The sequence below is a fragment of the Cibotium barometz genome, chromosome 49 (genome assembly GCF_041138505.1).
Source record: "Cibotium barometz isolate CiBa-2024 chromosome 49, ASM4113850v1, whole genome shotgun sequence".
NCBI lineage: Eukaryota > Viridiplantae > Streptophyta > Polypodiopsida > Cyatheales > Cibotiaceae > Cibotium > Cibotium barometz.
The window spans coordinates 28,198,383-28,270,471 of NC_141094.1; the positions used below are offsets into that span (position 1 = coordinate 28,198,383).

The window sequence follows — 72,089 nt, forward strand, 5'->3', positions numbered from 1 at the left end:
TATACCCTCGGTATATACGAGTAGTCACGGTCCTTAGAATTATAAGGTAAATACCATCATGTCTAGGCCTCAAGCAAGTCATGGATTCCATGCAATTGCGGTACTTCCATCTGAAGACCCAATTACTAATTTATGAATTTCAGTCTGAATATCAATTTGTATGAATTTCATCACACATTTCTAACTTTTTACTGTTACTTCATAAATTTTTGACATTTTTGGCTTCTCGGGTTGATCCACTTTAGCCAATTGGCTAAAGATACCAGCTGAAAGATCCTTGTCCCCTCCGTGCAACGAATTTTGGGGTGCTAGTAGTAGCAGAAGTAGCACTTCTTGCACGGGGCAGGGTCCCTCACTCAGGGCCTTGCCCCCACGGATATCCGGACAAGAGACTAATCCCTCGTTTCTTTAAAAACCAAACCTGGAAAAACCTTCCCTCACCCGGAAAGCACGGGCGATCCCTCTAGGATATTTTTACTCTAATGTAGTCAAGGTCATCTCACTAACTAAACTGATCCGACCAAACCTGTAAAGACACTCGGTCAGATCAAGGAAGAAACTTGCACTTGGATCATAGAGACCAACGCTTCTTTCCTCATTGAGAGGCACAACCATTGATTCTTTTCCATAGAACAATTTTTATTCGAGATTTACTTCATCTATCGTACCATAACAAAATTGAGTCTCATTTTAGGGATCCATCAGTCCAGCCCCCATCTAGTCCCATGGGTTAGCCAACTGCCCATAGAATTGAGTCTCATTTTAGGGGTCCATCAGTCTAGCCTAGCCATCTAGACCCATGGGCTAGCCAACCACTATAGTGATGGGATCCAATTAGGAATTTGGTTAGGTTTTGTCCCGAGTACCAGGGAAAAGAGTTCCCAAGCCCTGTTGAGAGATATAATCGCGGTGTTGTGTGTATGTGGGAAAGCACTCTAGAAGTGCAAGATATTGTGGTGAGATGGAATGCCACATGTAATATTGTATGGTGTGTGAGTGTTGACCAAAAGAGTGGAAAAGGGAGTGCCACATGGATGATGACATGTAAAGTGGGATAAGGCTTGAGAGCCTATATCATTGTATGGTTCATTGTGATATGCAATACAAGGGAATAGTGTTGAGTGTGCAATCTCCCTCTCTCTCTAGTCATGGAGTTTTTAGTGTGGTTTAATCCACCTTAATCTTATGCTTAATCTATGTCCTTCACCATGATCAATCCCATTTCTAGAATCTTAACATGGTATCAGAGCCAAATGGGCTCTTGGTCATGGGTGATTATTATGTATATTAGCTTGTTTGTGTGTTTGTTTGATTAAGCATTATTTTCAGTTTATTATGAAAAAAAAATTATGCACACTCATATTATCATTTGGATTTGCATTTGTGATGAGAATTTGAGAGGAGATTTGTATTTGTGAGGATTTGAGAGGAGATTTGCAACAAGGAGGTTGCATAGAAGCTGCCCAAGAGAGGTGCAAATGGAGTTTTGCAACATAGAGAGCTTGATCATCATCAAGGAAGCTGAAAATGGAGATTTCAGCATTATGAAGGCTATGGAGTCTTCATCATCGTCAAGGAGAAGCTGCCAAGAGAAGATATGCTGCTGATTATGCCTCAAGAAGGTTGGTTTTGTGAAGTTTTGCCTCAAAGTTTTGTGTTTGAGCATGGAAAAATGCTCAATGTATAAGGGTTGCTTGATGGGATGGAAGAATCCCAAGGTTCTTTGCTTCCAAGCAAAGAGTGTAAGAGGTGCAATGCTTGTCTAAGAAGGGACAAGCGGTTATGGGCTTAGAAGAAGTCCATGGTTGAGCACATTGGAAAGAGTGATGCTCATGGTTTTGCTCATAGAAGATGGGCAATGTTTGGTGGAAGATTTTGGAGTTTTCACATTGGTTTGCACCTTGGTTTGAGAGAAACCAAAATGGAAAAGCACCCTTGAATGGATGCATGCATTGAAGGAAAAGCATGCTAATTTAGAAACCATGAAGGCCATGTTGATGGCTATGGGAGAAACCTCAATGAGAGAGGTTTAGAAGAGGCAAAGAGACTGAGAAAAGAAAGAGATGCATGTTAGAGCTCAAATTGGGGAACTCTGAGGGCCATATCAATGGCTTATGAAACCTCATAATAGTTTTTTTTTGAAGAGGAAAATGAAGAGGTTTCATAAGCCATATCAATGGCTTATGAAACCTCATAATAGTTTTTTTTTGAAGAGGAAAATGTAGACAAAGAATCCGGAAAGGAGGTAGCGCAAGGAGTTATGGCGAGCTCAAAGGAAAGGAGCTCAAAGAAGATGACCTACACGGTGGGTCCTATAGCTGCATATTTTGGCAGCGCAGATGTTTGGTCAAGGCCACCAAGGAATCCATAGAGAAAGAAAAGCATGAGTCATGGCATAGGAACTCCAAGCATCAAAGCTCCTCAAGCATTTGGCTATGGCGGACTACTGTGTGCAATAGAGAATAAGCAGCTTGAAGAAGAAGCTAGAGGAGCTGATCAAAGTACGCATGGCGAGCTCAGATTAGAAGAAACGGCTGTTGAAGCAGTGATGAGGACGGTGGAAGCAACAGAGAATAAGCGAGAAGATGGCGACATCAGACGGTGAGTCCCCTATCACCGTGCTCTACTACCGACTCAGATATTACAGAGCAGATGCTACAATAAAACAGTAGGCAGCAGGCAACCGCAGCAGCAGGAAGCAGGCAAGCAACAAACAAGGCAGCAGGCGAATAATAGCAAAGGTGGCACCAGCAAACACGAGCGAAGGAGATCGCCATAGCTTGCCGATGTGCAGAAGCAATCGAGAGGAAGGAGAAGAGAACTTGTGTGTGTCAGGAAATCTGACGGACTGTAGAAATGGGCTCATCGGCACACAGAAGCGTGCAGCCGTGCAGACTTTTCAATGTTTTTTTTAATAATAAAAATTAAAACAATAAGAGCCCTTGATCAAGATAAGGTTCAAAGATAAGGTTTTAAAAATTTGCCTTATTAAACCTCATTCACACATAACAAAAACCTTTTTTTTAGAAGACGTACACACACTTGGATCCGTTGTCGCCGGCTTCGGCCAAAAATGATTGTATTTTTTTCTCTCACCCATGAATGAGAAGGGTAATCGTACCCGAGCTTGAAGCTCAAAACAAAGTTTTTTTTGTAATCATCCATGGTATGAGGGTCGTCCTGCCTGAGCTCACCTAGAAGCTCGAAATGGTTGTTGTGTGATGTGTGCATGAGCGATGCACGTGTGAGGTGCATACGCATGGGTTGGTTCCCACCCGAACTTCCATGTTCAAATCGGACTCAGTGGTTCCGCTGTGAGCGAGTTGGCTCAAAATGGACTAGGTGTCTAAGATGGTAGACACGCGCACACATGATTGGTTGATGGACACTCCAATGTATCATTGAGGGGGAGTGTTGAGAGGTAGTGATTGTGTTTGTGCAATGCTACATTGATATGGGTGATGGATGATGAGTGAATTGTGGAACACCTCGATTAAGAGGGGGTGTTGAGAGATATAATCGCGGTGTTGTGTGTATGTGGGAAAGCACTCTAGAAGTGCAAGATATTGTGGTGAGATGGAATGCCACATGTAATATTGTATGGTGTGTGAGTGTTGACCAAAAGAGTGGAAAAGGGAGTGCCACATGGATGATGACATGTAAAGTGGGATAAGGCTTGAGAGCCTATATCATTGTATGGTTCATTGTGATATGCAATACAAGGGAATAGTGTTGAGTGTGCAATCTCCCTCTCTCTCTAGTCATGGAGTTTTTAGTGTGGTTTAATCCACCTTAATCTTATGCTTAATCTATGTCCTTCACCATGATCAATCCCATTTCTAGAATCTTAACACCCCCTACCCGGATATTCATCCAAACTTAAAACTAGTCACACCACTTACACAGCCAATATGAAATTGCCTTTTTCACAGATTTAGCTATCTTTAAAACAATCATTTAATGAAACCATAGTGTCACTGATCATAATCCTCCAATATATCCAGTTGAATCCTAATTTCCAATCATTCCTTCATCGGTGTACCTATGGCATCATTGGTAACCAGAACGCTCACCACCTGTCCACTCAAGGGCCTTTTCGATAGTTCCTAGCTCATAGTACCCAACAATATATTCACTTATAAAAATCAAGATGGAATCTCCATTGAAGATCAACAAGATCAACCAACAGATCCATATAAGAGAGCCTTGGACTCATCCGTTTAGGACGAGCAAGGTCTATCAACCAGATTCATGCCCGGTTTCAGAAAACAACATTTACTCCTTGTTCCAATATCTTCCCCGATGCACGTGTGGGTATCTTCAGTGACCTAGAGCCCGAGCATCGTATGGTCAGCACACCCTCTAGGATCCTTTGCAGGTCACCTAGCGCTTCACTCATATGCCGCTTCCTTGGTCCCTCATCCATCGTACCGGAAGCTCACCATCATTTAAATCAAGCGGAGGCTGGTCAAGACCTCGGCGACCTTGCTATACGAGACGTCCTCCGTTAGCTGTTGCAACTTTATCAGTTAGGTCTCCACCACGACGTCATTCACAAGACGGTCAAAATGCTTTCCCAGCATTTTTGACATAAAACAGTTAGTTAAAAACAGGTCATAAATATAGTTTTTATAAACGAACTCTCGTCTTTCCACATTGTTCCACATCAATACACATCCATATCCATTCTTTCACATACATCCACATCCATTCTTTCATATACATATCCACATCCATTTTCATCACATACACATCCACATACACATACACATCCACATCCATTTACTTCCCATCTCACCCTTTGAGCAGTCTTCAATCCATCTTCAATCATAGAAATGCGTGGCTCAGCATCCTTTAATGACTCCTCATAAGCTCTATACCAAATCCTCGCATCTCCCTTCAGACAGATGCTGCTCAGCAGCAGCCGCAATACCTGTGCTGGCTCATTGATGTGGTTGCTTATGCATGCAACCTCCATCCTTTCCAAAAAATCTGCCACATCTTCATTTGGACCACCAAAAAACTCTGGATACGACATCATTTTCATCCCCAAGCTTCACTTCAAATCCCAAGAAAAACCAGAAAACCTTCCTTCAATCTCCTACTTTGGGGCATACACCCTCGTAAGAGAAATACCTGAGCTATCCTCAGTGGGGGTACCAAAAGGATGTGAGGTGAAAAAAAGAAAGAAGAACCTTGTCTCTATAGCCCTTCACCTCCCAAACTTGGAATCACACACACGAATGGGGCACCACCAGCCCCACCGGCTGGAACACTCTCTCACTGTGCACCACCCACCCACACCATAAGGACAGCTCAAAACCCCAATAAACAGATGATTATCTAGCAAAAAACATACAAAGCACTGTTTGGGACATCATAGCATAGCGGAGGCTACACTCCAACCCACACACTTTGTCAATCCGTGAATGCAACCCGGTTAGAGGCTATCCCGAATGGGAGAAGATTAGTTAACCATACACTAATGACTTCTAGTCCTACTCAATCCTTCTTCAACAATCAAGCAATCAATCGTTGATTCCTTCTCAATCTAACATAATCAACGCATCAAGATTAGGCTACACTTAAGCACAAAAATGCAACTTATGCAAAGAGCTATCACACAAGCCTCAACTACACATCATTTCATGCACAAGCTTCATCACATGCACTCTACCATTCACAAATCAGATTTTAGCATCAAAACATCATTAAGAAATCTAGATTAGCAAGTGTGTAGACCGCAACCTCAAATCATTGAATACGTAGAGAATAGAGAGTACAAGATTGAAGCAAGAATGGAGATGGAGAGCCTTGGGAGAGCACATGAGAAGGAGCTATGGAGCAAGCTCTCTCTATGAGCCTCTCAACCAAATGACCAAAGAGTCCTTAGCTCTCAAATGAGCCACTTTTTATACAAAAACTCTAAAACTCTCAAAAGTTCCCATGTGGGATTATTGTCAAGCCCTCTCCCACATTCATCTACAACTTGGAACTCTTTACAAGAGCCCTAAGTGCCTTTTTAGTTGCATCCTTGTGCAACACTCCCCCCTTCCTATTTTGCGCACGTCCTCGAGCGCGGTAGTAGCAAGAGCTGCAAAAAACAATGGATACAAGTAAAGCCTTTTATTGAAAAAAAGAAAAGAAAAGAAGAAAAGAAAAATTCAGCAATGACAATTCCACATGTGAGCATACAAGTGAAAGGCTGATTAGAGTTTTAAAGAGTACTAAAATAGGTGAGTAAAGACTAGTCAAAGTGAGACTAAGTGGTAGATAGTGCTATGCAAAGGCAAGTGTGCTTGTACACCGCCGGTTATGACCGCAGTCTCAATGTCCTACAAGTATTTAAGTTATTCCTAAGTGGCAAACCTACTCCTAAATATGAGCCATGGTAATGGGACCTTTTTTTTTTCCTTTTTTTTTGATGTGTGTGTAGAGGGTGATAAAGATTAAGGTTCCATCCCAATGAGACCCAAGCAATGGCCAAGAGACCTCCGCCAAGAGAATCTAAAAGCCGCTAAGTATCTCAAGGGCGACAGACCCTTTTTCTTTCTTTTATGACATAAGGAGTACCCCATGAAGATGAGGGCATCGGTCTCGAGGGCCCATAGTGTACCCCAGAGTCCTACCAATATCTATCAAGGCGATAGATTCCTTGAAGGTCTTTTTCTGAAGTTTTTAGACGTCAGTGTTCACCCCATGGAAACCAAGGCATCGGCCCCAAGGTGCGAAGACAACCCCAGGTCCTACCAAGCATTTCACATGGCTGTAGACACGTCATGTCTTGATTCACTTGTATATATTTATTTTTTTGGGGTATATTTTCGTAAAATTTTCTTATTAATCCTAGCACCTAGCTCATACCTAAGAGGTAGCTACCACTAGGGATAACTAATATACCTTGAAAGCATAAGAACTTGGCATACTCCATTGGTATATATCCTACACTGTCTTTAAATAGAAATATCTTTTACTAAGTCCTCTAAGAATCTAGAATTCACTCACCATATTTTAACAACTAATCAAAAACTTAAACCAGCCAATATTGTGTAAACATGCAAACCATATATCCAAAAGATAAAAGCACATAAAGAACAAAAGATTAAGATTTGAATACACCTGTTGTAGTGCCCGTTGATGTTATTCGTTTGCATTGATGCATTGCTGATTTTGTGCAGATTGCTCCTCCTTGGTCTTTGTAGGCGTAGCATGTCTCCCCCCTTTCTAATTTGTGTGCACAGTAGGTGGACTAGTGGGGCGTGTTTGATGCTCTTGTTTAGCTGAGATCTCTGCAAAATGGTTATTAACAAACAAGAAAAGAAAAGAAAAGAATAAAATTTGCTATTGGTGCCAATCACTGAATATAGCCAAGGGGAAAAAACCCAATGGGAGAAAAGTGCCCTGGCTTGTCGATCTTATTGTGGAGTCACTGAGCTTACCCTTGCGCTGGTGGTGGATCCGTGTCCACTTCTGCCGAAAAGATGGTATCAATTTCCTCAGGATGCAGGGACAACCCTTCACAAAAACCGGCCTCTGGAGAAGGTGGTAGAGGAAGGAGTGCTTCCTCGCTAAAATATGGCACTGGTTCTATGGGACGTTTAAGCAAACATTGGTCTACCAAAGAGCTTCAATTGTAGTGTTAATGCTTTACCTTTGGTTTTGGGTATGTCCTTTTGAAGAGGTGGGAATTTCAGCAATTGTCTTGGAATTTGAGCAAGATAAGAGGATTTAGGCATTAAAATGCTAGAATCTATGCTCAAATGAAACTCATTTGGACTTGTCTTAGGTACACAAGTTGATGGTGGAATGGTGTAACAAGGAGAAATTGGGACAATCGGTGTTTCAATACATGTTTTAGGAAGATCAACACTAGTAGATTTGTAGGTGCTATCACAGCCACCTATCCTATCTTGAAGAGTTTGTGTTGATTTCTTTTGCACCCACTGATATGGAAAACCAAGGGTGGCTTTTGGAATCTTTCTAATACACTCTTTTACCCCTAGCAAACCATGGCATTTTGGAAGCCAAATTGCTGTTGCACCCTCATAATAGCCCTATGCTTTAAGAACATGTTTTGGGACCCAACGAGTAACAATCTGAGGTTTAGGCTTGGAAAAGATGTGCTTCTTAGGAGGCTTAGCAACTGGGCTAGATGGTACAAGTTTGTACGCATCTTTGGGTAGCCAAATTGATACTTTGTTCTTGCCTGGCCTTCTTTGAGCAGTGACTAAAGTAGTTGGAACATGCCAGCCATGGCCCTCACTTGAGTACTCATCAATTATCCACATCATTTGTGTTGGAGCTAGTGTCTCTTTCTTATCAGCATCATTAGCAGATTCGAGTGTTAAATCCTCAACTGAGACTTCCTCTACATGCAGTGCTATTGTGGATGCATCCCTATAGTACAAATCATCTAGAAGGTCACGTGGTTGTACCATTCGTATAGGAATAATGTCATATCCATCTGAGTCACAAAATTGAATTGGCTTAGATAAAGCACATGATGTCGATAATGTTGCAAGGACATGACTCCATTCTAGTGGATCAATTAAATGCTCAGGGAAGGGTTCTGGAATGTATGCCTCGTCTGATACACTTCGATTACCCTTAAGTCTCTTAGTGTTGAAATCCCTACATGAGGCTCCGCACATCCACAGATCTTCTCGCCCGTCTGACAATGTAACTCTTGAGCCCTCAGATGAAGCAGAATCAAACTCATCTATTGGAGACCTTGTTACATCACGACATGAGTGATTCCTTAGGTTGACCCTTGTGATGACAAAACTATCCTTGGTCGTACTAGTCTCATCTTGTTTAGCACTAGGCCCAGGTTGAGGTTGATGTTCCTCATGCACTTCTTGGGATGTAAAAGTTTTATCCCTCATGTTAGAGGCTTCTTGAGAACTAGTGGATGCACTTTTAGTTCGCTTGTTTCGGTTCTTTTTCCTCCTAGTGGTCTTTTTTCTATTGTCCACTATGCATCCCTAGTCCGAGGTGTCTCATCAGTTTGTATTTTGGCATTTCGTGTCTGTGATCTAGTCATGACTCTAAGTGGCACGACATCCTCATTCTCAGATGAAGGTGGAGATGGAACTGCCCCTACAAGGTTGAGTGAGACCTTTGGTTGAGAGGTGCCTTCCTCATGTGGTTTCAGCAGACAATTCTTTGGGACGTGTTCTACACAACACCCTAGACAATATCTTTCAATTGGTGGTGGAAACTGTTGTACTGTTGTATTGGATCGAGATGCTTGCCTTGAGCGATGTGGACAATCACGAGCCCAATGGGGTTCTCTGCACTCATAACAGGGGCCCATTAGTTTGGCCTCTACTTTCCTTGGCTGCCATTGACCTGAGGGGCCTGGAGTCCTAGGTTGGTAGCTGCCTAGCAACATTAAAGAGTTTTGTTCCCCTGGTTGAATCTCCAGTGCTTGGCTTGGGTATGCGGGACTTTCAAAGAGATTTTCTTTGGATGAATATGATGCGTATTCCTCTTCCACATAGCCTGGGTTTGCCAAGTCTCTACACATATTTGAATTGTCGTAGTCAACAACCCTCACAGGAGCAGTCCCAGGAGCAGGAGGTTGAGCACCAAGAACAGGTCGTGCTTGCTCTTGTGCCATCGGTGGCTTACGTTCAAAATTAGTATACTGTTGATACATTTGTGGAGCCACTCCACCCCTTGACTGCTCATGCTCCTGTCTCATTCTTGCAATGCGAGTACATTCCTGTGTGGTATGGGTAAAGTTCCAAGCACAGGCTTGGCACCACTTTTTTGTGGGTTGGTTTGTGACTAGAGGAGAAAAGGTATTACATTCCTCTGTTTTATGGTTACCGCCACATGCTCCACAAAGATGAGGACATGTAGGAAGTACACTCCTCATTCTCTGCTCTGCTGTTGTTGTGGCTGCATGGGTGGACGATAGGTCTGTCCCAATCTCCTTAGTACTAGGTTAGCTATCTGGTTTGGATTTACTAGCGCGCTAGACCCTGAACTTTGGTCATCACCCCACTGATCTCTAGATTTCACCTCAGGGCCAGAACCATCTTGGAATTTGAAGTTATCGATGAAATCCATAGCATCATGGCAACACTCATTGAAATTTGTATGCTTCTTCGTATAGAGATGTGTATGCAGTGTTGAATTTTTGAGTCCTTTTAAGAAGAGAGAAATTAATCGACTTTGGGCGGCGACTTTGGGCGGGCTTCTCATCTTCTGGGCAATGATTAATGTACTGCTTCATTCTATTTACACAGTCTCTAACACTCTCATTCTCGTCTTGCTTGAAAGAGTAGATGTGTGCTACCGTGTCATGTTGAATTCCCATCAAGGAAAAAGCAGCAATGAATCTCTCTTCCAAAACTCGTAAAGAAGATTTGTCTGAAGCCTCTAGTGCCTGAAACCAAGCAAGGGCCTTTCCCTCAAGAGTGAGTCCAAATCCTTCAATTTGAGTATGCTTGTCCTCAGCTCGAACCGCTTGCCTAAATGCTGCTACATGGTCGTATGGATCTCCTGACCCTTCATACTTCTTTACCAGTTTCTGAAGAGTTGATGGCCTTACTTGTCTTGAATACTCATCATAGGGCCTACGGCCTCTCACTCTCAGTGGGAATTGTTCCTCTCTTTGGTAAGATGGTCCACATGCATCCCAAATTGGTGTGGGTCCCCTATTACCAGCCTCACCAAACCCCCCCAAAGATCTTGTCACCCGCATTTCAGGAGGTGCATTTATGGGAGGCCGAGTTGGCTCCCCTCTCCTCCGATTGTCATAGTGAGAAAAATGTTGTTGTGGTGTGACCTGTGGTCGTACATTTGGTGTAGGACTATAGCTTGGTGCTAGAGTTGGGCTACTAGCAGTGGTCCACTTTGATGTTGAGGGTCCCTCTCTAGTGAACTCTCGTAGGGGAGGAGCAACAGTTTCTCCAAGAAAGACTGTCTCTCCTGGTTTGGCTGTATTTGTTGAGAACACTTCCATGAATAATGGATGTCCTTTCCACGTGAGCTCCCGAATCTCCTTCCAATCTAAGGTTCGGTATTCATTGGCCCATTTATCAATTATTCGGTTCATGTGTCCTGCAAGCTTCTCAACTACCACCACCAGTGCTAGAGGAAGATCTAGCTCCGGCAATTTAGTTGTGGCATAATATCCCTCTAACGAGTCCTTATAGACCTCTTGAAGTGGGTCATCCTGTAAGACCTTTGTCACTGGAATTTGTTGTACAAACTCCCATTGGTTCTCAGCTCCCTGATCCATTTTGTTCTTGCCTTTCCTATCCCTTTCCAAATTTAGATCTACAAGAAGTAAATCATCTATGGATGGCTTTGAGGACTGGGCATTGGAGGGTCCAGGCATGTTCGGCTCAATGAGCCAGTCATCTCTAGACTCCCTTCTTGCGTTGGAAAGCTTCGATAAGTCAAAGAACTCGGTTTTAGAGAGCTCCCCTAATTTGTCTACATTTTCTGGATGGTAGGTGACTTCATAGCGAACACCATCTCCACCCATGTACATGTTACCCTGATCATTGACTAGAGGTGCTCTATCAAGTTCTGAGAAAATGTCTGTGATCTTAACAAGATACCGTTGTTTTGGATCCCTAAAGATCTCAGCTCCTTGAGCATTCGTGTAGACATATTGGAGTCTCACATTGAGTGTTAACCCCATGGTGTCGGCTTCAAATGGATTAAAAGATCTTGTGGGTGTCCTATTTGGGGCTACAGAATGACTATTTGACGGCCCAAGATTGTCCATGGACAACGAACTAGTTGTTCTGGAGGAAAGGGTATCGGATTGGGATTCAGAAAGGGTTTCAGCAATATCTGCCAAATTTCCTACCGATTGGGTCCCACTTTCCTGCATAGGTACTCTAGAAGGTGCCCTAGGCCCTATAGCAGAATCTATAAGACGTCCCGACCGCAAGTGCATAAGGTCAAATTTTTTTGGTTTTTTATGTGTTTTTTATGTGTTTTTTTGTTTTGTCTTTGTTTTTTGTTTTTTTATTTTTTTTGTTATATATATATATATATATATATGTATATATATATAAATTTTTTTAACCCTACCTAACCCACTGAAGGCAACTAAAATGAGTATATGTGGTGTAACTATCTATCCTATTTTTTATTATATATATTTTTTTATTTTTTTTTCTCTTTTCATAATTACAAAAAATATGAATCACGCTATAAAAAAAATACTAATTATGCACAAAATAACAAAATTTAAAAAAAATGCAAGTTACACTAATTATGCAAAAAATTAAAAAAATTAAAAAATTAAAAAATATGCAAAGAATATGGACTCCTAAAAAAACACATAATTTATAGAAACTTTTTTTTTAATTTCTATTTCTTTTCTTTTGTTTTCTTTTGTTTTCTTCTCCTTGGTTGTTTTTTTTAATACTAATAAATTTCGTACTAATTACACAAAATATGAATCTACTAATTATGCACGCAATTACAAAAATTCTAAAAAAAATGCAAACTACTTTAATTATGCAAAATTTTACAAAAATTTAAAAAATGAACAATGGATTCAAAATACAAACACAAAAATTGTTTTTTTTCTCCTTTTTTTTAAATAAATTTATTGTTTTATGGTTTTTTTCTTTTTTCTTTTTTTTCTTTTTTTCTATCTCTTTTTCTTTAAAATATATATATATATATATATATATATATTATTTTGTTATTTTTATTTATTTATTATTATTATTTTTTATTTAAAAAATATAAAAAACATGAAAAAATTAATAAAAAATAAAAAATAAATAAAAATGCACCAACCTTATCCACTCGCCTCGCCGTTCTGTGTGCCTCACCGCTCGCCGGCGTCTTCTGTCAGATGCCACCTCACCACCAGTTGGCTTTCACGTTCTTCTTGCTCTCCTTCGCTCTTCTGCAGCCCCTCGGCTTTAGCCTCTCCTTACCACTACCGGCAGCGCTTGCTTCACCTCCTCTTGGCCGCCTACCGGCCCTTAGCTGCAGCCCTGACCTTCGCCCTGCTCGCTCTTCAGCTGCTGCTGCACCACCCGAGTCGCCGGGCCGACGACCAGTGGTGGTCAGCTTCGACCCACGCTTCACGCACTGCTGCGTTGGCCACAACAGCGGTGGCCTTTGTTTTCGTCTTCCACGTCACCCTCCACGCAGGTCGCCTCACCACGCTTCACACACTGCTCTGCTTTGCTTGCGCCTTACTGGTGCTTCACAGACGCCCCCCCACAGCAGCGCGTACGCCCTCCACTGCAGAGCTCGATGCAGACGACGCCGTACGCCCTCCACTGCAGAGCTCGATGCAGACGACGCCCTCCAGCTGCCACGTCAACGTATAAATATATAAATATATATATATATATATAAAGCTGCCTTGCTCTACAGCTTTCAGTTGGCCGCCCAACAGATGCACGTATATATATATATATATATATATCTATTTACGTTTTCTTTGCTGCGCTTGATGGAGACGCCTCCCCACACAACACTTCTGCAGCCTCTTTCTGTGTATATGTTTTTTTTTTAAAAGGCCGCCTCCAAAACCTCCTACCTACCTCTCGCCAACTCCGTCAAAAATACAAAAACAGAAAGTACGGCGGGATTTCTCTACCGCAATGGGGTTTTAATTTTTTTGCTTCTAATCAAAAAACAGAAAACACACAAGGCGCCCTTGAGATCACACACTCAATGCCCTTGCAAACTCTACTCTAATCTACCCTAATCCACGATTTTTCAATCAATGGAGCACTTAGTAAGAAGTAATGGTTAACACCCTTCACTAACTTAGGTGTGCGTTCCCTGGCAGCGGCACCATTGTTTGGGACATCATAGCATAGCGGAGGCTACACTCCAACCCACACACTTTGTCAATCCGTGAATGCAACCGCATAAAGGCTATCCCGAATGGGAGAAGATTAGTTAACCACACACTAATGACTTCTAGTCCTACTCAATCCTTCTTCAACAATCAAGCAATCAATCGTTGATTCCTTCTCAATCTAACATAATCAATGCATCAAGATTAGGCTACACTTAAGCACAAAAATGCAACTTATGCAAAGAATCTAACATGCAAAGAGCTATCACACAAGCCTCAACTACACATCATTTCATGCACAAGCTTCATCACATGCACTCTACAATTCACAAATCAAATTTTAGCATCAAAACATCATTAAGAAATCTAGATTAGCAAGTGTGTAGACCGCAACCTCAAATCATTGAATACGTAGAGAATAGAGAGTACAAGATTGAAGCAAGAATGGAGATGGAGAGCCTTGGGGGAGCACATGAGAAGGAGCTATGGAGCAAGCTCTCTCTATGAGCCTCTCAACCAAATGACCAAAGAGTCCTTAGCTCTCAAATGAGCCACTTTTTATACAAAAACTCTAAAACTCTCAAAAGTTCCCATGTGGGATTATTGTCAAGCCCTCTCCCACATTCATCTACAACTTGGAACTCTTTACAAGAGCCCTAAGTGCCTTTTTAGTTGCATCCTTGCATTGATCATGCAACAAGCACCAACCACGTACAACTCAGCAAATACACCAAAGACCAGGACTCTGGCCAAGATTTACTGCCAAGGGAATCACACCCTTGCATCTGACAACCAAGCCTTTGTCTCCTGGTCTCTGCAATCTCCAAAGGGCGCCCACACCAGCAACCCTTGGTCACTTTCTCTGTATCCCGGCTACTCTCTGTCCCCAGCTGCTACCTGCCAAGTGTCGTAGGCGAGCCCCACTGTCTCCAGCCCACACATCAGCACCTCTACTGCAGCCAACACACACAAAAAACCAAGGCTCTCTCTCTCGTCAGCATCCACGCACTGCCTGCAATCATCGCCCACACAAAACCAGCTACTCCTCTCCAGAAGGCGCCCACACCAGCTAACCTTCAACTTCAGCAGCTCCCACTCTCTGTGTGTCGTGACCAGCAGCTTTGCCAACCACCAGAGCCTTGCAGCTCGTCAGCACCAACACCAACTGCTCAACGCAGCATTACCATCTCTTGCATCCAGCCAAAGCCACATCACTTCAGTCCCTTGCTAACAGCAGCCCTTGTACTTGCTGAATTGGCGCCTCCCAGCCACCCCAGCAGCCTCAAACTCACCAGCCTCAGCTTCCTTGTACACACGACGGCCAACTCTCTTTTCCAGCTCTGCACAGTCGCGAGCCCACAGCTCCAAACGGCAACCTCTTTCACACATTTCCCAGTCTGCAGAATCCCCAGCCCGCTCTGCCCACTCCTACACAGGCGGCCACTTCCTTTACCACCTCTCCTCTCACAGGAGCCACTTCAGCACGACCACCAGACCTTGACCCCAGGCGTCCACTCCCTCTCTCTTCGCGTTGCGCCTCCAGCTAGCGTTTTCTTTTTGGACCCCAGCCAGCTCTACCTGCTTGCCTTGAGGCCTTCTCTACTCCACGCTGCTATGACCATCCACTTGGCAATCACTTTCACTCTTGCAGCTCCTTCTTCGCGCCTGTCTTCAGAACCTCAGCAAGGCGACTCATCTACCCTTGGCGGCCACCACTCACTTCTCGCCAGCCTGTCTGCAGCACTCCAGCGCTAAGCTCTCCACGATCACCTAGAGGCCTGTAGCCAGCCTTCTCTGCTTGCAATCATGTGGCTGCGCTCCATCCCTTCACACCAAACTGTTCTACGCTGGTTGCACCAGCCCAAACCAACAGCAAGGCGGCCTTCTTCTTTACACCCCTTCGCTCCAGGCTTCTGAAGCGGCCACTTCTTCCAGCGCTGCTCTCGACAGCTCCCCTTGTCTCTTTTCTGCAGCGCCACACACCAGGCTACCAGGCTTCTTAAACTTCGAGGCGGCCATCCCTTTTCTTAACGCCTTCGCCACCTTCTAGATGATCACGGTGGCAGCCATACTAAACCTCCATGTGGCTCCAATAATCTTGGCCATGTGTATTATATATTTTTCATTTATTTTAAGCTTCAAAATGATGGCCACCACTTATAATAGCCTCTCCTTCTCCTTATGCTTCGGGTCATCGCGCCGCGCCCATAACCTTCCAAAATTATGCAAGAGCTGCCCACAGCCTCATGATCAGCATCATTAACTTACCAAGCCCATCAATTTCCCAGTCTCGGTGCTCTACTTTTGGTAACCATCTGCACACCATATTATTGCTATAACCTCCAGATCTCCAACATTTGCTCCCAAAAAAAAAAACACGTCCATATACCAGCTTACTGCCAAACCACTCAGCCTATACATTTGCCAAGGCATTCAGGGCAAAGCTTATTCGTAAACCACGCACACCATATGTACACGGACCGAGAATACCTTTTAGATTTTCACCTGACACTTGGCTTAGATAAAGATTCTTTTTCTCGATGACTATTTTTATATTCCTTCTCAATTCCTCAATTGAACTATATTACAAAAATCAATTCTACCCATATTTCCACTTTTGATGAATAATCATAAATTGAATTATACTAAAAATTCCTCTTCTTTCCATTTGATTTCATGGATCTCAAATACCATGGGAATTCCTCTTTTTGCATTTAATTATTTGCATTCCAATGTCATGGGAATTCCTCTTTTATCATCAAATATTTCTCATAAAATAAATTCATCTAAATTAAAATACCCATTAATTCAATATGCTCGGAATTTCTCTTTTCCCATCTAAATGATTGAATTCTAAATGTCATAGGAATTTCTCTTTTACCATTTAAATATTTCACATAGATAAAATAAATTTATCTAAAATTCATCTTTCAATTTAAATAAAATATCCAATAATTTTAATGAGAAATAAATTAATCATTTATCTGAATATTTTGATCTCAATAGATAAAATTCATCTTTCAATTGAAATAAAATATCCAATAATTCCAATGAGAAATAAATTAATCATTTATCTGAATATTTCGATCTCAATAGATTTCCTGAATTCTCTTTTTACAATCCGTGTGAATATAAAACGATAGAAATTTCTCTCTTAGAGTATTTAATTATTCATTTATCAAATACTCATAGAATTTAAACATAGAATTTAAGAGATATGTAATTTTGATATAAAAATTCTTTGTGCATCTTTTTATGCATAAAAATCAACTTCAATGCAATAACACTTTTATTAAAACAATCCTTTTATGGATAAAATCAATTTTAATAGGAATAACACTTTTAAAATAAAAAGAATTTCTTTATGCATAAAAATCAATTTCTATAAGAATAACGCTTTTATAATAGAAAAAATTCCTTTACGTATAGAAATAAGAATAACACTTTTGTAATAAAAGATTTCCTTTATGCATCTTTCTATGCATAGAAATCAAATTTTATAAGAATAACACTTTTGTAATAAAATATTTCCTTTATGCATCTTTCTATGCATAGAAATCAAATTTAATAAGAATAACACTTTTATAATTAAAAAAAAATTCCTTTATGCATCTTTCTATGGATAGAAATCAAATTTAATAATTGATATCAGTGATATCCATGCATATTCATAGTTGAATATGTACATGGAGTAATTAGAATGTTTCTTTTAGATGCAAAAATGGTGGGAATTACTCTTTTGGAATAACATAAAAATAAATTTTCTTTTTCACAAAAATTCTAGAAAATTTTACCATAACCTCCTTTGTAGGGCTGACCATTTCTCATTTTTTATCTTTCTTCACTTAACTTAATTAACCCAATTTAGAATTATAGAACTCTAATCTACACAATTTTCTAAATTCAAGAGTGTAAACAATAAGAAGAGTTTAATTAATCACTTAGTTAATCTTTCTAGGGTTAAGAAAGGTTGGAATGTAAAGAAGAGAAGGGGGTGGCCTTTTCATCAAAGGCATAGCATTTGAATTTTATTTAATCATTTGCAAAACATAAAAATCAAGAAAACCATAGATTTTTCATTAAAATTCGTAAACAAAGTAAGAAAATTAGCTTACATGGAGCTTGTAAGCTCTCCTTTGGCTTGAGGGATTGAGGGTTCTAGTATTGTTTGAAGCAATAGTGGCCACCAATTCACTTTGGAGAGGATTAGGCCAAAAACAATTGAATTATTAAAAAATTGAATGTAGATGGCTGAGGACAGGAGTAGAGTAATAGTGCATAAACACCATTAAGCTTTTACAAAAGGGGAGACTTCTATTTATAGGAAAAAGTGAGCCTCTAACCAAGAAAACTAATTCTAGAATTTTTCAGATCAATTTGGTCAATTTTTGACCATTTTTCTGTCAGTTCAGCTTACTTTTTGGATCTAGTTTTGAAACAGGAGAGAGGAGAGGTGAAAATATCCCATTTTATTGATTAAAAATTGGGCATAATGATGAGAAAAAGGCACCTACTTGATGAGGGAAGATCCCCACACTGAGGTGTCAAAATTCAGTTTTTTAATTCTTTTCTTTGGTCCTTAGTCCACTCTTCATCTTATGTGAGTATTTACTCATTTTTTGGGTATTTTTTTTATAAATTGGATTTATCTCCTCCCCACACTTGGATTGATCTTATTGGCCCATAGGAACCTTAATTGGACCATAATCCAAAAATTTCTGAAAATCCAGACCCTTAGGCTAAGGTCCTTTATACCTATTTTCAATTAAATTTCTGAAAATCCAGACCCTTAGGCTAAGGTTCTTTATACCTATTTTCAATTAAATCCAATTGCACATTGGAAAGTTCCTTTTGAATTTTTGTTTCAGGGGAAACCATTTTAGACACTAGGAGGATTTTTATATCCAAAAATATCTTAATTTTGGATTACCTCCCTCTAGATATTTTCTCTCTCTAAGCCAAAACAGGGTAAAACACGATCTTTCTTTTATTTCAGAGAGGGGAATAATTATAAGATCAGAAGGGGAGGTTCTTACACCTGTACACCTCAAAAGCTGTAGGGAGGAATCATACATCCTACCCCACTTAAAAACGCGAGATGTCCTCATCTTGCAAACTAGAGGACAACTCTTTCCCTTAAGATCCAACTGATTCTGGGGTTCCTTATAGTGTGGTCAACCTAACAAAATCCTGGGAAAAAGATTCCTTATATAGAACTCATCATCAGATAACAATTCATTCAGATCATATATCCTTAACACAATAATGGTCCATTAGACTGAAATTTCCATTTGAACAGTCCTCCATGGGAAATTTCAATTATATAGATTTTTAATTTATCATCCCTTAACTTGATCCACTGGGTCAAGTGTTAACAATAGCAATCTGTCAGCACAATCCACTAATCTCATAGTGATTTGCTGAAGTCATTATCGTCATTCCAGTTAGGAACATCATCACAAGGACTCGTCCCATTCATCCTCATTGTGGTTTTGCTTAGCTTATCGCTTTTCAACCAAAATTCAAGAATCATCATTTTGCAATCAGAATCCAAATCAACTCATCAGTTCTCAACCAGAGCTTTAAAATCATACCAACCACATTCGAATTCATCATCTGTCTAGCATTTTTGCTTATAATTTCAAGGTCTTAGATTTACTCGTATATACTGCCAGTAAAGAGCTGTAGTTATACCCTTGGTATATACAGGTAGTCACGGTCCTTGGAATTATAAGGTAAATACCATCATGTCTAGGCCTCAAGCAAGTCAGGGATTCCATGTAATTGCGGTACTTCCATCTGAAGACCCAATTACTAATTTATGGATTTCAGTCTGAATATCAATTTGTATGAATTTCATTACACATTTCTAACTTTTTACTGTTACTTCATAAATTTTTGACATTTTTGGCTTCTCGGTTGATCCACTTTAGCCAATTGGCTCTGATACCAGCTCAAAGATCCGTGTCCCCTCCGCACAATGAATTCTGAGGTGTTAGCAGTGGAAGTAGCACTTCTTACGTGGGGTTCTTACGTGGGGCAAGGTCCCTCACTCAAGGCGTCGCTCGCCACACGGATATTCGGACAGAGACTAATCCCTCGGTTCTTCCAAAACCGAACCCGGAAAAAACTTCCCTCGCTCGGAAAGCACGGGCGATTCCTCCAAGATATTTTTACTTTAACGTAGTCAAGGTCATCACTGACCAAATTGATCCAACCGAACCTGTAAAGACACTCGGTCAGATCAAGGAAGAAACTTGCACTTGGATCATAGAGACCAACGTTTTTTTCCTCATTGAGAGGCACAGCCATTGATTCTTTTCCATAGAATAATTTTTATTCGGGATTTACTTCATCTATCGTACCATAATAGAATTGAGTCTCATTTTAGGGATCCATCAGTCCAGCCTAGCCCCATAATCCCATGGGTTAGCCAACCGCCCAACCACTGTAGTGATGGGATCCAATTAGGAATTTGGTTAGGTTTTGTTCCAGGTACCAGGGAAAAGAGTTCCCAAGCCTCCTAGCCGGATATTCATGCAAACTTAAAACTAGTCACACCACTTACACACCCAATATGAAATTACCTTTTTCACAGATTCAGCTGTCTTCAAAACAATCAATTAATGAAACCATAGTGTCACTGATCATAATCCTCCAAGAAGTGCTACTTCCGCTCTGCTAGCACCCCAGAATTCGTTGCGCGGAGGGGACAGGGATCTTTTAGTAGAACCCAAATGTTTTAGTAGAACCCAAATGTTTTGATGAGGCTATTGGAAATGTGTGTTGGGGGAAAGCTATGGATGAGGAGATGGATGCATTGTATGGAAATGAGACTTGGGATTTGGTGCCATTGCCTGAAGATCTTTTAGTAGAACCCAAATGTTTTGATGAGGCTATTGGAAATGTGTGTTGGGAGAAAGCTATGGATGAGGAGATGGATGCATTGTATGGAAATGAGACTTGGGATTTGGTGCCATTGCCTGAAGGCAAGAAGCTATTGGCTATAAGTGGGTGTATAAGGTGAAAATAACATTGATGGTAGCATAAGCAGGTACAAGGCTAGATTGGTAGCCAAAGGATATGTGCAGACACAGAACATTGATGGTAGCATAAGCAGGTACAAGGCTAGATTGGTAGCCAAAGGATATGTGCAGACACATGGGATTGATTATGAGGAGACATTTGCCCGAGTTTCAAAGATAGCAACTGTGAGGGTGGTGATTGCGGTGGCTATAGCTAAAGGCTAGTTTTTACATAAGATGGATGTAAAAAATGCATTCTTGTATGGTGGCTTGCAAGAAGAGGTGCATATGGATCAGCCACTAGAGTATGTATGTAAGCTTCATAAGGACTTGTATGGGGGCTGAAGTAAGCTCCACGAGCATGGCATGACAAGATTGTTGAGTATCTTGTCACTATTGGTTTTCATATGGTAGATGCAGATCACTCTTTGTATGTGCGCAAGAGTGATAAGGGTATTGTGATCATCACCATATATGTAGATGATCTTATCGTTGGGGGTGACAACTTGGATGGGATTGAGTATGTGAAAAGTCTTCTCAAAAGGAAGTTTGAGATAAAGGATTTGGGAGATCTGTGCTACTTTTTGGGAATTGAGGTCATTCGCACACCTGAGGGTATTTGGCAGAGACAATATGCATTGGACATGTTGTATAGGATGGCTAATTGTAAGCCAATCTTGGTTCCATTAGATCAAAATGGCAAGCTTAGTGCAGATGCACGTTATGTGTTAGAGGATCCCACTATGTCCAAGAAGATTGTGTGGAGTTTGACCTATGTCACGATCAGCATGCTAGATTTGAGCTACACTGTTGGCTTAGAGAGCCAGTTTAGAGGAGATACCATCATCATCAACAAGCTCTTGAAGCTTGGAAGACTAAGAAGATGATGATCCTCATCATTAACAAGAAGAAGAAGAAGAAGAAGAGGAAGAAGAGGAAGAGGAAAAAGAATGAAAAAAACACAAGCAAATTGGTAAATTTTTGGTTTTTTCCATGAAGAAATTCTGTTGATTTTTATATGTCATCAATCTTCTTCGAAGATTTGGAATCGTGCATGGGAGTTGCTTTATGATCATTTGAAGGATTGGAAGGTGTACTAGGTATGTTCTCTTAATCAAAGGGGCCAACATCATCAAGTAGGAGCATCCAAAACATGCAGTCTCGCCACCTTCCTGCAGTTCTGTCAGCCGTTCATCCATTTTTTGGCCCGCCATCCGTCCGTTTGCTATCATTCGCTCATTGTCGTTCGTCTCGCCACCGCCATTGGGACTTGCCCCTTGTGAATGGTGGTAGGTGTTGCTTCAACAACACCTTAATATTCAGCAATCGTATGGCAAGGAAGGCTCAACAAAGCTCCCTCAACTACAATAGCAGTTTTAACCGCACAATGAATCATCGACGGCATAGTGCATAACAGCACATGAAAACGCCTCACATTTTTAACAAGAATAAAAACACCATTCTAAAGGTTTTAAAAAACTTTGTTTTTCATCAAAGTTTTTTTTAAAAGAGAAAACAAAAAAAAAACCACCTCTTTCTAAAGGTTTTTATACCTTTCCCTAAAGGTTCCTTTTAAACCTTTCCCTAAAGGTTTCTTTTAAACCTTTCAAAGGTTTTACAAAGGTTTTTTTTCCTCTATGTGGCAGCTATACTAAGGAAGATAGCACTATTGGAAGGAGACAGGTACGCACAAGTCATGTCCACCACAAGAAAGGATTGGAGAAGCACGAAGATGTAACCACAATAGAGCTAATGTAATGAAGAGTGGTACATCCAAATCCCACTTGAAGACTGTCTTTTGCAAGAAGATGGTTTTATCAAAGCAAAGGATCAACAAGGGTGGTGCACAAAGCCACTATGGAGGAAGAGATGATACCAAAGATATTACTAAGGTTGAGGGGAATTTTGTAAGTTCCTCACATGATAAGAAAATCTTCTAGTTGAAGAGTGAAGCATGTTGCTAGAATTAGAAGTGAACCACATTTCTCTATAGCTCATCACTTTTGTAAAATCCTAATTTATAAAGGCTACCTACCTTGTCATCTATCCTATTGTTGAGAGGGGATCATTTTGTTCTTGTATGTCCAATGCTCACCTTGCTCCATCTTTGGAATTGTCCCATGGTGGCATTGAGAGGGAATGTTGAAATATATGATGTACAAGTGGTCAAGGGTGAGAGAGAAAGAGGTTATGTAGGTGTGAACACACCCTAAATAAAGTGGGCATGTGGGTGGAAAAGGTATCTAGGGTTGGCCCAACCCTAGCCCCTAGCCCTTGGTGGATCCTATATAAAGGGCAGGAGGCCTCACTTTTTGTAACACAAGACATTCACAAGGAGAAGGTAAAGCCAACTTTGGAGTGGCTAAAATAAAAGGTAATTTAGAAGCTTTCTATACATCTCATGTTCTTTCTCTCTCTCATATACGTTTCTCTATCTTGCTATCGACTATTTCTTCCGTTGTGCATACTCCCCATAATTTTGACACCTCGGCTACCCTACCTACCCTTATCTTCCAACTCCCTTGATACACCCCTACTCAACCTCTAACCTGTCCAACCCCTCATCTGTTGAGATATCGAGCTCATCTAGTGAGGCGGTGGACAACACTGATGACCCGCCTGGGGGATAGGCCCCACACTTACACCACTGGCATGGTTGGTGAGATTATGGGTGATATGCGGCCAGTGGGATGACAGGCTGTGTGACAGCCATTCTAGAGACTGGCATAGCTATAGTGCACCGGAGATACCGGAGATCAATCCGACTGCTGTAACTATACTGTCCTATCAAATATCGGACAGATTTTTTGAGCGAAAATCGTATTTCGGGCGCGTCAAGGCCTCCGCTTTTCAGAAAGCAAGCGATTTCGAGCAGTGTGGGTAAGTCATCGATTCTCTGCAGAACTTTGTTTTAAGAACTGCAGGAAGACAGATTGGTTGTGCAGACATTGTGTGTGCTGCAAGGAGGTCAACAGTTGCCATTTGGTGTATGTATGCACATTGAGGTCACTGGGGTTGTGACATTTGAGTGTACTATAGTACCGCTACTACAGAAAATACAACAGTTTGTGCACGACAAACCAGAGTGCTATTTCTGGTAAATTTGTGTCTCTGGCAAGATGTCAAATGATGGCATAAACCAGATTGTTGCTGAGAAGCTTGATAAGAACAACTTCCATGCTTGGAGGTTCAGGTTAACAAATTTCTTGATGGGAAAGGGTCATTGGGACTACATAGAAGGTGAGCATGAAGAGGCATCGGAGATACCGGAGATCAATCCGACTACAGATGTGAAAGAGTTCAAGGATTAGAACCACGGAGCCAGAGAAGTTATGTATTGGCTCTCTATCAGTATACAAGACACCATGATTGGGCACATACAGGATGCCAATTCTCCCAAGGAGGCGTGGGACACCTTGGTAAAACTCTATGAAACAAATACCAAGGCACGAAAGATACAGTTGAAAAATAAACTTCATACTGTGGAGAAAAAGAGTATGTCTGTGAATGACTATGCATTGAAGATAAAGGGTATTGTGGAATCCCTTGCATCTATTGGTGTTTCAGTAGATGATGATGATAAGGTGGAAGTCTGTCTACGTGGTCTCAGGCCACAATACAAGGCGTTCAAGACGTCTATCCAGACTCGGGAAAACATTCCCAATTTTATAGATTTGGTGTCTATGTTGATTATAGAAGAGAAGATCTTGGGTAAAGACCAACAGTCTTCACAAAACAAAAATAGTTCAGAGCAACAGGCCTTCTACACAAGTTCAGGAAGAGGACGAGGTAGAGGAGGCCGTGGACGCGGTCAAGGAGGTGGCCGAACAGGTAATCAGAATTATGGCTAGCAGCAGCAACAACAACAGTCCCAAAATTCACAACAACAATAACACACAGGTGGAAGAGGCCAATTCAGATGCAGGGGGAGTCAAAGAGGTCGTGGAAATCGGCAAAGGTAGTATAATGATACACGTGGATGCTTTTATTGTGGTAAGCCTGGACATGTGCAGGCAGATTGTTATAAGGAGCAGGCTGGCATGCAAAATGGGAAATTACAGCAAAACAACTATGCATCCTCCAGTAGAAACAATGAGGATAATGAAAGGTTGTTTGTTATGTAGCATGTCGTTAATGCCATGTCTAAAGAAGCAGCACATAAAGATGATGTATGGTACATTGATTCAAGTGCTTCGAACCACATGACAAGTCATGGGGAGTGGTTCAAGGAGATGAAAAACCTTGAAAGACTAGGTTTTGTGTAGTTGTTGTAGTATCCTTCTATAGAACCATTGGAACACTTCTTGTAGGTTGTTTGCTTTACTTTTTCCACCACCATGTTTTGTGTGCTCGAAATATGCATTTCGAGCCATATAGTGTGATTTCTCAAGCCCTTGTGTGTTCCAAATGCTAGGATCTCCATACTTGTTCATAAAGTAAGGCATGTGGTTGTAGAGAATATGCTGCATAAGAAAATATACAATGTAAGTTATCGAGGGCTACAAAACAACAGTAAGCTAGAAACATACCATGTCGTGTAATGTTGGTGTCAGTTCAAGCAGCTCTGAATGCTTTTTTGAATGCTTGTAGCTTGTCTGGAAAGCTCTTTTTGACTTGTTGGGAGTAGTTGACTTTCTCACACATTTGGAATAGAGTATGAATTGAATGCCAAACATCTGCTTTGACATTCCTTGAAGCACCTTCATGTCTTTCACTGCATTATGAAGCTTTTTCTACTATCAAATTCGATTCTGCTTGTATAGGTTGTTGTATATTGCTTTCCTAACTCTGTAGGTTTGTGTTGCTGATTATTCATTGGATTGGAAAGAAATCTTCTTGCCTTAACACTTCCAATAGAGGGCTTCATTGGAACTTTCTTTTTATTAGATGATTTTTTAGTGTCCTTCAAAATCTGGACATTACCTCCATGTAGTCCAATTTCAGATAGCACCTTCTCCAATGCACGGATGGCTTCTTTCCTCTCTGCCACATTCTTGATCTTCCAAGCAAAGCCAATGTGGAGATATACTAGTTTCTCTATGATACAACACAAAGCATGAAGCGTGCATATATGCACATTGGAAAGAGGAATCTCAAACACTGGTTTAAAGTTCTCATCCAAAATTTGTCTGTTCAGTGGTCGTCTCCACCACTTAGAGTCCATCACCCTTGTAGACTCCATGCAGTATAGGCATGGAGACTTTGCATTGGTCCCTTTGCTACAATTAAATAAGCACTTGAGAGTCTTCAAGTCACCCGCAAGATGATGCACTATATGGAAATAAAACTTGGGATTTAGTGCAATTGCCTGAAGGCAAGAAAGCCATTGGATGCAAGTGGGTGTACAAAGTTAAACATAACACTGATGGAAGCATAAACAGGTACAAGGCTAGATTGGTATGTGCAGACATATGGGATTGATTATGAGGAAACTTTCAGCCCAGTTGTTGCCAAGATGGCAACGGTGAGAGTTGTGATAGTAGTGGCTGCGTCAAAGCAATGGTCTTTACATCAGATGATGGATGTAAAGAATGCATTCTTGCATGGGGATTTGCAAGAAGAGGTGTATATGTTGCAGCCACCTGGTTATGAGGATGTGGGTCACCCCGAGCATGTTTGCAGGTTGAAGAAAGCCTTGTATGGCTTAAAGCAAGCACCAAGAGCATGGTCTGACAAGATTTCTGAATATCTTTTCACTATTGGCTTTGATGTAACCAATGCAGATTTCTCGTTGTATGTGAGACATGGTGATAGAGGGGTTGTGCTTGTTGTCATCTATGAGAAAGTCCCCCCTTTTCTCTACATGGAGCATCCTGGTTGCATTCATCTATTCTTTGATGAGATTGGGGATATGTCTCTGATGAAATACCCAAAACAAGGATTCATGGTCCTCTTTCTTGACCTCAAATGAACCTAGCCACTAGATGTTTGCCCTTGATAATCTCGCACTCATCAAGCTTGATGACAAATTGAAGTACACCTCCTCCTCAAATGTAATATCATAGAACTCCACCATTCTCTTTTGCAAGAGCTCCAAGTCCATGAATATATTGTTGTGTTCATTGTAGAATATGCTGCCACCTTCTCCCTTAAACTCTCCTACAATGTGGTATGAGTGACCAACATAGTGAAGCTGTTCTGTGTTTAATTCCTCCCTATGTCTCCAAACTTTTGTAGGTGTTGGAAGTAGCTTTGCTTTAATGCCTTTGGCCTCAAAGAGTGATGACAGTGACTTCTGGATGGCACTATAATCCTTACGACTGACTCCACTTGAATCCATGGTGGATTAAACATCTGCAACCGAAACTGTATTGTTGGTTACAAATTCATCCACTATATCTCGTTGAACCACCTTGAACTTCTTCTCTTTTATCATTTCTCTTGCCATTCTTAATGTCACGGATGGTTTTAGTTGTTTTGCTGGATTAAGATTGGGATTGATATTCTCTTTGTCAGGATATATGACAACCCTACAAATACAACAATACTAATTACTAACATAGAGAACATGTAAATCACAAAGCAGCCCAACAAATAAAATAATATTAACTGCTAACATAAAAGACATGTGAATGGGAATGCATTGAGGGCAATCTTACCTTATGGCTCGGATTCTCTTCTTTAGGCCTCCAGAACCGAGCCTCAAGTTCACAACGTTTGTGAGCTTTCTTCTCTATATGCATGGTCCAATGATTGTGTCTTTTTCTCTATATTTGCGGAGGTCACTTCTTAGTCTATTGATTTGACATTCTAGTTCTTCCAATCTAACTTTCTATGTCTTCTTGCATTCACCAGACAAGCCAAGAAGCTCATTTGCTAAGTGTTGTGAATAATGCCTCTCTCTTTCTTGCATGTAAGAAATTGACTTGCAATATCCTAGTAGTAATAAGCCTTTGGTGCCATCACCTGCAAAACACAAGAGAGTTGTGGGATTTGAAAAGGGAGGATGTGAAGTAGTACGGGGGTCAATAGGATAGATGGAACCATCACAGCAATGGTCTATGTGGTGCTTCCCTGACAACCTCATATGATCTTTGAAATCTGATGAGAGCAATAGTTGACCACTTTTGCATTTTTGAATGGGCGCATACGCACTATTTAGATCAATGTGCATATGGTACTTTCTCTTAATGCTTTCATGATTAGACTCGTCAATAGAATGAGTGTGTACATGGTTGTTCTCCATTGGAGTGTTCTAGAAATGAGTAAGTATACTATATGAGACAGAGTGAAAGAATATGACTCGCTATGGTGAGAGAAGGCTTGTATTTGTCTTTTGAAATTGGAGGTGAAGGTTCTAATTCCCTCCAATCTGTCTTTCGTGCAATAACATCCTCCTAAACTAACTTTATTCTTGCAGTTTCGAATATATCATTTCAAAGAAGGTTCCAGTGAACTTTAAGACGACCACCTAGGAGAAAATTTACCTCTCTAGCTCAGAGACTACACTTTTATGACTTTTACGTTCTCTTCATTTTAACATTTCTAGATTTTTTCTAGAGAGAGAAAATAAGAATCGACGATTTTCTTACAAGGCCCTACGAATGACCTCCAAAATGTCCTAATGTTTCGTCTCCATGATAATTTTTTATGAGATTGTGGGATCACACGAGCCCAGAGCGATGGGTTTGGTCGGATGGCTGTGGCGCATAGTTCAAGTCGTCTCACGAAAGTTCTATTGGCTCTACATGTAGTACTTATAGTTCTCTTATATTCGCAAACTAAATTCACTAGAACATCTTAAAGAAAACAATAACTAAGACTTTGTTTTATGGATTTATAGGTGGCAGCGAGGAGGCTCACCAGAGCGGAAGACAATCCAACAAATAGTTGCCTGCAGAAAAAACAAATAGATGATTAAAACAACAATGGAAAAAAGCAACATATGAGAGAGTGATAGAGGGAAGTTTACCAACGGGGGTGTGCAGGAGATCCCAACAAACGTGAGGAGTGCTTCAGCAACTGTGAAGGAGAGGAAACTGTAGCCTACGTGAGGAGGGGTGCATGTGAATCTGAGGAGTGTAAATTCAAAGGAGGAGGAAGGAGGAGGGCTCTGGCGGGTTGTAAAAGCTTGCATGCAAATTCTTGCAGATGGCAGCACAACTGCAAGAGACTCCCAAGCCACGTTCAATGCGTGTAGAGGGTGGTGGGAGTGTGAAATTTGAATTCAAAGGAGGAGGAGGATTCTAATTACCTGGATGTAGAGGGCGCGACCCTCGTCGCTATATCACACGGTGCTTTTAATAAGCGCCTCAGGTGGGATCGATGGCTGAGACGAGCGCGCGATTCTCGGCCATCCGATCCCATGGTTTCAAAAACTAAACTAGGACGCGCAATCCACGGCTGAGATACTCCCGCGATTCGTAGCCGTCGGATCACACCGCTAAGACCTAGCGACCTGTCGCTATCCTGCACAGCAGCAGCTGCCCCAGTTCACAAGGAATCGCGCGCTCGTCGACCTGCACGTCCGCCGTACCTGCAAAGGAGGCTGTAACGTCCGCCAAGGCAGAAGTCCAAGTGCCGGCGGTGATACATCGACCGACGTGCACGTCCTCCCTCCCTCAGCCGTCAATCAGACTATATCACACGGTGCCTTCTTCTTGCATTCCTCCTTGACGTTTTTTTTAAATTTCTTTGGAACGTTCAAGTAGCTTGACTTTTTTTTTCAAAATAGATTACACACTAGTTTAGTACACAGTCGTACTTTATCCCTAGTTTACTATACAAACAGACCCAGTTTGAAAACCAAGTGATCCTTTAACGATGGTGCTTATTGCATGCATGCTTATAGTTTGAAAATCAGCCTTCTTTTAACGATGGTGCTTATTTATCCCTGGTTTACTATACAAATAGACCCAGTTTGAAAACCAGCCTTCTTTTAACGATGGTGCTTATTGCATGCATGCTTATAGTTTGAAAATCAGCCTTCTTTTAACGATGGTGCTTATTGCATGCATGCTTATAGCCATGCTTGGGTTCACTTATTGCCATGATTAATGTCTTCTTGTCATGCATGTGTTTAGTAATATGTAACCATGCATACATGACACACTCTAATGCTTTAACCTAGTTTAACCCTTGTGCACTACTTCTTGTAGTCTTTCTTTTTGCTAAAAGTATGTGGTACCAATTTGTGTATGTCACCTCATTATATTGATGGTGAGTTTGGTACTCATTGCTATTAGATGCCACTTGCAAACCCTCCTTATGAGGAGATAATTCTTCCTTCTGGGAAACTTGCTCGGCAATGTCGAGTCTCAGATACGTGTCCTAGATGGAACACGAACTATATCAAGAGAATTCATATGATTCGCCACTTGAAAGTCGACCATGGCTTAGAGGTGGATATCCCACTTCAAAAGACAGGACGCCCCTTGGGTGGTGGAATGCAAGGAGCTTCAAAGAGTGCTGCAAAGCAATCACAGACAAGGTTTCTAGATGCAAAACGTAAATTTCAAATCAACATGAAAAACAATGAAAAGAAACAAAGACTTTTGGTTGAAGATGCTTGGGAAAAGAAAGCTCCTACCAACTTGTCTAAGAGAGCCTATAACATGCGTAAGGAAGCATTCATCGAGGGATTTGTTGCCAAGGGCATGGAACAATACATGGAGAACAAGGAGAAACGCATGCAAGGGATTGAACGGCGCATTAAAGAGGGATATTCCAGACATGTGAGATTTTCTCTTGTCCTATTAACCTTAATTGTGAAATATATTTATACCATGAATATTATTAAGCTCTCATTTTGCATCTTGTAGCGACGCCAAAAAGAAAGTGATGATTCTGACAATGATGATGGTGAAGTGGGTTCTCAATGGATGGAAAACCTCGATGAGGACATATTGACAAGCGGCAAGGATGAAAATCAGAAAGAGTCTCCTCCTTTGGTATGCAAGATATGATTTTTTGATTTTTTTTAACTTGTTCATTGTTTGTTATCTTTACTCTCATAACATGCCACTCTCTTGAAGGGCTCTCTTGATGAGGCGAACCATGAGCATGTGGCTCCATCTCAAGTGAAGAAGAGACAAAAGTGTGTTGTTTTTTCTCCTTTGAAGGTAAGAGATCGATGTACTAGTTGGTCTGAGGGCTTCTGATGTACTAGTTAAGTAGAGGGCTTCTTTAAAAACATGGTACTAACCTTAAATTGTATTTACCATGAAACTTTGTAATCTTCCAATTCATAAGACTCGATCAAAGAAAAATGTTCAAATCCATGATAGTGAAGGCTCCTCACATGGAAACAAAATAATCGATGACGAAGTGTCGATGAGAAATGTGGAATTCGAGGGAAAAGCCTCTCTTACAACGGTATGAAAATACATCTCTTCAACTTTTGTACTACTTTGAGGTTGTTTTCCTTACACTAATATACATAAATATGCTTTATTTCTTGTTTCCTCTCTTTAGGAGAAAATTGTCAACAAGGAGGCTCATGTAGGACTCTCCACAAAAAGTAAGAAACGGAAGAAGGTAAGGGGTGGAAGATGTCTCTTCGTACACAATTTAAGAGTAGGATTTATTTCAAATACCATGGCTCCTTATGTCAACTCTTGTTTGTTTGAACTTGAAGGGGATGGCTTGCAATGTAAATGCAACTTATTTTGATATTAGCTCTCCGAGTGAGAGTAAGCCTTCAAGTGTAATAATAACAATATCCACTAGTGACATTAAGACGCACAATGTCTTGGGCAAGGTAAAAGATCTAAGTGCGGTCTATGAAAGGTATACTTTTTATAATTCTATGGCTTGAATATTGAATTATCTTATCATATGCATGGTTTTAAGTTACGCAAGGATTGATTTTTTGGTTATGTAGACTTCAACACGGAGCGACTATTCACTTACACTCTACACGTTGGGGATTCATTGCCGAGGTGGATGTGCAATTAGCCAAGTCAATCATGCATGTGGAAGCGTCTACTCGTGTGCTTAACCTATTTGCCATGTCGGTAAATTTTTCAATTCTGAAATATAGCTTCTGGATTTGCAGCTCAAAGATGCGTAAAGCATGTTCATTTTGTAGGTGGATGGAAAAAACCCTACCTGTAGATGCTCTGGAGAAGGTTACATTCGTTGATAGTTTGTGGTATGACTATGTGGCTTCACGGCGTCCAACGAGGAATACTTCCTTGCAGAATTTCTTTGGACATATTGATCTGAGCAAGCATGTGTTCTTGTTTCTACCTCTAGTACATAGGTAAGGTCAATACTTTACTCATATTGATGCATGTGTTCTTGGTTTTGTCATGAGTAGACAAAGCACTTACAACTTCATGTTTCTTAGGCACCACTGGACTCTTTTTGTGGTCTATAATTCCCACAGCATGAAGGTGAGAGGCTTGTCATCGAGAAAAAATATTCTCCTTCACCTAGACTCACTGCATGTAGGGAATTCGGGCGAGTATGTTTCCATTGTGCAACGGTAAGACAAGAGCTTTACTTTGAAGTTCATGATCCATAATGCTTGGGTAAATGCTAGCTAACATTTTACATGTATATATTTGTAGAGTTCTTGAGTCAATTTCTTCAAGTTGCACACATGGACCATTACAAGAGTCTCTTGCATGCCCATCCACTGGGTTTGAGTTGAAGTGTATAGAGGTATGTGAAAATTAATTTTGGCTTTGAATATTGAGACGTGATATATATAGCATGATATATGGCATTTTTTGGATTCGATAAAATGAGACATACGTATGTAAACATTGTAGGTGCCAAAACAACCAAACGCAATTGATTGCGGATTTTATGTAATGGCATTTATCAAGAAACTAATCGATGGGAGCCTTATACATACACCTCCAAAGCATTGGGTATCCCATGCTTATTAAAAAGCTTCCTTATGAAATCTCTTGCTATGTATGAGCTAAATGTGAATTTGGTGTTATAAACTCTAACATTGCTTTTTTCCTTGTGTAGCTATCAAAGAAGTGGTTCGACCATGGATACGTCATGAAGTTGAAGGATGAGTTCAATTCTTGGCTTAGCCATGTATTGGATGAGCATCTGCCCTTAGCAGCGTGACCTTCTTAGTTTGCTATGTTAGTTTTTTGTCAATGGATGGCTTATGCCATTCCATGATATATGACATTGTATGTCTCCACGATAGTGAAGATAAGTCTTACTTTGGGATTTTATAGTTCGTACAAAATTTCATTTCGAGATAAGTTGTGCACGATTTGTAAGGCTACACTTCCATGGAATGCTAAATGTTTTGGTTGGAATGCTACATGTGTCAATGTAGTACTTATTTTTGGTTTTAGGGTTGATTTTTACTTAATGCAAAAGTTTACTGCACAGTCCTAGTTTATTGCACAGTCCTAGTTTTTGCATAGTCTTAGTTTACTACACAATCCTAATTTACAACAAAGTCTTTACAATCACCATATAAACAATGAGAGAGATCATCCAAATGCTTACCAAGGAGAGATCATAAACACTCAACAATGAGAGAGAACATACATAAATCTAATGCCGCACAAATACAAAAAAAATAAAAAGTACTTGCCACCATTTCACAACATTTGTACTTCGGCTTCTCTGTGTTTGCATAGACCTAGTTTACTGCACAGTCCTAGTTTACTGCACAATCCTAGTTTATTGCACAGTCCTATTTTTGGCATAGTCCTAGTTTAATACACAGTCCTAATTTACTACAAAGTCCTTACAATCACCATATAAACAATGAGAGAGATCATCCAAATGCTTACCAAGGAGAGATCATAAACACTCAACAATGAGAGAGATCATACATAAATCCAATGCCGCACAAATACAAAAAAAATACACAGTACTTGCACAGTCCTAGTTTACTGCATAGTCCTAGTTTATTGCACAGTCCTAGTTTATTGCACAGTCCTAGTTTTTGCAGTCCTAGTTTACTACACAGTCCTAATTTACTACAAAGTCCTTACAATCACCATATAAACAATGAGAGAGATCATCCAAATGCTTACCAAGGAGAGATCATAAACACTCAACAATGAGAGAGATCATACATAAATCCAATGCCACACAAATACAACATAATAACACAGTACTTGCCACCATTTCACAACATTTGTACTTCGGCTTGTCTTAGTTTTTGCATAGACCTAGTTTACTACACAGTCCTAGTTTTTGTGGAAAGGCTCACCAATGAGAGAGATCATACATAGATCCAATGCCACACAAATACTGAAAAATAACACAGTACTTTCCACCATCCTCATATATCAAGTGTACAACAACACAAGTCTAACGCGCGATGCGTATATCTTTTCGAGGACTTGTCCACTTGGAAGAGTCAAAGAAAAGTGTCTCTCCTCATCCTTACAATCATCATACAAACAAGACATGATCTTACATTGCAAGCTTTGTAATCCATCGCATAATAGCACATACTTGTTTATGAGGATGCCTTCAACACCGACGGGAGCATGTCTTTCAGTTAAAGGCAATAAACCATGGCAAGTGTGACAAGAGAGGGTAGAAAGGGGGTCTACCAACAATGTTTTTGTGCAGCAATGTGGGCACCAAATACGTGGTCTTTTATCAAATTGAATACGATGTCTACCACGTTGATGTTTTCTTCTCAATACACCGGATACATGAGCTCGTTTGTTGGGGTGACACAATTCAGCTTCCTGAATTGAAGTTGGAATGGTATTGAAAGGCTCTCTTGGCCTTCCATGGCCAAGCCTAGTTGTCGTCACATGTGCTTGAATTTGACGAACATTCCCTCTTGTAGGCATGTCAATCTCCTTTGGCTTGATAAGATTTGAAAGGTACTCCTTTGAGGTTTGTAGCTGTGTCAAGCATAATTCTTTTTCTGTAGAGTCCTTTGTGTCCAATTCTTCCTCTATTTGACTTAAAATTCTTCTAAATTCCTCAATGCAGAGATGAATGTCTTCACTTGTGTTGGCCTCTATCATGTCCATCTGATTACAAGGGCTTGCAGAAGTCTCACAAATCTCATGATCCATAGAAACCATTCCCAAGGTGCGTGCATTGTCAATAATGGGAAGAAACTTGTATAACTCAGGAAAGTGATGCCTCATTATCAATCTTATGCCATATAAGTGCTTGCAGTCACTTGTCCAATCGGGGCAATCACAATAATTGGATTGCATACTCACATGATACCACTGGCTTGAAGAAGAGGTGCTTTGAATCTTGAACGACAAGGCCATTTCATTGATGACTTTCAACGATGAGGGGTCACTTTCAAACCGTTGTAGTATTCTCTCCCCAGCAGACAACCTTGAAGTGTGCATCTTTGACGATCCACGAATACTAAAGCGCCCAGAATCGGCTAGATCAAGAAATACAAATGTCAAGAATAGGATTTTCGATACTTTAAATGAATACAGCAAAAATGTGAAAAGGACTAGTGATATTACCTATTTCTTGCTTTTGCTTGAAGAACTCAAGCATAGTTCCACCCATGCGCCTGCCAGTCTTTGAATCGCCCACAAGAGCATGTATAAGTTCAAGCATGGACCGGTTGATTTGTGCATCCAAGAGAGTGTATTTTATGTATTGCCATAGGCGCTCCACCAAGTTAGTAGTATCAACATTCCCATAAGAGAACAATCGGCCAAATTTTGGCCATCGCCTTCGCCAAACACAAGTCGACCCACACCAACCATTTGTCACATATCGAATGATATTGTCATGGGCATTGTAACATTGTAAGAAATGTTGATACTTCTGTTCGAATTCCATTTCTGTGACCGAGTGCATGAGATTTGACATTGATGTGTAGATCTCATCTTGCAGTTCTTTGGAAACCTGCATTTTTCACATTCTTTTTAGAGGTTAAATTATAACCCGGGTTGTTGCAAGATCAGGGTGTCCAGTTTTATCCAGTTTCTGCTGGACTGGGACAATGCTTGGAGAGCAAATTTTAGGGGGCAAGGTACTTAAAATGAGATCAAGCAAATAATAGAAAATATGCTTGCCCTTAAATTAACCCAATATAACTTAAATTAATATAAATTAGTCTAATTACATAAAATTAATTAAAAATATGATGAAATGATAAACAAATGATCTTTTCATACTTAGAGTGATCCAATTTATTTTTCCATAGATGCACCATTACAAGTACACTAGTCCCTATAGGTATTAGATGATTCACATCAAAAATGTAATTTTACTAATTAGATTATTAATATTTGCAGGTCTTCTGATAGTCTGGAAGAATTTTGAAAAAGAGATCATTAAAAATCTAACCATTGGATTTGCAATTTTCACTAACCACCACATTCTACTAATGTCTCAGTATCTACCCACTCTTTTAATCTACAAGATTGAGGGTTTCAAGTGGTAGCTATTGTGGGTACAAAAAGTGGCGTATATTATAACACTTTAAAGACCATGAAATATTTAAAGAAAATAGACAAATATCTTAAAATTTTCTCGAAAAATCAAGTTGAGCTCCATATTATGTGAAGCTGTAAGGTACAAAGTGGGAATCTCATATGAGTTTATATGTAAAAGATATTAGCATTTTATGGAATCGGCTCAAATTTGGGACAGGGTGTATACATTGACTTTGTACCTAAGAAAATGAGGACTTTTGACTATCTAATGCTTAATCAAATTATGCAACTATATTTCCAACTTTGAATATGATGTTCCAACAAAAGAACTTGAAACAAAATTCCTTCATTTACTAGGAGAGATTAGCCACTAAAGGTAAACAAATGCCTGTTTTTTTACTGTTTACAGGGTGCCTGAGTGGACAAAACTGGGCACCCTGATCTTGCAACCACCCACCCAAAACTCATATTACATCAAACATCCTAAGCTACTCTCAATTACGAAGTACTGTGTTACTGCATAGTCCTAGTTTACTGCACAGTCCTAGTTATTGCACAGTCCTAGTTTACTATGCAGTCCTAGTTAATGCACAGTCCTAGTTTACTATTCAGTCCTAGTTAACTGTATACCCACAGTCCATAGCCTTGAAATATTACAATCTCTTACTTGTGGTAACAAATTCTCAACCCAAGCTTTCTTAGCATGGAACCAACATAGGATGACATGGCATGCAACTTGTTGGCGAGTTTCTTGCTCTTGCTGAACCCAACAATGCGGATCTTCATCAACCACCTTAAGCAATGGCTGTAGTTCTTGTGGACACTTGTCAATGACTAGAGCTGTAGGACGAATATCTCCCATTCTTGAAAAAACCATTTTCATAGTAATCTCCAAGGCAATGCTCTCTTGATGAGAGCCTGGGTCATTAGTGCACATCATACACCACACTGGAATGCCAACTCCAAGTTGGTTTGGTAGCACAGCTGCATATAATGGTAGGCCAAACTTATTTGTCTTGAAAGTACTATCAATAGCCCATGAGTTATGCAGTGAGAATCGAAGTGCCATTTGTAACATCCACGTGTCTTGAATAATAAGAATGAATGGTTTGTCTTTGTCTTCCTTCGCTTGAGGATTGTAGGGCTGACAATATAGCACCTATATCCACGAAACTTGTAATTAAGAATGTATGGTAAGAAATAAAGAAACTCCAATGATGTCAAGAAAAATCATATATATAAATGTAAAAAGAAGAATGAAATAGCCTGCTTTTTTTTTTGAAAAAGCATGCGTTTGTTCACTAAAGCCACGTCATGATCTTCCGAGCGGCTAAAATCAAGCTGATTGCTGAAGATGTCGTCGCACGTACAAAGGAGGAGGCAAAGTGCCAAGCACGTTTTCCAAATTCCCGCTGATTGAGGCGAGGGCTTTTGGAGTCAAGGCAACTACTACTAGTACTTACAAGCCTAAAGCAATCACCGACACACCTAATAAAAATCATAAAATGTGATTTTAATTTTTAATACACCCTAGCACACAAGAATCCCTCATGACGGTTGACAGTTATAAAAGCTCCCTATATATTGTATTTTAAATTCTTACATATAAATATATATTTATACGGCCTTTTCTCCTAGCTCTATCTGAGAAAGCCCAGGCCCCAGACTCCAGAGAGAGGCCAGAGCCTTTAGACCCTTTTACTGTCTTAGAAGTTATTATCGATCAGACCTGCAAGATTAAACTGTTTTTGTACCTCACGTTCTTCGGAGCCCGGACCAGTTTTGTCACCCTTGCACATTTTCCTTGTTTTTAAATTTCCCTCACTCCATAATAACTATTTATCTACCCCCCCCCCCCCCCCAAAATAAATAGAAGAATTGCATTTGTAATATTATGACTATATGCTATTTGTGTTTCACCCAACTTAAAGCCTCTAGACTTTTGCTTTTCTAAATCAATCTACATTCACTGTTTATTAAGGATGGTCGTCTGTTTAATTTGTTGATTATTTTGAGTCCCCAATTGGTCCTTTTTTTTTTTTGCCCTTAAATATCCAGCAGCTATTTCACTCACCTTGCAAGGCTTGGATTGCTTAAGCTCTGGTACGGGGGCTTACACATTCTATTTTCTCATGGCTTCCTTTGTAGTGTGCCTAGCGTCCTTGCTTGTGGGCTCATTAATCATGTGCACCATTGCAATTGCATCTGATTACAAAGATAAGCCACATGCAGCTCATGTTGAGTGGCTACCTGCAACAGCAACATGGTATGGCAGCCCTAATGGCGCTGGCTCGGATGGTACATCCCCATTCCATTAATTTATACCTCCACTCAATTATCTATTAATATTATGAAGGTGAATTATATTGTACCAAGCTGGTTTTTGTTTCAATGCGTGTTTCTAAAAGACAACAGTGGGCAATGATGCTGATATTGAGCTTAATGTCAAATTATGAGGGTAGAATGGGGATTATAGGAGTACTAGGAGAGGTAGATATAACAGCTAACTAGTGTATCAATGATTTGTACATTGAGCTTGCTGAATTATGTATGCAAATTAAGGAATAGAAATGCACTAATTATATTGAATGGGGATTATAGGAGTACTAGGAGAGGTAGATATAACAGCTAACTAGTGTATCAATGATTTGTACATTGAGCTTGCTGAATTATGTATGCAAATTAAGGAATAGAAATGCACTAATTATATTGAATGGGGATAATTGCCGAATGGCACAGGTGGAGCTTGTGGATATGGAAGCCTGGCAAGGACCCCTTATGGCACCCATGTGAGTGCAGGGAGCCCTGTTCTCTTCAAGGCCGGGAAGGGATGCGGTGCTTGCTACCAAGTAAGCTGGGGCCATAATTTCCTCGTTTAATTTAAAAAGAATGCTCAAATTTCTTCATTACTGATTCAATTATTTTTGTAATATTCTTGTTCAATAATCTATGGGGTTGAAAAGCGACGCAATGTGTTTGAATGCATTTTGTTTCATGAATTTGTGGCGCACCAGGTGAAGTGCTTAGCAGGCGGCATATGCTCGGAGACCCCAGTGAGCGTCGTGATTACGGACGAGTGCCCAGGCGGCTACTGTGCCTTTGGTAGAACCCATTTCGATATGAGCGGCGCCGCCTTCGGCCGCATGGCGTCCAGTGGCAGAACCACCCCTAGCCTCCTCAACGCAGGAGTGGTGCAAGTGCTTTACAGACGGTAATTAAGCGCTTCATCAGCTACCTTAACCCATGATTAACCGTTTTTTTTTAGTCCCTTACCCAAGTGCTACCTTTCTCCACCTCCTATATCCATAGCTAGAAATGTTTAATCCCTCTCTTTTAACCTATTATTAATAGTGTTTTATCAGAGAGCTTAGTCCATTACGCAGCCTGGCGAAGGCATCCATTCTTGTGATTAGCTCTCTAGTCGGATGCTTAAGTTTTGGAAATCCTGCTTTTTCATGACTTAATATTTCAGGTTCTTCTCATCAGGGTTCCCTGCAGCTACCATGGAACGCATCTTGCTTTCCAAGTAAACCAAGGGGCGACAAACTACTGGTTCTCCATGCTGGTGAGGTACGAAGCAGCAGATGGGGATCTCTCGGCAGTGGAACTCATGGAGGTGGTGAGCTAACTAGAGCTGCTGTGTGTGCTGAATTAGTGTAATGAAGGTTAAGGCTAGGCCATTATTGTCTTGTGCATGAACTGAAGGATCAATCTGACTGTGTGTGTGTGTGTGTATAGGGGCAATCAGGGGAATGGAAGCAGATGGAGCAGCTATGGGGGGCGTATTGGTGTTTGAATGAGGGGCCATTGAGGGCACCCTTCTCCATAAGGATCACATCCTCATCTGGAGCTTCTCTCACTGCACTCAATGCCATCCCTGCCGATTGGGCACCGGGAAGAACTTACTCTTCAAGTGTCAACTTCCCATGAACTAATTGAAATGCAGGCCTCTACTAAGAGCCTTTAATTCCCACCCCCCCCCCCTCCCCCTCCTCTCCCTTTGCCTATAGCCTAAGATTATCACCTTACCTTAATACTGTACAAAAGTCCAACCCCCACATTGCATCAGTGGCCCGCCCTTTTGGACTTTTTAGCCCAAGGGATAGTGGCTGTTCTCGGTTACCTAGCTTTAAGAAAGAGGCCATGCATGTGCATGTTCCCCCCAAAGTGCATAAACCAACATGTACTTCTCTTCAACATCTTTATCACAAGAAACTTTCTTTGAATTATTTGATGTTGTGACCCTTTGTAAAGTTGCACTCTTGCCCTTCCAATTGCACTCAAGTTTCACCGGGCAATCTCCATCCCTAGATGTTCTTTAGTATTTTACCTTTCCTTCCTTGTCTTCTCTTTGACAAAGACGCCTCATCAATGTGTCCTTTCATGCAAACCATTACTTGCTCCCGTGGGGCCAATACCATTTCCCATCATGTGAAGGGTGGAGATGTCATGTTGTTTAAACAAAAGTTCTATAGGTTATCAAAATGTTAACTATGAAGCATGTAGGACATTTACATGTTGCCCATGCTTGCCCAATTCGGCTGACTTTTAGATCACAAAAAGGATGTCTATCATGTCACTTCCATGATCTCTCTTGATAGGCCGTCCATGAAAGACTTTTGCACCATGTTTAAGCTCCTACATGTTTAAGTGATATGTAAAGGGCCTTAATCTATGGGGTTTTTGAGCCTTCCTAGGAGAAAAAGACATGCATGACTATTGTGTATCAAACTTTAGAATATTTTTAGGTTGTTTACATATCAATACTCATCTCTAAGGAAAAGACTGTAGCTAGTACATTTAGCTTCCATATGGTCTTACTTATCCAAGACCTACCTTTCCATTTTTACGTAGTACACATAGCAAACTCAGATGTGAAGAGGGGAATTTCCCAAGCAAGCTGAGAGAGAGAGAGAGAGAGAGAGAGAGAGAGAGAGAGAGAGAGAGAGAGAGAGAGAGAGAGTTCACACATTTATACATATCTATGCATTGAAAGGAAGAGCACCCAATGAATGTAAAACTCTATGGGATATCACATGTGAGGGATGGAATCTACATTGGTTACTCCTTTACACTTCTCTAGGAAGATGTGAACAAAATAATATCTCAGTTAATTAACCTCATGTTACTTGATAGTTGAATAAACAAATCTCAAGTTACTTAATGCCTTTGTGGTTACCTCGATTAATTAATACCTCATAGTACTTGATAGTTGAATAAAAAAATCTCAAGTTACTTAATGCCTTTGTGGTTACCCTAGTTATGTATACTTGTAATACTTTTCTCTTGTTGTAACCTAGTCACACACTACAAGAAGAACTATTATAGTTATTTTTTCTTTTTCTAACCTTGTCTATCATTACAAGGAAAAATATTGTTAGACTTGCCTTATATATCCTTAAAACTATAGCTCTATATTGTTTAACTTGAATTGTATGCCTTCACATGTCTCAAGGCTGGATGATAGATCTACATATTGAGACTTTCTTAACATCTTCCTACCTCACTTCTCATCCAAATATAAAAGAGCAACAAACAAATTTTATAGATGCTCATCAATTCATCTCTCACGTGCATAACACAATATAGAAAGATTTGGATTTATCTAAATCTTTAATGTAGCCTTTAATGATGATCATCTATTCATCTCTCTCACATGCATAGCAAAATATAGAATGATTTAGATTTATCCAACTCCTTAGTATAACCTATAATGACTCTCAACTTTTAATGATCAAAATTCTTTGACTCCACACCATCCATAATATAACCTATAAATGAATTTATACTTTCAATGATCAAAATTCTTCGATTCTACACCATCCATCTCTTTTAATGGGCTTGCAAGCCAGATAAATGGGGTGTTCATTGTTGGATAGATTTATGGGACCCTTACCGAAGGGACATGGAAACTATGGGCAAAACTATGTACAACATCAATTCTTGTGGATAGGCAAATCATCACTATTATGATGATTACTTGGCCCACCAAATAAGGTTAGATGTCTCCAAAACCAAGCGATAGCATGGATGCGAGTTTGGCATTGGGGTGCCCAACTTGTAAATGGGCCCCACACTATAAGAAGTGAGATGTTGCTAGTTTGGCTATTGAAGAGGTTGAATAAGAAATGGGGGGATGCACCAAACAATGTTGTGGTGTGGTGCAAATAATTTGCAAGTTTATGGGGAGCAACCCTATGCCCCCAAATGTGAAGGCATGTAAATTAATGCTTATGCACAATGCCCTATGGGTTATAAAGCAGTGTGAAGGAAGAAACCATTTGGAACCTCTATTTTAGGGTTATAAAATAGATAGAAGTAGCTCTCATGGGTCTAGCAAGTAGGCCAACATTTAGGGGGACCGGATTGGAAATAGCCAATTGTCGTGTTTCGGGATATCCACACTGAATGCCAAACATGAACCATAGTGAGCATGAGAAGAATGTGGGGAGAGGGTGAGCTTGAGCTCCTTGCAATAAGACACACACACAACAACAAGAGTAGACAAGCACATAAGAGAGATGGATGGATGAATTTTCTTCTCTTCTACTATTCTATTCTATTCTCTATAACCATAACGTGGGGAGAGGGTGAGCTTGAGCTCATTGCAACAAAACACACCACACAACAAGAGTAGACAAGCACGTATAAGAGAGATGGATGGATGAATTTTCTTCTCTTCTCTTCTATTCTCTACAACGTAAAGATAAGACTACATACTATAAGGGATGAATTTTCTTCTCTTCTATTCTCTATAACCATAACGTAAAGATAAGACTACATACTATAAGGGAAAGTAATCTCCCACTATAACATCCAAAGGTCGTGGTCCATAGTGTTCCCATAGTGTGAACATGACTACATGAGCTAGTGTTATAACTATGACATAACTATGATACACCAAAGTGACTATCACATATCCTGTAAACCACTCGTGGCATATCATCCATAAATCTCACCAACCATGCCAATGGCATAAGTACCGAGCTATTATTCTAGCATGTCACCCATATCTACACTAGATCATGTACTCCAAGTAAGCTCCTAAAATTGTGGAGCTTCTCTATACCCAATGTCTTTGTGAAGATGTCCGCTATGTGCTCCTCTATCCTCTGAGGACATACACCACCCACATCACCTGCTCCCTTACAAAGTGATAATGTACCTCAATGTGCTTCGTCCTAACATGGTACACTAGGTTTCTCACCAACTGTATGCTGCTCATATTGACTCACAATAAATGACAAGTGCCCTATTGGCATGGTCTCACCCATATTTACCAATAGCTTCTACAACCAAGCTACTGCACATGCTACCATAACAGCACCCATGTACTATCAACCTCTGTACTCGATAAAGCAACACAATTGGTCTCTTCTTGCTACCTCAAATAGCAGTACAACATTGTTTTCATAGCAACACCCCTATACTCAGCCTCTATACTCTGATAATTGTTGGTTTCTTCTTGCTACTCCAACTAACAACAACAAGTTCCTAAAAAGAAAACATAAAATCTATCCTATCTGAGATACTGTCAACCTAATCCAAGTATATGTATACGTACTCCAACCTTATAGAAAAGTCTATAGTGTACTTTATATAGAAAAGTACACTATAGAAAAGTCTATAGTGTAGTGTGAACTTTATATATCTACATATCTTGCTAGCTGCATCCAAGTGTCTATTGAAAAGTCTATAGTCTATAGAGAAGTCCATAGTGTAATGTGAACTTTATATACCTACATATCTTGCTAGTTGCATCCACGTGTCTTGCTATAGCTGCATCCACGTGTCTTGCTAGCTCCATCCAAGTATCCTTCTAGCTCAAATCCAAGTGTGGCTTCCTCAGAGCCTATGCATAAACTAACTTACCAACCCAACAACGTAGCTCAAATCCAAGTATCCTTCTATAGCTGCATTCATCTCAGGGCTTGCATAAACTAACTTACTAACCAAACAACATAGCTCAAATCTGGTATGGTCATAGTCATATAAATCAAGATCCCTACCAAAGCGCATGTACATAGTAGGTTCCTCCAAAAAATTACATGTACCTATAGCCAAGTTTGTGTTCTAATCCAAGAATGGCACTGAGATTGGCTTACAACCTATCATCCCATTCTTGGACAACATGTCCAAAGCATACTGCCTCTCTAATAGCCAAATCCCATCATGTGGTCTAATCACCTATATACCCATTCAGTATCCTAACAACTCACCTAAAGCCATCATTTTAAACTTCCTTTTAAGGAGCATCTTCACCTCATGAATGTCAATGTATCTATGTCCTGTGACAATCAAGTCATCAACATCATAGATGACTACTAAAACAATGCCCTTATCAGTATTTTCACATAAAATAATTTTTTTTAATGGATATTTAAAATCCAACAATGACAAGATACTCTTCTATCTTATCTAACCATGCTCTAGGTGCTTGTTTTAAGCTATACAAGGCTTTACATAACCTACAAACAAAATTTGGATATGCATGGTCCTTATATCCTAGCGGCGTAAACCTCCTCTTATAAATCACCATGTAGAAATGCATTCTCTACATCCATATGATGTAAAGACCATTTCTTAGCTACAACCATTCTTTACATCCATATGATGTAAAGACTATTTCTTAGCTACAGCCATAGCAATGACTGCTCTCACTATTGCCATCCTAGCAATCGGATTAAAAGTCTCTTTATAATCAATACCATAGCAGAATGGAGGGGGGTTAGATACATGAGTGGTGAAGACATGGCCTCAACTGTTGTCATCACAAATTAAACCTTGGTAAGGGGGTGAGAAGGCTTGGCCAGTAGATCGACAAGAAAAAGCTCTCCATCGACTTGCTTCATCAAATCAAATGGAAAACGGTTTGATTTGAAATGCAATTGACAATCAATGGGATTTTGCAAGGATACATAGTTGGCATTATTGGGCACATTGGTATTGATATAGTGATTGAGATTGACTCATAAATGCACCAAGGTCATGCCGAGATTTTGCCAAAATCTGGTCAAATGCCTTGTATGGATGCTAATTGGATGCATATTGATGTTGGATATGTTGGGATGCAAACATACATTGATCTGCAAGTTGGTTGCTTGTGCAGTTGACAATTTGACATAATCTGCAGTTTTTAGAAAAGTGTAATTCAGTCTGAAATGTTTTGGACTGAACCCAAATTGAATATTGGAGGTTATTCCACATCATCAGGGCTTCCCATAGAGCCTTCAACCACCCGGTTTGGTTTTCGAGTTGAGTTACACACATTTCTCTACCGCATACCCTGTTTGGATAGAATTTGAACCGTCTCGGATCGTAAATTTGTTGTTTTCTCCACTTGAAAAATACCTTAACCACCAAGTTTCAACTCATTTGGAGAATTGGAGTGCAAGCGGTGGACCAAACTATCACTATTTGACCTACGGGAAAAAGTCAAAACAGAGGCATATAGAAGGTTGAATGAACCAAAAGTGACATCTTAGGCTTACTCCTTATCCTAATACTTTCCTATAGAGCCCTAGAACACCCAAATCCGACACTCCTACATCATCCCAAATTTGCCAAAATAGTCCTACTATGGCCGATAAGCCGAGAGGACCTAGAAAAGCTATCATTGGCAATGTAGGATATGGAAGGGGAGGAGTTGATGGAACTGAAAAGATGCAGGGGAGAAGAGAGCTTGAGCTCTTGCAAAGCACACACACACTCACAAAACTCTAAAAGAGAACACACAAGGTGACAGGCTGAAAATCTTCTTCTTCTTCACACAACATTCAACACACCATATACAAAGATAAGAGTACACACAATATGAAAAGGTACTCAACCAAATACATACAAGGGTTCTCTATAGAGTGTGAACCCAACTAAATGAGCTGGCGCTATAGCTATGCCAGCAATCTCTAGAATGGCTGTCACACAGCCTGTTATCCCACTGGCCCCGCATATCACCCATGATCTCACCAACCATGCCAGTGGTGTAAGTGTGGGGCCTATCCCCCAGGCGGCGGGTCATACTGCCTCACTAGATGAGCTCGATATCTCAACACTCCCCCTCGAGCTCAACTCTATCTCATGTACACCAAGTGAAGCCCTGAATCTGTGGAGCTTCTCTGTACCCAATGCTTTGGTGAAGATGTCAGCGACCTGATCCTGTGTACTGACATAAACAAGGTCAACGTATCCTACCAAAACCTTCTCTCTGACAAAATGGTAGTGGACCTCTATATGCTTCGTGCAAGCATAAAAAACTGGGTTCCTAGCCAACTGTATACTGCTAATGTTGTCACAGAAAATTACAACTTGTCTATCCACTAGTAGACCCAAATCTGCAAGTAGCTTTCTCAACCAAGCTACCTCACATGTTGCCATAGCAGCACCACTGTACTCGGCCTCTGTACTAGATAGAGCAACCGTAGGCTGCTTCTTGCTGCTCCAAGTTACAGTAGCACTCCCCTAAGAAAACATGAAGCCACTAGTAGATCTTCTATCTGAGATACTACCAGCCCAATTAGCATCTGTGTACCCATGTACACAGATCTCTGTCCCAATTTCATAAAATAGTTCATAATGCAAAGTATACCTCACATACCTCAGTATGCGTCTCAATGCATCCAAATGCGGCTTCTGAGGAACTTGCATAAACTGACTCACCAACCCAACAGCATAGCTCAAATCTGGCCTGGTGATCGTCATGTAGATCAAGCTTCCTACTATGCGCGTATACATAGTACGATCCTCCAAAATCTCTCTTGAATTTGCACTCAACTTGCCATTCTGATCCAATGGCACTGAGATAGGCTTACAGCCTTTCATACCATACTTGGACAACATGTCCAAGCCATACTGTCTCTGCAGTAATCCAATACCATGTGGTGACCTAATCACCTCAATGCCCAAGAAATATCTGAGCCCCCCCAGATCCTTCATCTCAAACTTCTGTCTAAGCAAGATCTTTACATCAAAGATCTCTACATCATGGTCCCCCGTAATGATCAGGTCATCTACATAGATGACAACAAGCACAACCTCTCTATCACTGTGTCTCACATACAGCAAGAAATCTGCATTGGCTGCATGAAAGCCAATAGTGACAAGATATTTAGAAATCTTGTGAGACCATGCTCTTGGTGCTTGTTTTAAGCCATATACAAGGCTTTCTTCAACCTGCAAACATGCTCGGGGTGCTTGTTTTAAGCCATACAAGGCTTTCTTCAACCATGCTCTTGGTACTTGTTTTAAGCCATACAAGGCTTTCTTCAACCTACAAACATGCTCGGGGTGAATCACATCCTCATAACTAGGTGGCTGCAACACATACACCTCTTCCTACAAATCCCCATGCAAGAATGGATTCTTTACATCCATTTAATGTAAAGACCATTGCTTTGACACAGCCACTGCTATCACAACTCTCACTACATCCATTTGATGTAAAGACCATTGCTTTGACACAGCCACTGCTATCACAACTCTCACTATTGCCATCTTGGCAACTTGGCTGAAAGTTTCCTCATAATCAATGCCATATGTTTGCACATATCCTTTGGCTACCAATCTAGCCTTGTACCTGCTTATGCTTCCATCACTGTTATGTTTTACTTTGTACACCCACTTGCATCCAATGGCTTCCTTGCCTTCAGGCAATTGCACTAAATCCCAAGTCTCATTTCCATATAGTGCATCCATCTCCTCATCCATAGCTTTCTCCCAACACACATTTCCAACAGCCTTATCAATGCATGTGGGCTCTACAACCTGTACAACTTTTGCCATGTATGCATAGTGATGTGCCACATAACCATCATAGGTAAACCTCTGCACAGGATTTTTCACTCTCCCAGATCTTCATAGCTTTGCATTTGTAGCTTCCATAGCCTTCTTTACAACAGGTGTTCTCATAGCCCGGGTATCAAAAGATCCTCATCAAGGCTCATCTCTGAGCCACTAGACTCTCCATCAACATGAGAATGCCCTGTAGGTCAGGCATATTAAGGGGCTCAACCACTTTCTCTTTGCCTTTATGTGATGTACTAATCACATTTACCAGGACTGGTATTATGACGCAGCCTGCCACTCCATGGTCTACCAACTGAACCACTAGATGAGGACTCTCCTGGTCCACTCAAGGACTGTGATTGCTGACTTGCATTTTGTGCAACCACATTTCCACTCACATCAGCCCCAACAGCTTCTTTTTCAGTAGCATACCAGCTGCTCATCTCATAAAAAATGACATCCCTGCTTACCCTCAACTCACGTGTAGCAAGGTTATAACACTTGTACCCCTTTTTCTCAAGGGAATACCCAATAAACACACATTTTTCAGCTTTTGGATCCAGCTTAGTTCTCAGCTCATTTGGCACATGCACATATGCAATGCATCCAAAGACTTTCAGATGAGACAAATGAGGTTTTCTGCCAGTAAACCTCTCCTCTAGAGTTACATCATGTGTGGCTACAGTTGGAGTCCTGTTCATGATGTAAATTGCTGTAGAAACAGCCTCAGCCCAATAGCTATGCGGCATATTCTTCTCTCCCATCAATGCTCGTGTAATCTCAGCAATGTGCCTGTTTTTCTGCTCTCAGCAACTCCATTTTGATGCGGAGTGTATCTGCATGTAAACTGTCTCTGAATACCATTCTTTTGCAAAAATTCAAAGAACTCATTGGAGAAGTACTCTCCCCCTCCATCTGACCTTAGGCACTTTACATGTTTCCATGTTTGCTTTTCAACCATAACTCTGAAATTTTGAAAATGAGTGAACACCTCACTCTTCTCCTTCATGAAGTATACCCACACTTTCCTTGTATGGTCATCAATAAATGTCACATCATACCTGTAGCCTCCCATAGACATGGTCGTTGTAGGACCCCATACATCTAAATGCACAACATCTAGTGCATTTCTACTCACATTTCTGTCACGTGGAAATACATGCTTTGTTTGCTTTCCAAATTGGCATGTTTCACATATTTTCTGCATACCTTCAACTTTAAACTTTGGCAGCCCTGTCACAATTCCTTTAGTCTGCATAGACTTCATTCTCTGCACATTCACATGTCCAATTCTTTTATGCCAAATGTCTGTGTTTGCAACAATTCCTGAACCATTTACAAACATCGCAGCACTCACTTCAGGCATGTTTACATTCAATGTAAACATTTTGCCCACTCTATTGCCTTTTGCAACCAACCTACACTTGTCTTTAAAGTCTTCAATATAACAACCATTAGGGTTAAATCGAACCTGTAAACCCTACTCAATCATTTGGCCAATTGAAACCAGATTCTTTGTTATGTTTGGAACATGAAGTACATCTGCAAGGTACTTCACTTTGCCATCCTGCATGGACAATGGCACATCTCCAACATGGGCAATTGGATGAGCAGTGTCATCCCTTGTTTCCACAAAACCTGGTCTTTCAAGGCTTTTCATCTCCTTGAACCACTCCCCATGACTTGTCATGTGGTTCGAAGCACCTGAATTAACGTACCATACATCATCTTTATGTGCTGCTTCAACATTTTCAGACATGGCATTAACGACATACTGCATAACAAACAATCTTTCATTATCCTCATTGTTTCTGCTCGAGGATACATAGTTGTTTTGCTACAATCTCCCATTTTGCATGTCAGCCTGCTTCTCCTGCACATGTCCAGGCTTACCACAAAAGCATCCACGTGTATCATTATACTGCCTTTGCCAATTTCCACGACCTCTTTGACTCCCCCTGTCTCTGAATTGGCCTCTTCCACTGCGTGTTGTTGTTGTTGTGAATTTTGGGACTGTTGTTGTTGCTGCCTGCTGGCCATAATTTTGATTACGTGTTCGGCCACCTCCTTGGCCGCGTCCACGGCCTCCTCTACCTCGTCCTCTTCCTGAACTTGTGTAGAAGGCCTATTGCTCTGAACTGTTTTTGTTTTTGTGAAGACTGTTGGTCTTCACCCAAGCTCTTCTCTTTTATAATCAACATAGACACCAAATCTGTGAAATTGGGAATGTTTTCCCGAGTCTAAATAGACGTCTTGAATGCCTTGTATTGTGGCCCGAGACCACGTAGACAGACTTCCACCTTATCATCATCATCTACTGAAACACCAATAGATGCAAGGGATTCCACAATACCCTTGATCTTCAATGCATAGTCATTCATAGACATACTCTTTTTCTCCACAGTATGAAGTTCATTCTTCAATTGTATCTTTCGTGCCTTGGTATTCGTTTCATAGAGTTTTACCAAGGTGTCCCATGCCTCCTTGGGAGACTTGGCATCCTGTATGTGCCCAATCATGGTGTCCTATATACTAATAGAGAGCCAATACATAACTTTTCTGGCTCCTTGGTTCCAATCCTTGAACTCTTTCACATGTGCATAAGTCGGATTGATCTCCGGTATCGCCGGTGTGCCTATTCATGCTCACCTTCTATGTAGTCCCAGTAACCCTTTCCCATCAGGAAATTTGTCAACCTGAACCTCCAAGCATGGAAGTTATTCTTGTTAAGCTTCTCAGCAACAATCTGGTTTATGCTATCATTTGACATCTTGCCAGACACACAAATTTACCAGAAACAGCACTCTGGTTTGTCCTGCACAAACTGCTGTATTTTTTGCAGCGGTACTGTACTACACTCAAATGTCACAACCAGTGACCTCAATGTGCATACATACACCCAATGGAAACTGTTTGACCTCCTTGCAGCACACACAATGGCTGCACAATCAATCTATCTTCCTGCAGTTCTTAAAACAGATTTCTGCATAGAATCGAATGACTTACCTGTTTCGCAGTGCTCGAAATCGCCTGCTTTCCGAAAAACGGAGGTCCTAACGTGCCCGAAATGCGTTTTCGACCGAATTTTTTGATCCAATAGGACAATATAGTTGCCCTATAGCTTTACTCCCGCGAAGAAAGCTCCTATAGCTTTACTCCCGCGAAGAAAGCTCCTCAATCAAAGATCGTTTGCCGGTGCCTCCCTTAGAGCTCCCGACAAGGGTGTAGTCATCCACACAAATAGGGAAGAGTAGATGAAGCTCTTACCCTCGTACCGCTTCCTGTGCTTCTCTTGCTTGCAGCTTAGCCCTTAGTATGAACCACATTCTGATACCATGAAAAGATGCAGGGGAGAAGAGAGCTTGAGCTCTTGCAAAGCACACACACACTCACAAAACTCTAAAAGAGAACACACAAGGTGAGAGGCTGAAAATCTTCTTCTTCTTCACACAACACTCAACACACCATATACAAAGATAAGAGTACACACAATATGAAAAGGTACTCAACCAAATACATACTAGGGTTCTCTATAGTGTGAACCCAACTAAATAAGCTGGTGCTATAACTATGCCAGCTAGAATGGCTGTCACACAGCCTGTTATCCCACTGGCCGCATATCACCCATGATCTCACCAACCATGCTAGTGGTGTAAGTGTGGGGCCTATCCCCCAGGCGGGTCATCAGTGTCCACCACCTCACTAGATGAGCTCGATATCTCAAAACAGGAATAGGGGACTATGGACACATTGGAAGAGCTTGAATAGAAAATGTTTGGGGGAAGCACTCATAAAAATGTCTCTCAATCCATGGGTCAAACTTCAAAGGGAGTTGAAGCATGTGGGAAGTGCCCATAAGCACACCTCTCAAAATTCGCAAGCCATTTCAAAAGTACTCTCTTGGAATTGCTTGTGAATAAACTTGATTTTAAGCCACTCATGGATAGATTAGATATCATCAACCAAACCTTGAATTCAAAGTTTGAGTGAGTGACTCCCAAAATGGAAGCCATTGAAGATCAATTGGGTCAAACCACGAATAAACACCATGAAGAAACTATTGAAGATAGAATTTGTGGGGTTCACGAGGGCAAGCAACCTATGCATGAAGTTCATTATGGTGGTCACAAGGGAGGTAAACAAGCTATGCAAGAGGCTTCTATGAAGGCTCCTTCAATTGGATTTATGATGGATGCTAGGAAACATCTCATAAAGGATTTGAGGCCGCCTTCATTTCTAGCTTTCAATTGAATAGTAAACCACCACAAGATTCATTCAAGCCTATGGATTCATTCTATGGAGATGCCAAGACTTATTCAAAAGTAAATCAGTCCTCCATGGTAGATGAGGTGATGCTTTGGGATAAGGATGGGGCCGATCATGATTTGGATTACATGTCTTTTGCACAAAGACAAGTGGAAGCTCATGATAGTTGGATGGAATTGCCTTATTTTATTAAGGAGTACAAATACTTTTCTCAATTTGCCAATTCTTACATGCAAAAGAACAAGACACATCATGGGATTCCTCCTTGAAACATATCAAGGACAAGGTGTCCCTCTCCAAGTTCAAGGGTAATGGTTCCACTTTGCATGAGTTGGAGGAGTGGATCGCCAAGCTAGACACTTATTTCAGCTCTATCCTAAGAGTGAGCAAGATAAAGTGAAATTTTCCTCTTTACACTTGGAAGATTATGCTCACCAATGGTGGAGACATGGGAATGTACCACACTCATGGGATGATTTGAAAAGAGAGATGAACTCAACTTTTATCTCACCTTTGGTGCTTGATAGATACCAGGATAGATACCATGAACAATGGTATGAGCTTTCTCAAAAGGGCATGGTATTAAGGGATTACATTAAAAGCTTTATGAAGTTATCCATGTATGTGGAAGGGCTTAATGTGCAAATGAAGATGAAGAAGTTTATATATGGGTTGGATTCTTCCATCAAGGTGGATGTGTCGGCTCAAACACCACCACCTACCCTTAAAGAGGATATGAGGTTGGCGGAGCTTTATGAGCCCAAATACAGAAAATCACAGCCCACTTTTCTCATGATAAATGACTCATCTAAGCCACCCATTATTTCTTCTAATAAGCATGCAAACTCTCTTTCTATACCACCCTCTTCCATTCCTAGATTTCCTACCATTTATGGGGGTGGACATCCCAAGTGTGAAGCTCGTCTTGATGCAAAGAAAGAGAATACTTCCACCAAGAAGTCTCCTCAAACCTTGAACAAGACTTAAAGGATGGATGACCCAAATATTGATGAGTTATGCTTCAAGTGCAAAGACACATGGTCACCCGAGCATGTATGAAAAACTAAGAAGGTTGTAGCCACCATGATTCTCATGGATGGAGGAGAGGATGCCAAGGAGTCTAATGAAGCTAAAGAGTTTAAGGATTGCCATGAAAAACACAAGTGGAAGAGTCACATGAGGATCACTCTTTCATAAAAGAGGGTGATGCATTTCCATTTGACCCCGGTGGTTGGAATAATGGACATATTATAGATGACATGGCATTTCAAAAGGATGCATTTCCATTTGGCCTAGGTGGTGCATCTATGAGAGAGATGTTCACACTTTAGTGGATTTACTTATGGATGAGGATATATGGCAACCACTTTCTTATCTGCAACAACAAGTTCTATATGGGAGGATGTGGTTTAACCATTTGGTATGTATTATATGGGCTTTATAACTCCTACAATGGAAGATGTGCATTCTGGAAATTTTTGGATAGATTTGGCAAAGGCACTTAAATTGGTAGTCTTTTGGTGATCTCAATGAGCTATAATGGTTACTATGATAGTATTTTATGATATGTAGATGTTTTGGCATCATGCACATCATTTAGGGCTCATTTTGAAGTGTTTTCATGAGATTTGCAAGTGGTTTCGACATCAGCATGGGCTATCTCATAACAATCCACTACGCTTCAAGAGCACTTCTTTCATGGTTGGAGGGTCTAGTTCTACATTGTTCATGCTATGGATTCATGGAATCTATTTAGGGGTTCATACTACTTCGGCATGGCTACTTTCAGATACCCTACCATTGTCTTATACATATGATGGAACCTTCTCTTCTCATTGATGTATATGGGAGATATACATCAATGGAACCTTCTCTTCTCATTGATGTATATGGGAGATATGGCAATTGTACACATGATAGATATTGAGGACAAAATCTTTGGAAAAGGGATGATTTGTAATAGATTAGCAACTTTCGACATCAACATGGGCTGTCATAATAGTCCATTATGCTTCAAGAGTACTTCTTTCATGGTTGGAGGGTCTAGTTCTACATTGTTCATGCTATGGATTCAATCTATTTAGAGGTTCATACTACTTCTACATGGCTTCTTTCAGAGACCCGACCATTGTCTTATACATATGATGGAACCTTTTCTTCTCATTGATGTATATGGGAGATATGGCAATTGTACACATGATAGATATTGAGGAGAAAATCTTTGGGAAAAGGATGGTTTGTAATGGATTAGCAACTTTAATAGTTAGCTTAGGTTTATGGTCATAGGGCTCAAGTATAAAAGGGGCTCGTGGACCCTCATTGGGATCCTTTAATCATATGAATTTTGAATGAACTTTCGAGCCTTGAGCTACCATACTTTGTGCTTATGCAAGGCTATTTCCAGATTCCTTTGGAGAAAGGTTAAATCACTTAGGCATTATGTGTGATTCTTGGATGCTAATCCACATGATGATTTGTCCCAAATCTTAGCTTATTGTTGCTTTATTCCATTGTGCACAATGCCCTATGGGTTATAAAGCGGCGTGAAGGAAGAAACCATTTGGCACCTCTATTTTAGGGTTATAAAATAGTTAGAAGTGGCTCTAGTGGGTCTAGCAAGTAGGCCAACATTTAGGGGGACCGGATTGGAAATGGCCAATTGTTGTAATTCGGGATATCCACATTGAATGCCAATAGTGAGTATGAGAAGAATGTGAGCTTGAGCTCCTTGCAAACAAAACACACACACAACAAGAGTAGACAAGCACATAAGAGAGATGGATGGCTTAATTTTATTCTCTAATCTTCTCTTCTCTTCTCTTCTCTATAACCATAACATAAAGATAAGAGTATATACTATAAGGGAAATGAATCTCCTACGATAACATACCAAGGTTAGCCCATAGTGCAAACCTAACTACATGAGCTGGCATTATAACTATGACATGATACATGAAAGTGACTATCACATAGCCTGTAAACCACTCGTGGCACCCATAAATCTCACCAACCATGCCAATGGCACAAGTGTGGATCTATCATTTTGGCATGTCACCCATATCTACACTAGATGAGCTCAATATCTCAACACTCCTCCTCGAGCTCAACTTTATATCATGTACTCCAAGTAAGCTCCTAAACCTGTGGAGCTTCTCTGTACCCAATGTCTGTGAAAAAGTCAATTTTTTATCCTCTATCCTCACAAACACCACCCACATCACCTGCTCCCTCACAAAGTGATAATGTATCTCAATGTGCTTTGTCCTTACATGGTACACTGGGTTACTTGCCAACTGTATGCTGCTCATAATGTTTCCCAATAAATGACAACTTCCCTATCCATGGTCTCATCCATATTTGCTAATAGTTTCTACAACTAAGCTACCGCACATGCTACCATAGCAACATCCATGTACTCAACCTCTGTACTCTCGATAAAGCAACCATTGGTCTCTTCTTGCTACTTCAACTAATAGTATGGCGATGTTGTCATAGCAACACCCCTATACTCAGCCTCTATACTCGACAAGGAAACCATTGGTTTCTTCTTGCTACTCTAACTAACAACAACACTACTGAAAAGAAAACATAAAATCTCTCCATTTGAGATATTGTCAGCCTAATCCATGTATATATATCTATACTCCAATTTTATAAAAAAGTCTCTAGTGTACTATAAAATCTCTCCATTTGAGATATTATCAGCCTAATCCATGTATATGTATCTATACTCCATTTGAGATACTGTTAGCCTAATCCATGTATCCATATGTATCTATAATCCAACCTTATAGAAAAGTCTATAATGTACTTTATATAGAAAATTACACTATAGAAAAGTCTATTGAAAGTTCTATAGTGTACTGTGAACTTTATATACCTACATATCTTGCTAGCTGCATCCAAATGTCCTTCTAGCCACATCCAAGTGTGGCTTCCTCAAGGCCTATGCATAAACTAACTTACCAAGCCATCAACATAGCTCAAATCCAAGTATCCTTCTAGCTGCATTCACCTCAGGGCTTGCATAAACTAACTTACATGCATAAACAGTAATGTCCATCTCTCTAAGCGAATCCCAATCACATCAATATAGATTAGAACTTGGCTGTTAGGTGGAAGCCGTAACGTTATAACATGTATGTTTCATGAGCCCCTTGATTACACGCTTGGCATCTGATTTGTTCTCTCATTGCTCTTCTCTCACCCATTTGTCTTACAACTTGAGTCCTTTTAGCTCCTTTTGATGCCTCTCTTATAAAGCTTATGTGCACGTCTCACTATTTCCATATTTGGAAGGTCTATTGGGCTTATGCCCCATAATCCTAGTCTCGTTTCCTCCATTGTCAAGGATTCTTGGTCTGCTTCCTAACTAGAATCTAGTGCATCTAGGGTAAATGACTAGAATTCTCCAAACTCGAGTTGAAATATCAAATTGGTAAGGTATATCAAATAAGTTTGTGAAAATTGGGCCTTAGAAGAAAATTTTTAATTAAATAAATGGGAACCTTAGATTAAAAAAAGCTTAAGTATGCCCATTTCGATATGAGCGACGCCGCCTTCGACCGCATGGCGTCCAGTGGCAGAACCACCCCTAGCCTCCTCAACGCAGGAGTGGTGCAAGTGCTTTACAGACGGTAATTAAGCGCTTCATCAGCTACCTTAATCCATGATTAAGAGTGTTAGTGTTTAACCCTTACCCAACTCACCTAGAGCTATAATCTAGAGTGTTTAATCCCTTACGCAAGTGATACGTTCACGATAAAACCCTTCACCTTTATCTTAAATTATTAATTAGAGTCTTGTTACTAAGATTGCTTGATCGATCACCATTAACCCTTCTCTGTTAATTTATCATTAAGAGCTTTTTATCGATCATGGTGAAGAGTGCTTAATAAATTACGTATGATGCTGGCTAATTAGGCACCCATTTTATGATTAATCCCCCCCCAACTTGCCTATAGCCTAAGGTTATCACCTTACCTTAATATTGTACAATAGTCCAACCCCCACATTGCATCGGCGGCCCGCCCTTTTGGACTTTTTAGCCCAAGGGATAGTGGTTGTTTTCGGTTACCTAGCTTTAAGAAAGAGGCCATGCATGTGCATGTTCCCCCCAATGTGCATAAACCAACATGTATTTCTCTTCAACATCTTTATCACAAGAAGCTTTCTTTGAATTATTTGATGTTGTGACCCTTTGTAAAGTTGCACTCTTGTCCTTCCAATTGCACTCAAGTTTCAACTTATCACCAAGGAATCTCGATGTTGTTTAGTGTTTTACCTTTCCTTCCTTGTCTTCTCTTTGACAAAGACGCCTCAATGTGCCCTTTCATACAAACCATTACTTGCTCTTTTGTGGGGCCAATACCATTTCCCATCATGTGAAGGGTGGAGATGTCATGTTGTTTAAACAAAAGTTCTATAGGTTATCAAAATGTTAACAATGAAGCATGTAGGACATTTACATGCTGCCCATGCTTCCCCAATTCGGCTGACTTTTAGATCACAGAAAGGATGTCTATCGTGTCGCTTCCATGTTCTCTCTTGATAGGCCGTCCATGAAATACTTTTGCACCGTGTTTAAGCTCCTACATGTTTAAGTGATATGTAAAGGGCCTTAATCTATGCAATTTTTGAGCCTTCCTAGGAGAAAAAGACATGCATGGCTATTGTGTAGTATCAAACTTTAGAATATTTTTTAGGTTGTTTACATATCAATACTCATCTCTAAGGAAAAGACTCTAGCTAGTAGATTCAACTTCCATATGGTCTTGCCTATCCAAGGCCTACCTTTCCATTTTGATGTAGTAAACATAGCAAACTTAAATAGACTGTATGTAAAGAGGGGATTTTCCTAGGCAAGGGGAGAGAGAGAGAGAGAGAGAGAGAGAGAGAGAAAGAGAGAGAGCTCAAACATTTATACATATCTATATGCATTCAAAGGAAGAGCACCATGAATGTAAAACCCTATGGGATATCACATCAAATATCTATTTAGTGTTTTTGAAACTTGAAAAGGATGGGTTAAGGTTAGAATCCCAACCTAAAGTGATCATATATCTAGTGCACCCCCCTTGAGTATCAAAATCCTTTTAACTTTTATAATTGAGTTAATCAAAGAAACTTGATTGTAAATCTTGTGGAAAATGGTGAGGGATGGGATTTACATTGGTTACTCCTTTACACTTCTCAAGGAAGATGTGAACAAAATAATACCTCAGTTAATTAACCTCATGTTACTTGATAGTTGAATAAACAAATATCAAGTTAGTTAATACCTTTTTGGTTACCTCAATTAATTAATACCTCATGATACTTGATAGTTTAATAAACAAATCTCAAGTTACTTAATGCCTTTGTGGTTACTCTAGTTATGTATGCTTGTAGTCCTTTTCTCCTTTTCTAACCTAGTAACACACTACAAGAAGAACTATTATAGTTATTTTTTATTTTTCTAACCTTGTCTGTCATTACAAGGAAAAATATTGTTAGAGCTGCCTTATATAACCTTGAAACTATGGCTCTAGATTATTTAACTTGAATTGTATATCTTTACATGTCTCAAGGATGGATGATAGATCTACATGTTGAGACTTTGTTAACATCTTTCTACCTCTCTTCTCATCCAAGTAGTATAAAAGAGCAACAAATAAATTTTATAAATGCTCATCTATTCATCTCTCTCACATGCATAACACAATATAGAAAGATTTAGATTTATCTAACTCCTTAATCTAACCTTTGATGATGCTCATCTATTCATGTCTCTCACATGCATAACATAACATAGAATGATTTGGATTTATCCAAGTGCTCATCTATTCATGTCTCTCACATGCATAACATAACATAGAATGATTTGGATTTATCCAAGTGCTTAATATAACCTATAATGACTCTAATCTTCCAATGATCAAAATTCTTCGACTCCACACACCATCCATAATATAACCTAAAATGACTTTAAACTTTCAATGATCAAAATTCTTCAACTCAACACCATCCATCTCCTTTAATGGGCTCGCAAGCTATATAAATGGGGGATTCATTGTTGGAAAGATTTATGGGACCCTTACCAAAGGGACGTGGAAACCATGGGCAAAACTATGTATAACATCAGTTCTTTTGGATAGGCAAATCATCACTATTATGATGATTGCTTGGCCCACTAGATAAGGTTAGATGTCAAAACGAAGGGATAACAAACATGGACTCGAATTTGGCATTAGGGTGCCCAGCCTATAAATGGGCCCCATGCTATAAGAAGCGAGATGTCGCCGGCTTGGCTATAGTGTGGAGGTTGAATAAGAAATGGGGGGATGCACCAAACAACGTTGTGGTGTGGCGTAAATAATTTGCACGTCTATGGGGAGCGATGCCATGCCCCCAAATTTGTTATAAAGCAGCCTAAAGGAAGAGATCATTTCACACCTCTATTTTAGGGTTACAAAATATTTAAAAGTGGCTCCAGTGGGTCTAGCAAGTAGGCCAACATTTAGGGGGACCGGATTGGAAATAGACAATTGTCATGTTTATTGATATCCACACTGAATACCAAGCATGGCACATAGTGAGCATGAGAAGAATGTGGGGAGAGGGTGAGCTTGAGATCCATTTTGCAACAACAAAACGCACACACATGACAAGAGTAGACAGATGGATAAATTTTCTACAACCATAACATAAAGATAAGAGTGCATGCTGTAAGGGAAAGTAATCTCCTACTATAACATACAAAGGTTGGTCCATAGTGCAACTTGACTACATAAAAATGTGCGCTTTTGCCGCACAGGTCGTAGCTGGGGACTTGCCAAACACCGTATGCGAGCCACGAATGGCTGCAAGCATACAACCAGGAAGGCAAGCTCAAAACAGAATGCAAAAGGTATGTCACTCACCGCTTAACTGCCGCCTTGAAGGATTCCCGCATCGCAGCCGTGAAGAAGGAGCCGCCGTCGCCGCTCTACCGCCTCTCCGCCGCCGTGCCGCTACACAGTGCTCGATCGCTCTCTCACTCTCTCTCTCTCTCACACACACACGCAGGAGAAGGAAACCAAAGAGATAAGGCAAGAGCACTCTTGTATTCACAACACATGAGAATGAGGATTTTAGGGTTACATTTGACTCTTATAGGTGACTTGGCCGTTCACACTTGGGTGCCCATACATGGCCGGCCGACCCTAACCCTTATCCTACTGATATTCAAGGTGCGCCTCTCATCGGCGATCACCCAATCCCTTCATCCTTAACATATGGTGCCGACAAGCCCGGCCCATGACTCAGAATATTTAAATTAATGACGTAAAACATAGTACGTCTCAATGTCTGTCACTCTCATAGGTTAACATGCCCCCCTTCCTGATGTAGATTCCGTCCTCGGAAGCTATGGTATGGTAAGCTCGAGAGGGTTGTTGTGGTAGACCGTCTGTAAAACAGGGAAGTAGAGTGAAGGTATACTGGAATTCAAAAGATATAAAGTGTATAAATTCAAGCATGTTAGACCACAATGGATGTTGCTATGAGAACTTAGTTTAAGGGTCACATGAATGAGCTAGTGTAGCAAATTAACAGGAGTTTAAAATTATTGAAAGTAAATCAAGAGTAAGCAAGGTGTCAAAGGTTAATCAAGGTTTATAACTGGTCTAAGTCAAGGAGTTTAAAATTATTGAAAGTAAATCAAGAGTAAGCAAGGTGTCAAAGGTTAATCAAGGTTTATAACTGGTCTAAGTCAAGGAAAATAACCAAGCTTAATAAATAAACACATGACCACATTGTGTCTACTCTAAGAACAAGTTAATACCACAAGCCTAGGGAAACAAGAAACATCAGAGTTACAGGAGCTTTTTGCCTTTTTTTTTTGCACGTGACAATTTTTACACACAATGGCGACCTTCCTAAGGCAAAACTAACATCGATCCTGGTACCATGTTGAACACAAGGCATTATCCAGGAATCTATTAGCTCACTTTAGGCAAGGCTACCCCCTACCAACCAAGGCATCGGTCTAGAGTAGAATACTCCTCGCCTACCAAGTATCAATAAGGCGATAGGCCAACATTAAAGGATATCATAGACTTGTATTGCCATTTATTGTAGGCTTTTTTTTAATATATTTCTTTTGATCTTCGCTCCTGAACTATAATTTGTCTTGCATCCTTTCGACAAAGGGGTAATAGCTATGTCCTAGAGGTCAACACACACATGGCCAGGTGTCAAACATTAAGATGGTTTGACTCTAGACCTAAGACAATCGTATTCCAAGGTTAACTAAAGACGTCATGCTGCCTAGGAATATTTCCAATAAAGTTAAGCTCATTAATGATTTACACTAGCATGCAAGCAACTTCAAAAACTAAGTAGTACATTGACAATTTCCATGTGGTCATGCATTATAGTTTATGCAATTAATTGAACAGTAAAAACGAAAGAGAGTGGGTATGAAAGAATTACACCTGTAATTGGAGATCTCCTTGATTTGACGAGACAGCTTGCAATTTGATGTAGATATTTTTTGATGAACGTTGCGGCAGTCTCAGGACTTGAAAGCAAACCCACCTCAAACTTTTCAACCTGTACAATCAACTAACAAGCACTATACCTCGAGAGGCACATTAGTGTGAAAATTTCAAGACTTGTTTAAGGAATCTAAACTAGAAAAAACTTGAAAACACTAACCTACCTACCAGTCACCACACTACTACTGAGGATACGGTAAGAGGATGTTGTAGAGTCCTGGCTCTAGCCCTAAGGCTAAGCCTCTATCTGCATCATCCAAACAAACAAAGTCAACCTCAGTAGTGCCATGAGTTTCATCCGTCCATTCATCATTGTCAGATATTTCCTTTTCATTTTCCCATCCACATAAACTCATCAAAAATGTAACCATGCGAGGATAGTCATCTTGTGGAAAAGGAAAGCATTGGGCTATCGGGGATATGTCCTCTACGGAGTAGGGGTCAGTAATAGGCGAATTAGCCATTCTAATTCCTCAACATTTTCTTCTCTGGGCTAGTACATCTATATGATCCCATTCAGTTTCAATTACAGGATAGCACATGTGGAATATCTGAGAAAGGTACAGATGATACCTCTCACCAAAGGTAGGAGTGGATGAAGTGTATGATGATCGGGCATCTGCCATATCTGCAAACATAGATATAGCATCAGTAGGTTTATGAGACAGGTCAATCTAGTTCTTGATTTTTGTGCTCTTGCTCTTTTTACTATTTTTTATTTTTCTTTTCTTTGTTTTTTTTTTTAAAATGTATGAAGCTATATATATACATCCCCTTGAATTTGGCAATTACATGGTCAGGGGAGAAGGTTAAGGAGGAAGCATTAGAATGTCAAGCGTGAGTACATGCTCCCCCTTTCCTTGGGTAGATCATATTATTTGCAATGATGTTGCAGCCTCTTGGAACCAATTTGTCCAGCGGGTCATAGGTTGTGATGTGGGCAGATAGCTTTTTAAGACCCTTGTGGCCACATCCAATTGCAGAGATGGTAGTGTACGCTCCCATTGACGAATGGAGGAAATGGTTTTCGACGATACTATTACAAGGGGAGACGTAGACTCATCGGTTTTTTGTTGGGTGTTGACAAGAGTAGGTGTAGAGCATGTAGAAACTTCTATATGAGTGTGTGCCTGGCATGAGGAGCTAGAAGCTTCATGTGGCTCCCCCCTTCCTGAGCTAGGTGGTAATGATCGATATCGTTTGGGAATCCAAACTAACTCTGGAAGAAGTGGTGCGGAGCACTCTATTACCTTTCCCTTACCACGGTCTTGAATTGTCATTGGGGTGGCAACAATTGGTTTGCAAGGTTTTATAGGTGATGTAGAGGGATTCAGCTTATGTTTAGGGACCCAAATCTGGTCATTCGCCTCGTAGTACCCTTGGGCTACTAATAATTTTTTAGGGATCCATCGCGATGTTACATTGCCCTTTCTCGGGTAGGTAGCTGCTTTCCTTTTACGAGGCTTCTTGGTGGCTGAACGAGATTGAGCAGGGAAAGTAGCTATTAACGAAGCCTTTGGGACCCATTTGTATGTGTTTTTTGGCATAGTAAGCGGAGCTTTAGAGACCACCTTGCCTGTTTCCACTCTTGGCGTTGAAGCATTAGAGGGGTGGAAAACAATCAAAGATGGTTTTGCCACTGGGCTTTGTGATTTTTCATTATCTAATATTTGAGTGGATGACTTAGGTGCGGGATTTTGAGCGGTCAGACCTAGTGTTGGTTCTTGCATTGTAACTCGTCTGGTTGCCCAATCGATATTGCATTTGGTGGCCATCATCCATTTGCGCCCTAAGTTTACAGTCCCTTCCATTGTACCAGCAGCAGCAGGCATAACCAAAAAGCTTTGAATTATGGTTCCCTTGTCATAAAAGCAACCGGAGTGTGCAAAATTCCTGAGACAGGGGTTTTCTTCTTGTTGATTCCTTGAACTTGGATAGAACTCTTGGATAAAGGTGGTTTTCCCAGTTGACACCACACGCCATATGATAGCAAATTGTGTTGATCTCCTGTATCCAATAATGCATTATACAGCACCTCCCCGTAAGGACTTTGTAACTCAATTGGGTATCTTAGAGGCGGATTCCAGTGAATCCTCCTCTGCCTCCTCGAAAAATACTTGCGTAATTCCCAAGTTGGCTTCTCGTTGTCGCCTAGCACGCTGTTGACGTTCTTTGGCTTCGACTCTCGCTTGTATCTTTTTAAGCTCAGCTTGTTCTTTAGCTGCCTTCTTTTGATGGATTGCATGCAACTCCTCCTGGCTTAGGTGGTCGTAGTATCTTTTGAATTTACTCCCATTAAGGAATCCAATGGTTTCAGCTCCGTCGAGAGTCTCCACTCTGATGGTACCTTGCGGGGTAATTTCACATACTCTATATGGTCCCTTACCAGCATATTTGAGCTTTTTCTTTTCGTTTCGCACTCCATACATCAAGACTTTATCCCCAACCTTGATGTCCTTGTCCTTTAGGTGGCGATCAAACCATTTTTTCCTTCTATCCTTCTCCACAAGGGCATTGTACACAGCCAATTATCTTTCTTCATTTAGCCGCTCAAGGATATACAGACGCTCTGCTAAGGGATTACCATCCCAACCCTCTTGAGTTGCAACACGAAGACTAGGAATGACAAATTCCCATGGCATGACTGCCTCTTGGCCATATACCATTTTGAATGGTGTGCAATTAATAGCCACTTTGTACGCAGTACGATAGGCCCATAAAGCTGTCGTAAGCTTTAGATCCCAATCCGTGCGATGAGCTTCAACTGTCTTTGTCAAAACAGAGATTAATGTCTTGTTTGTACTCTCGGCTTGGCCATTCGCTTGCGGATAGTAAGGAGTAGATTTATGATGGGATATCATGAAATTTGTTGTGAGCTCCTTAATCACTTCATTTATAAAATGCGTACCATTGTCGCTCACAAGTTCAAAAGGACAACCGAATCGTATGATTATATTTTCAAAGAGGAACTTGGCTGTTGTCCTTGCATCTGCCTTACGTGTCGCTTTCGCTTCAGCCCATTTGGTCATATAGTCAGTGGCCACAATAATATGGCGAGATTGTGTGTTTCGGGCCGCTGGGGCTAATCGGACCTACAAAGTCTAAACCCCACTTTTCAAATGGTTGGTTTACTTTGATTGGATGTAGGGGCATCTGATCTTTTCTCTGGGGTTTCTTGTATCGTTGGCATTCATCGCAACCCTTCACAAAGAGTGATGCATCTTGGAACATAGTGGGCCACCAATACCCTGATTGTAAGATCTTTCGCGCAGTTAAGTCTCCTGAGAAGTGACCACCGACTACACCCATATGTGCCTCTTGCAAAATGTATAGATACTCATCCTCTCGGGCACAACGCCTAAGAACGTCATCCTTTCCTCTTTTATAAAGAGTCCCGGCTCTATCAGGCAATAGGGTTCGCATTCTTTGATTAGCTTTTGAGCTAGATCTTTACGAAGCTCCTTGGGTGGGAAGCCATTAACCAAAAAGTTAACAATCTTCTCACTCCATTCAGACATTGTCTCCACCATAAACAGGGAAGTGTCAGGTAAGTCATCATCAACCCCCGTAGGAGCCTCACCATTAGGTATGCGAGACAAATGATCAGCCATAACATGTTTTTTGCCAGGTCTCACAACAACAGTGAAATCAAACTCAAGAAGAATCAATAGCCATCGTGTGATTCTTCCTGTGGAGCATGGTTTGTTTACCAGATATAACAATGCTTGATGATCCACATAGAAAACAAACTTGGTGGCAAGGAGGTAATAACGAAATTTCCTTACTGCGTATATCATTGCCAACCCTTCTCGCTCCGTAGTGGTGTAGTTCATCTCAGCATCGTTCAACTGGCGACGACTGGCAAAGCTAATGGGGTAGTCTAGCTTGTGTTCTCCAGGTTGAGTTAACACACACCCAATAGCAAAGTTTGATGCATCAATATGCACATGGAAGAGTAAATCCCAGTTAGGCATTCTCAATATTGGAGCACTCGGCAAGGCTTTCTTTAATAGCTCATAGGCACGGTCACATTCTTCGGTCCAAATATACTCGATGAGAAGCTTATACAATGGTCGAGCTATCTCGGCGAAGAAGAGAATAAACCTTCGATAATAACCAACGTGGCCCATAAAGCGTTGGACTCCCTTGTAGTTGGTGGGTGGTGGCAATTCCAGAATGACCTTGATTTTACTCTCGTCCGTGGAAATCCCATTTTTGGACACTATATGCCCTAAGATAACTCCGTGTTTAACCCAGAATTGGCATTTGAAAGGATTCAATGAGATGCGATATAATCTACACCTTTCAAATATTTTTTGTAAACACATCAAGTGCCCATCCCAAGAGGAATGAACACAAAGATCATCTAAGAAAGCTTCACAAAAGTCCCTTAGATATTCCTTCAAGGCCGTGTTTATCAATCGTTGGAATGTTGCAGGTGCATTGGTCAAGCCAAAGGCTATGACGCGAAAGGCAAACACTCCAAACTCCGTGATAAATGCTGTTTTAGCTTGGTCCTCGACTGCAATTGTGATCTGATTGTAACCCGAGTACCCATCTAAAAAGCTATATGCCTCCTTGCCTGCCACTCTTTCAAGCACATGTTCAGAATATGGCAAGGGGTAATGATCCCTTCTCTGGTGGCTGCATTAACCTTTTTGAGATCAACGCACACTCTGAGTTTCCCATTCTTCTTTGGCACGATGACTATCGGAGAAACCCATTCTGAGTGCTCAATTGGGTATATGAATCCACATTTTACCAGCTTTTCAATTTCCTCTTGTACAATCTTTGCGTACTTAGGATTCATTGGGTAGGGACGTTGCTGGACTGGTTTAGCAGTGCTAATCATAGGAATCGTGTGTTGCACCACCGAGGGTGGAACACCCTTCATATCATGATATGTTGTCCTTGAATTCTTTGAGAAGCTTCGTAAGTGCATCTTCTTCTACCTTGGTGAGGTCTTGAGCAATAAAAACTGGTTTAGACTCCTCACCCGGATCTGCTAAGTCTATCTCCTTAACTACCGTAGGGCCATCGTAGACACCGCTACTCCCATTGGTAGGCGTTCGTTGGGCTTTTGTGTAGACCACTTTACGTTCCCCTGTGGTAAATGATTTGAAATGCTTGGGTGCGGGGTGTAAGTCTATTGGTTCTTGTTGTGCCAGGCTTTTTTCTTTCAATTCCGCTTCCTTTTGTTGCTGAGCCAACTCTTGGTTTTGCCGCCTTCTTGCAGTACGACTTAGTTTTGGCTTCTCTTCGATTTCTAATTGGGCGACGTCATGAGGTTGCAGAATACACCACATGACACTTTGGAGGTATTGTCCCCAATTATCCACTATCTTCCGATGAGCGTCAATGGCTCCTACATAACTAAGCCATTCTGCAGTGGATCTCTCCTTATTTATTGCAGTTCATACATTAGCTCGATAGCGTTGGCGCTTATGTCTCGTTTTCTTCTTACCAAGTTTTTGATTTTTGTTTCTATCAAATTCGGACTCACTTGGTTGATCTTCACTTTCGGCGGATGAACTGCAGGAGGCCACTGTCCTAGGCCTTGAGCACCTTGCTTCCACATTTGGGTGAATATTTGATTCATTTTCCCCATCAAGCTCAGGGTCAGTTTCTTCTTGAGATTCATACTCAAAGTTGCATTGGTCAGAGCCATCGCTACTTTCAATGTCAGTGGAGTTTGCCACTTTCTCGCCATCAGGAGTCAAGTGCATAACACCTATCATGTTTATTGGCACTAACGGTGGCATATCTTGCCCCTCAGGTGTTACCCAACTTGTGCCTCTATTTCCCCACGTGTCTATGGTTGCCGCTAGGTGTACCCAATCCACGTTATCCGACTCAGTCATACTCGGTAGGACATCCATATAAGGAGAATCTTTCCCATCATCAGTAATAATGCACCATTTGTGCTTCCCTCATGAAAGGACGTCCTGAGATCATTTGATATGACATAGGATGCTTGGAGAAATCCATTACAATGAAGGTATGTCGTACCTTGTATCCCAGAACCTTGATCTTAAGGTCCCTTAACATTCCAATAGGTTTAGCAATAGTTCCGTTTGCCATCTTAACCACTATGTTTGTGACTTCGAGGTGAGGTCTCCCCATAGATTCCCAACAGTTTTTAGTCACAATGCTCACTCCAGTACCACCATCAAGGATTCCCTTTAGAGTTAATCCCTTGGTAATAATGGAGAGGGTGGCATTAGATTCATCACCTTCAAAGCACTGTCCCAACTTGTTCACAGGTATTTCAACGATCGAATCTTCATTTGGGTTGGGTTGTAGATCCCAATGTTCCCCTTCATCTTGAAGCGTGTCGGGTCTATCCATATTTGAAAATTGTGGTAGCCCCGCCTTTAGTTCTCCATTGAGAAATGCCCGAAGATCTAAGAATAGCTCAGGATCTCCGTATAATTTGGATATGATCGTGGTTCTGATTTCAGAGGACATGAAATCCATTAGCTTGGACACATTCAACGGTACTTTTCGAGACATTGCCCCTTGACTAGGGACTGGTGAAGATGGAATCACTTCCTCTTCGATGGGGTCAGGCATTCCCTCACTAAACATTCTTTCAAGCAAAAAGGGTGTTTGCCCACTTTCCTGATGTCCTATCCTCACTTTCTTCCCGAATGATACTCGGTATAGCTAACGGTTTATGGTTCCGGTGAGGCTGAACTTGCGTAGGAAACACTGTGTCTGGAATTTTGATTTTTCTCGGGTTTGGCTCCAGTTCTCTTTGTGTTTCTTCCACCAAACCCCTTAAGTGTTGCACTTGTTCAATCTCCTCAACTGGGTTTGGGTAAATACCAATCTTTTTGTTGAGGGTTTTTGGCCCACGTGGCTTGTCTTGGGGAGTCTCAGTCAGTTTGGGTGGTCGAGAGGGCATTAACTGACTTGGTTGTGGGGCCGAGGAAGTTTCCTTCTGTTTCCCCTTATTTATGTACTCGCTTGATTCTCCTTCATTGAGCTCCCGTGTGGGTTCCTCCCTTAAGGTAGTGGCTTTGGTCCCCATGGTTTCTATTGAATCAGAATCATCTTCAGGATCATTCATATACACGAGGTCGTCTCCTGTCCCTATGTTAGTCTTTGAACTTCGCCGTGTTTTCTTTCTCTTTGCCTGAGCGATTGATGCAGTATCCCTCTCTTCAAGAATGTAGTTTTGATTTTGAAGCATTGACCGTGTAACTACATTCGCGGGTACAACAGGTGTGGTTCCTCGTGCTTGGTTGGTGACCTCAACCAAATTCAATGGCGTAATCTTGGGTGCATTAGGATTATGTGGACATTGAGCAATCAAATGATCTATGCCACAACGATTACATGTAAGTACTGGCATTCCCGATGTGCTCCCTTGATTTGGTTGCATCTGAGTAGCGATCTTCTGTAGCCTATTAGGGCACTCCGCTACACGATGCGGTCCACCACACTCATAGCATTGAAGAGGTGGTCTCCTTGCCAAGGTATTAAGGTTTTTCCCTCTTGTGGCGAGAGCAGCCGCTTGATATACAGGCTTAACTTGCCCGAAATGATCCTCCATGTAGTACTGGGGAATCATTTCAAACGTATCAATCTCGTATGGAGCAGTGGGGTCTATCTCCTCTTCATAATCCCCACATGCACTATGTGAGTCACAACCCATCTGGTTTACAGGGGTAATCCTTGGATGTGGAGGTTGTGGTCCTAGCACTGGCGGTGGTAACGGCACAGACTGGACTACATTCGGATTCCTTGGAACTATGTGCTGTGACGGTTGCTCGACAGGTTGTGCAGGCATTAGCGCGGGTACTTGAGGTGTGTTTGACCAGGCTAGTGGTGCCTGATTTGCCAACATTCGCTTAAGTACTAGGCAATCTTTAGATTGATGGCCATACTTACCACATGCATTGCAATTCCCATTGAATTTGACTCTGAATGTGGGACATTCACTCGTGCTATGTGGTCCTAAGCACACCAAACACCATTGTTGCTCTCTCCTTGAATACATATGGCTATTCTGAGGAGCTCGATTACCCCTAAAGTATTCTTGGAGAGCCTTAGTAAGGTCCGTCATCACAGACATTTCAGATATCTTGGGTTCCTTGGCAATAGGTTTCACCGTCATTGGCTCGTGTCCAGATATTTGCGAACTAACGGATTTTGTTTCTGAAGACACCTTTTTACCTGCAATCATCAAGTTGTCTTCTAACTGGATTGCATTGGCAGTGACTGCTTCCCACGTTGTAAGACCTCTAATGACTAGGCCATTGTAAATGTCCTCGTGGCGCAATCCTCGGATGAATCTATCGAGGAGTTGGTTGTTATTGAAGCATTCATCGGGAGTGCAGCGAGAATTTAAATGCTTCAATCGACTTATAAAGTCTCTCACTGACTCCCCTTCCTCGCGTTCACCTTTTTGAAGTTGAGATGCTACCTCCCAAAGCACACCCTCGCGTCTTTCAAGAACAATCTCTTGAGAGTGGGGTAGTGAGTGCGCTCTTCAACCCTTAAGGTTCGATACCAATCTCCGGCCTTCCCACTCAAGGTTAAGCCTAAGGCTTTACACTTATGCAACTCATTGTGCTCTTCCAAGGAATCACACACGTGTTCAAAGACTTCATTGTGCTTCCTAACATCCTCGTTACCACTGAAGTTTTGAGTGAGCTTAGCCACTTGTACAGCCTTGCTTCTAGGTTCTCTCTCAGGCATGCCCCGCATGTTTTCCGCAATGGATCATTCGATCGTCTGAGCAAATGCTGCGAGATCACCTAAGTGAGGAGGCATAGTTGGTGGAGGCACTTCTGGGATAGCCTGGCTGATAGGAGTTGGCGTTGGTCTGAGTATGTTGGCAAATGACGTAGGATATGATATGTGACTAGGCCTAGCTCCCCTTGGATAATGGTTATGATAAGGTGGTCGTGGAGCATACGCCATTGGCATACTAAGAGGCGTAGAAGCTACATGAGCATGAGTAGCGATAGGTACATATGGTTGATAGGCACTGGCACGCACTGTTGTAGGTACTGTTCCACTAGGTAGCGGTGTCGTACTAACTACAGCGGTAACAGGTGCATTTTCCGCTATGCTCATCATTGGGGTAGGCATTGTGGATTCTTGAATGGAAAGTTGTGCCAAGGTTGGAAAGCTAAAGTTACTACTCGTGGGCTCAACCTGCATTGAGACTCCAGGTGAAACAACATACGAAGGGTCTATGGGACTCACCGAGGGAGTCTCCAATTGTGATAGGGTTGGTTGTTTGGCCTTGCCCGTATCCAAAAACCTCATAGGGCCAGTGGAAACTAGGTTCACTCCCCTATTTTGCCTCTCAATTTGGATAATTCTATGAATAACCTCACATATCATTTGCTGTTGCTCTTCTAGATTAGTGGCGCTAGATGTAGATCGTAGGACTTCTAACCAACCCACATGGTATGTGTAACCCGTGTATAGGTCCATTAGAGTCTCTGTGTGTAGATCATATTCCCAATTTTCATTGAGAAATATCCCATCCAGACTTGGTGTGCCAAACGGTTCACTTGAAGTGGACGCAATGTCACTTCTTAAGGGTTGGCTTCTAGGGACCTCTACTTTAGGAAGAGCATCGGAATGTGGTAGCTCAGTAGGGCCCTCATTAAACGAAGTGAGTAGAATATTCACATGGACACTCTTTGGGAGGGTAGGGTCCACATAAGAGGTGAATGGCAAATCTACTACCCCTCCTTCCTCATTTACTTCGCTTGTCGCATGCTCAGAGCGTGTAGCTCTACTAAAGGTCTCTATTAGACGACTAAACATGCTAGATCCGGGTTGTGGGGCCCAACCTGGCATGTTTTGGCTTGTCTCCTCAGGGTTCTTGGTAAGGTGCCCTTCCATGGCTTCTGAGTCAGAGGACGAGTTACTATCCACTATTCGTCCAGCTAAAGGCCAAGATGCCAACGTGGAGGGATGGTGTGAGCCTGTGTAAACTGAAACGCTTTCTAGTGATTCAGGCTCTAGCACCCGACCAGAACGTAGATACATGTGACGTGGGTACCCTACGTGCGTTGGTAACTACCCTTGAAACTCACACAAGTGGTTTCTTGGGTATTTCGCACCCCGTTTTTACTTGTTTTTAGATTGTTTTTAGATTGTTTTTAACTCGTTTTTGACCCCCTTACTCACGGTCGAACTTGGACTAGAGCGTGTGATAGCTCGAAACGAGCGTATCATTTAAAGGGTCCTAGTGTGCTTTACAGCACCGTGTTCGCCTATCTAGAGCTCCTGTAGTCCTCAAAACAGTCCGTTTCCCTTGGGGAGAAGGGGCAAAAGCCTATTTGCTTGTAGAGGAAAGGGTGAGGGCTTTATCCCACATGCTCACTTTACTCCTTGGGGAGTGGGCTACATATAG

At 41.0% G+C, this 72,089-nt stretch overlaps 3 protein-coding genes across 3 annotated transcripts; 2 read left to right on the forward strand and 1 right to left on the reverse strand.

The window, feature by feature from the left end:
• The first annotated feature begins 29,271 nt into the window (after positions 1–29,271).
• LOC147610456 (uncharacterized) lies at positions 29,272–33,051 on the forward strand. The gene is made up of 12 exons (XM_086786571.1): positions 29,272–29,418; positions 30,393–30,503; positions 30,591–30,719; positions 30,804–30,890; positions 31,021–31,143; positions 31,243–31,305; positions 31,406–31,557; positions 31,859–32,032; positions 32,120–32,257; positions 32,343–32,436; positions 32,547–32,648; positions 32,755–33,051. Exons 2-12 carry the CDS (start codon positions 30,426–30,428, stop codon positions 32,857–32,859), a joined length of 1,245 nt encoding a protein of 414 aa, XP_086642697.1. The 5' UTR covers positions 29,272–29,418; positions 30,393–30,425; the 3' UTR covers positions 32,860–33,051.
• Positions 33,052–33,172: 121 nt separating this feature from the next.
• LOC147610457 (uncharacterized) lies at positions 33,173–37,017 on the reverse strand. The gene is made up of 4 exons (XM_086786572.1): positions 36,808–37,017; positions 35,217–35,607; positions 34,425–35,128; positions 33,173–33,190 (listed from the first exon to the last, which is right to left on the reverse strand). Exons 1-4 carry the CDS (start codon positions 37,015–37,017, stop codon positions 33,173–33,175), a joined length of 1,323 nt encoding a protein of 440 aa, XP_086642698.1.
• A 1,130-nt stretch (positions 37,018–38,147) lies between these two features.
• On the forward strand, positions 38,148–40,087 carry LOC147610458 (expansin-B3-like). Its single transcript, XM_086786358.1, has 5 exons — positions 38,148–38,438; positions 38,880–38,989; positions 39,155–39,351; positions 39,627–39,756; positions 39,879–40,087. Exons 1-5 carry the CDS (start codon positions 38,273–38,275, stop codon positions 40,068–40,070), a joined length of 795 nt encoding a protein of 264 aa, XP_086642484.1. The 5' UTR covers positions 38,148–38,272; the 3' UTR covers positions 40,071–40,087.
• Positions 40,088–72,089: the final 32,002 nt, after the last annotated feature.

Coding starts and splice junctions, on each gene's coding strand:
- LOC147610456 (XM_086786571.1), top strand. CDS start 30,426: ATGGAACAATACATGGAGAACAAGGAGAAACGCATGCAAGGGATTGAA. Junction 30,504..30,590: donor AAGAGGGATATTCCAGACAT/GTGAGATTTTCT, acceptor TGCATCTTGTAG/CGACGCCAAAAAGAAAGTGA. Junction 30,891..31,020: donor TTGTTTTTTCTCCTTTGAAG/GTAAGAGATCGA, acceptor CCAATTCATAAG/ACTCGATCAAAGAAAAATGT.
- LOC147610457 (XM_086786572.1), bottom strand. CDS start 37,017: ATGGTTTTTTCAAGAATGGGAGATATTCGTCCTACAGCTCTAGTCATT. Junction 35,608..36,807: donor TTGAGAATTTGTTACCACAA/GTAAGAGATTGT, acceptor TGAAAAATGCAG/GTTTCCAAAGAACTGCAAGA. Junction 35,129..35,216: donor CAAGCAAAAGCAAGAAATAG/GTAATATCACTA, acceptor TTCTTGATCTAG/CCGATTCTGGGCGCTTTAGT.
- LOC147610458 (XM_086786358.1), top strand. CDS start 38,273: ATGGCTTCCTTTGTAGTGTGCCTAGCGTCCTTGCTTGTGGGCTCATTA. Junction 38,439..38,879: donor TAATGGCGCTGGCTCGGATG/GTACATCCCCAT, acceptor CGAATGGCACAG/GTGGAGCTTGTGGATATGGA. Junction 39,757..39,878: donor CGGCAGTGGAACTCATGGAG/GTGGTGAGCTAA, acceptor GTGTGTGTATAG/GGGCAATCAGGGGAATGGAA.